This window comes from Strix aluco, chromosome 11, assembly GCF_031877795.1.
Source record: "Strix aluco isolate bStrAlu1 chromosome 11, bStrAlu1.hap1, whole genome shotgun sequence".
Lineage (NCBI taxonomy): Eukaryota > Metazoa > Chordata > Aves > Strigiformes > Strigidae > Strix > Strix aluco.
In genome coordinates this window covers 2,181,908-2,252,757 of record NC_133941.1, presented here as the reverse complement: position 1 = coordinate 2,252,757, position 70,850 = coordinate 2,181,908, and the positions used below count along the sequence as shown (strand labels likewise).

Below are 70,850 nucleotides of genomic sequence, written 5' to 3'. Positions count from 1 at the left end.
AACGTGTCTGTAGGCTAAAACAGTGTGTAATGTGATATTAGGAGGAAAAAAAAGGGGGGTTGAGAGAGAATAGATTGCAGCGAGACTTAAAATACTTTATCCAGTGGTTTTAAGTGATTTAGGCACCAAAGGCTTTTGAATACTCTTCAGCATGCTTTAACCTTGAGTGATGCATGTAGACTGTAGTGTTTGCATAAGAAAATATTGTGTGGGGTTGAAATAGTTCCTGTTTTAGACATGTCGTCATAAAGACTTACTCTGATAATGGGAGTTTAATAATATCCAAGCATGAATAGCATGCAATTATGCTGCTGCTGGATTATTTGCATCAAGGGACTATCATAAAATTACAATTCGGTACCTGTCATTACAAAGAGTGAGCATGCACTGATGTTGTAATAATAAAAAGACAATAAAGATTTGGATTTCTAGAAGATGGACATGTGATGAGAGGCTGATGTCCTTTATCTGAGTAAGTGCTGCCTATCTCTATCAATCTATGCAAATGCCGATGTGTTAAATAAAAACAATTTGAGTCCTGCCTGTGATTATAAGGAAATCACATACAGATGGCATTGAAGTTATGATTATTCAAAATACCCATAATGCCCCAGTGGGGACTTGCTCAAGGAGTTGCACTTTAAACCAACAGAAAATGTTGAAGATGAGAGAGAACCGCGCTGCTTTTGAGTAAAGTAGGAAGAGGAAGGGAACCTGCACAAGGGTTGTTGGTTCAAGGTTTTCTTACGTCCTTGCCCACAGAGGTGATCCCTGGCTCTCTCAGTATAGTTACTGTTTTTGCATAGCCCAGCCCTTGTCCGTGCACAGCCATAGTGACTCCAAACTGTTAATTATGTTTTTCACACCCAGTAAAATGCAGCTAAGCTTCCCTCCATTCCCCCTTGCACTGCAGATCCAGTCTCTCATACTTCGTGCTCCCCACACCACCTCACCCCGGTTACACAAGTCAGCCAGTGAGCCAAGAGAAACCTCTGAGCTCTCTGGCTGTAACAACGGTTGGTGGGAGCCAGGTTTTTGCTGTATCATTTCTCCGAGGGACTGGGCAGGCGGGAGAAAGGGCCAGGGTTGGGGCTCACAGGGGCTGCTCAGTTCCCGGAGCTGAGAAAGACGCCCTCTCCCCAAACCCTCCTGTTGGAGGAGGCTGCGTTGGCAGCCTTTGCAGCACGAGGCCATGGGAACATACTCTGAGTAGGATCTGTCATTTGGGACCTCGCTGGTGGGTATCATAGTATGTAAAAGGAGAGTATTGAGGTTTTTGGACGTGCGTCTAATACCCGTTCACCATCTCGGGACTGGTCTGTCTCTTTTTAGCTGGTTTGTATCCCCAGTTTTTCCGTCATGCTCCAAGTCTCCATTAACAAGTGTTTGTTTATGTAGTACTTGCTCTAGGCCACTATCCGCCTAGCAAAGCATAATACACAACATCTAAACAAAGAGAGTAATGTGGACTAATTAATTCCTGATTCAGGGAAACAAAAGATAAATTCCTAAGTAAACTAAGTTTTCCTAAAGCTAAATAACTCTTCCAACCTACTTTCTCTCCTCTTGCACTCCTCCCTGCGTACAGTAAAATGGCCACCCGTGAAACACGCAGCTCAATTGAAAACATAATGGGCTCAATCAGGATTTGGAGGAATACCAAGAGAGGATCTTCAGGCCGTGCTGAGGAGAATTTTGCTGGACAGTACAGTAACACCCTCTCAGGGGAACTCTGTAGTGACACAGGGTAACTTGGCCACTGTCCACTGGGAGGTTGTGCTTTGCTCGTCCTGTTTGCCAAGCCGGGACATTTGAGCTCGTATGTTCTCAGGAGCGAGCTTGAGCCCTTGAACTTGGGTCTCACTGGTCTCTCTAGCTTTCTGCTCTCAGTGGATGGAGAGGCCCCTTCAGTGGATAATTCAGACTGTATAAATCACTCCTCTATTGACTTTCCTATCAGAGAGGCATATAGAAAGCAGTTTCCTTAGCTGCCTCAGGGAACCTCTTCCCTCCCTCAGTATTGGTCTTCTGTATCGTAGGAGCCCAGGACAGGGGATGCAGTCAGTTCTAGTATGTGCTGTGTTGGATGTCTGTGGCTACCTGCGTCCATGTTGCATCGAGAAATGCCTATAATTCTAACTTCTTCTTTCAGCAGCAGTTGACACCAGGGCTTTTCAGAGAAGGATTTTGTCTGCCTGGCACTAGCTGGAGAGCAGAGAGATGGCTGTTCATGCTATGCTCCATGTCTTCAGTGCAGGGTTGAGTGCGCGTCCCTTCCCTCTGCTCTACCCCACAGTTCCCCTTAACTCTGTTTGAGTACAGATTCATATCCCCGAAGTATTTCTCCAGCTGAGAGGCCCATTGCGTAGTCTTTACTGGTGACCATAAACTGACTGGGTAGAGATGGGCCTCTGGGGCTCTTCCCCTTTGATTCCCTATGGGGCAAATCCTGAAGGCCTTTCTTCCAGTTTCAGTCAGTCCCATAACTGGGATTTCTCTTTCCCAGATTTGCTAATATCACTGTTGCCGGAGGGTATTCATTAGCTGAACACAAGATATTGGGGCTCATCCAGGGATGGCTGGGTGAAATTGTATGGGTTGTTTTATACCAGGGCTTGGAGAAGATAATTTGTTTTTTAAAACTTGGGTTCAGTGGGAATATCACCTGTCAGCATCTGGCACTGTAAATTGCCATGTCAGTTTGTTGGCAGAAACTACGAATGGGACTAAAAGTGCCCCTCATTTACACCACTCAAAGCTGATACTGTTTTTGTAGCATCACAGGATACACAGGCACAGCTAAAAAGCCATTCTGGAAAAAAAGTTGAAGTTAGACATTTTCTTCCTACTCATGGGAGCTGAGAACTCAAGCTTACTGTAAACAGCCTTGGAAAACATTTTTTGTTTCCAGAGTTCTGAATCCAAACATTTCCATGAAGCGGTGACACACTTTGAGTAGCACACTTTTTTTTCTTTTCATTAGTATATTTTTGTAATAGATGTACAAGTTTTTTAAAATATTCCCCTTGCTTTTAGGGACAAACATCTCCTTTCTCAGAGCAGATTTCGGTCAGAGGTGGGGAAAGGGAAATGTGTACTTCCTTAAATAAATACCTATAGGTGTTTTTAGTGTTTCTGGGTATTTTATTTTTCAAGCAGAACTCTTTTTTTTTTTTTTTTTATAACCATCGTTTAGTACTATGGAAAATGTAGAGTTGTTTTGGCTGGATGGAGCAAAGCAGCGGGTTAAATTTTAGCACATTTAGTAGCACAGAGATCTCTCTTCTGTGAAAGACAGGATTGTATTATGTAACAGTCCGGCTGCCAAATACTTCTGCTGGCAGCAGTCAGCCTTCTATGCACCATTGACATCAAAACCTAATGAGGTTTGATCCAGAGAAGGGATTTGAAAGGACGTCTTGTTTTTCTTCAATCTTCACAAACTGAACTTGTTTAAAAAGGGGGAGGAAAAAAAAAGATACAGAGTCTTGTTTGATAAATGAGGAAAAACAGTGTTTTTTCTCCAAAGTTTTGGATGTTTATTGGTTTAACAGCTATTGCTCAGAACAAGTCGTTTCTATTTACGGTGTTTATCATATCAGCTAACCTTGTGTGATGGATCGAGGGGACTGGAGGTCGGGCCTGCATGCGTTCCCTCCACAGGGACCTTCTGACAGCTTACCCCAGTATCTCCTGTGCCTAATATTTATACATAGTCATATTGACCATTCAGTAAACATCGGACCAAACAACTGTCCCACTCCCTATAATGTGTGTGCTAAAGAAAATATATCAGCAAGTAAGTGGGTACAAGAAACAAAGGAATATAACAAGACAGCACGCAGGGGTACCAAGCTCCATGAAGGCTGCCACACTGCTAAAAGCAATATAGTGTGCCAGAGGTAATAAGCTCTCGCTGAAAAGCAGATCTTACTAGTTTACCTGAAAATGTAAGGGATATGCTACTGGCTGAGAGCAAAGGTTCATTTAGACTGACATCCTCTCTGACAATGACTGGTAACGAAGGCTGGAAGGAAGTGATCAGGGAACAGGGCTTGTGTTAAGTGGTCAGTCCCCTGATACACCACCGACGGGCAGGTTAGCCATACCCTGTGTTGGAGATTTAATAGGCTGTGACGCTGTGAATGTGTTTAATCCTATTTTGAGCTTGTATCATGTGGTCACAAGCTCTGGAGTTTGTGTTACGTGGAAAACTTTTTCCTCTGGTTTGTTTCAAACCTGCTCTCAGCTTACTTGGACCCAAGCTACTTTCTCCAGATTGTTGTGTACAGGAACACGGGAACACAGCGGCTCAGGCGAGTGTGGAGCAGCGTTAGATCAAACATCTCCCTTTCATGTGTCTGTTGCAGTGCAGACATGCCCATTTCAGCATATTATGAGAAGGTCTCAGTTTATGAGCTTGCCTCCTCATTGTCATGTTTTAGGGTGATTTCATAGCAGAGTTGGTTTTAAGTAAGGATTTATGTCAAGAATGTGGTGGATTTACAGATGTCTATTAGAAGCAGCTTCCCATGAGGTGTAGTATAGTTTGTGCATCTGTGGAAAAAGGAATATGAAGCTTCTCATTTGAAATAAATAGCAGAGTTGCTGGCACTAGCAAAATAGAGGCAGGAATGAACATATGGGTAGCATATTGAATATTTTATGCAAGTGCAGTGCTTGCCTTGGAAATGTATGACAGAATATATCCACTTACCTTAGCCTCACCCAGGAAGTTCAATATCCTTTTGTTCATTTGCCAGTGGGGAGAGCGGTGTGACCAGGGCTTAAATACCCCAAATGAGATCACTGATTAGTGACCACTGGTTAGTGGCAGAGCTGGGATTGCAGTCCAGGAGCAATGTCTTTCAGTTACATATTTAGTCTCCCGCCTGCGTTTCTCTGGAAAAATATTTCCAGTCACGTCAGAGGTGTTAACTCAAGTGAAGCTGGACAGTTATGCTTGTATTTCTGCTTTCATCTTCAGAGTTCCAGGGCTCTCTTGCCTGTTCAACAAGTCCTGTCAAAGCTGTTTAAGAGAAAACTATGGAGCCCAGGGTTATTGTTAGTTGTTCTTGTTCAGGGCGTCAGCTGTTGCCGAAGATCTCTGATGATGGTGGCATGTGGAGGAACAGAAACATGCTGATAAAGCCCAACTTCAGTGTCTGTGTGTGTTACCAATGGTACAGGAGTGGAATATGAATGATGAACGGCATTGCCACGTGACAGACTGCATTTTGCATGCAGGTCTCAGCATCCGCTTCTCTCCCCTAGAATAGCTCCCAGTCTGCCAGGATCCTGGGCAGCTACAGAAAGCTGGTTGCTTATAAGGTAACCTGTTAGAGGAATGAGGTGGTTTTCCCCTCTCCTTTTCTCTCCACCTAAATTTTCCTTCCAAAGGCCCAACATGTTTCAGATCAGTATTGTGCCAATGAAAACATATCTTTATTTAAAAGTGGCATATGGTAAAAGTAGCCTGATATCACAACACTGGAGATTTCTCCTGTTAGGAAGGAGTAATTATGCTGAAAGTTTTCTGGTCTAGCGCTGTAACGTACAGAGATGTTGGGACAGACGCTCAGAAAGAACCAAGTAAAACCCTCAAACCCTGACTTGATTTGGATTTTTTGAAGTTCACAAGTTCACGTGGCTTTTGGAGAACTGTAAGTTTCGGCATCTGTGAAGATGGTGTAAATTGATGTAACAGTCTTCAGACAGCATCTGGGAGGAGGGACTAATGATAGGCCATAGAGCAGTGACTGATGAGGGCAAGAAACTGCTGAGTCCCTTGGAAAAGGCAGAACGTACAATCGCATCCATTTTGCTACCATGTCCATATCTACTTTGCTATCCTGATTAAGATGGGGATAAACAGAGGGATTAGCAGGTTATGTTTGTATATCCTGAAAATTCTGGGCTTAGCGAGTGTGCCCTTATTTTAACAGCTCCTGCATTTGTAGGAATGGGTTGTTTTAACAACAGAGATGACTAATAGCCAAGCAAAATTTATTTATCCAAAGATCAGATCTTAAAGTTTTCTTGTCCCTTGAGAAAGCTGGTCAGGGACACAGTTCTTCAATTTATTTTCAGGTTGAATTTGCAACAGAAGATCTTGGAGTATGGAGGTGTGCTAGCAGACATGCCCTGTTTGTGGTTTGCTTGGTTTTGTGTGTGGGTTTAGTACAGTCTCAAGGAATACACACTAGGATTGTGAGAGTTTCACAAATAAACGTCATGGAGTGGAATAATTTTGTAGTTCAGTCTTGTTGTCTTAGTGAAAGTAGAAGTTGCTTAGAGGATGGACTTAGTAAAAACAGTATCGCCTAAAGCCTGTTTTAGCACCCCAGTTTGGTGTGACTCCATTGATTGTGGAGGAGTTGTCACTATGTTTTGACATGAATACAAGAGGTTGAGTCATGTTCTGGAATTTTTAATGCAGAAAATAAAAACACACAATCTAAGTTGGAGTGATATGAACCTATTCCATTGGGCACATTTGAAGACATAAGGGTGTCCTCCTGTTTACAATACACAGGCCAAAACCAGAGAGCATGGTGTCCACATTTGTTTTTCACAAACCTGGCATTGACACCCTATTTCTGATGCTGCTTGACAACTAGACACTGCTAATTGGTTATGTTAATGTATAGTAAGGCAGGAAAGTTGTTGGCTTTTGCTTGGTAATGAATCAAAAAATGTTGACATCTGTAAAGCCTTTACAAGGGGTTATTTCAATACATGTATTGCAGCAGAACATAAGAAAGGATATTTGCATAACACCTTGGATTTGCTCAGACTTTTCTCAAATACATATATTGATGTGGGTACCACAGTTAAGGAAAAGCATCAGACTTGGCAAAGCCTGGAATACAGGTTTGGCTTCCAATATCTGCAAACTAGCTTTAGACGGTGCCCAATTTTCAAGCCAGGAGGAATGCCTAGGCCCCAGGATTTTGTTCTGCCCTCGTTCTGGGAACATGGTGTGTCCCAGAAGCCAAGGCAAATATGGTGTTCGCTTTTGCTGGGTTATGTTTGGCTGACATTTTCTGAAGGAAAGAGCTCAGGAAAATAAAAACTTAATTTTTATTGGGCATCATAATAAGAATAATAGCAGCTCATTAAACAGAGCAGTTGCATTTCACCCCTTTACTTCTGAGAGGCTAGTGAGAGAAACAGGCAGTCTGCACTGCAGTGGAGAGTCGGGATTAATTCTCTGTCTAGGGGAAAGCAACGGTTAATGCAAAATTGCTTGAGGAACAAACTGCATATTTACTTCTGTATCTAAAAGCCTGGCTAGGTAGCCCAGATCTTGTATAGCTTCTACAGGAAAAAACAACTTTCTGTTACTTAGTTCTGCCCTTCAACCACTTAAAATGGCCACTTCATAGCATCTGGCTTCCACGGGGAGCCAAATGCAAGCAGGGTCATTTCCAATACCCAGGGAAGGTGATAGGATGCCATTTGGTTTTGATTTGGACCTCAGACAAAGCAGCTGAGGAGGGTATATTATGTGGCAGTGTGACACCTAGATTTCATGGTGACTTGTTTATGTAAATCTGCAGAATGAAAGACTATAACTGCAGGTGAATTCCGTGACATTTGTAAATTCATGCCTCTCACAACACGGATGCAGTAGAACATCTGGAAACAACCATATGATCCACTAGCAAGACCTGTCTACCAAAAACTGGGGTGCAGTATATCAGTCAGTCTACATCTCATCAGCTGACTTCTCAAGATCATTTTAGCAGCTGAAATTGTCCACCCATTCTTCCAGATGTGCTCTGTGTTTGCTTTTGCAGTGCTATCTTTGTCATTTAGATGCCACCAGTTTTTACACAAAAGACCTCTCTGAGTTCTTTGCGCTTATGATGTGAAGAGCCCTGGATGCAAAACAAAAAACAGTGAGGAAAAAAAAATTGAGTATTGCATAATTAATGACTATTTTGGGATATTTATTGCTGTGTTGTTTCTAGAAGTGTTTGTACAGGAAAGGGATTGAGACCTAAATAGATGCAAACACCTTTGCATTGTGTAATTGTCCTTGTAGCTATTTAAATACAGTATTAACAGCTCCCTAAGGGGCAAAAATTAAGTAATTATGATTTCGTATGGGCTAATGTAGGCAATTTTGCACTGAGCATGCTGGCTTTCATGAATCTCACCCTCGTACATGCACCCATCTAACATCTACCCGTAAGGTCTCCAAAGATTGGCACTACAGTGGTAGTCGGGAAACAAAAGGTAAAACCTTCATGTTTAGCAAATGTAAAAATAGGCAGGATAGTAGAACTGCATTCTGGCACTGTGTATTCAGAAAGGAGTCACAAACTGATTAGGAAAGCTGGTTATTTTTTATTATTATTATGGGGATCTGCCTTTAGCAGTACTATGCGTTTGTTCTTGGAAATGTTGCCCTGTTAATGGTGTTTTGGGTTAGATGCACTGAAATTGTCACAGTTTCCTCAGCCACATCTTCTGATTTTCAAATGAAATCTTGATGTATTTGTAGCTGGGGGGGAAAAAAACCAAACCCAGCAGCGACAAATTGTTCCCTTCATGATACAACGAAGGATAAACTTTTATTGGTTTATGGGTTTGCTTCCCCCTTGTCACTTGGCTGCATCTCAGAGTCATAATCAGTACCTTTTAACACCAGAATGAAGCAGATCTGCTCCATATGTTTCATACTGTATATTGCTACACTATCTGCTCTAGCTGTGCCCATAGCCCAGTGACTCCCATGTCAACGCTGCAAGAGCCAGTAAATTGCAAGCTCTTGGCAACAGCAGCAACTATTCCCCCTGAAAATATTGCATTATATTCCCTGGCAGAAGAGAACATCTAATGGAGTACAGATGATGTGAATTAATCTTTGAATAAGCATTTAATTTGTTGGCCAAGATCTGATTGCCCTTTTTTTGTAGTATTCTCATAATGAACATAAAAAGATTACAAGATTTGTGAATGTAGTCAGTCCTCTGGAAGCACTGGCAGCTGGCTCAGCTTTGACTTCATTTTTTTCCCTTAGTAATTAAAAACACTTCTACAAACTCAGAACCCAACCATCATTTAGGGCACTTCCAGAGCAAGATGTAAGATTTAGAACTCTATCACCTCACTTGGCCCCTTCTAGCCAGAGATGCTGAAGAGAAGTATCCTGCTGAGAATTTGTTTGAAAAATTTATTTCTTGCACAGGTCATTGGAATTGAACAGGTTGGCTTGCCTACAAACATATGGATTAAAAGTATTGCTATAGCTGAGATACAGGACACTTAAATTAATCCCTACTCTTGAGTAAACCCCACTTTCATTAGTCTCAACAAAGAGCACACTGCAATGGCCTATAATAAATCTCACCCCCAAACCATTTCCAGAATGATATACAGGATGGCAGAGAATAGATGCTGGTAATTACATAAAGCTTGGTTAAAAATACATGGAGTATATTTGAATATTCACAAACTCATTAGCAGAAGATGAGAGGAAGACCCTGTGGCTTCCCAGACAATGGAAGGGTCTTGTACCAGCAGTGCATTTGCGTCATGACAGAGGAACTGGGAAGAGAGGGAGCGATGGGGGTGAGAAGGAGTAGAAAATCCGAAAGGGTTATTTTGAACTGGATCCCAGAAACAATGGGGTGTAGATAAGATATTGCAGGGAAGGATCAAAGACTTACTGGTGAAATCAGGGGGCTGTGGGTCCTGGACTGGATCCCACTAGCACTGCATTAGACTCCATCCCGCGACAAGGCTACGTGTGGGGATGGGGCCAGCCCTCATCTCGCCCTTCTGCATGGGGCGAGAAGGTGGGAAATTGCACCCTGCACCAAGGTTGGTGTCACGGGCAACAGGGGAGGGTCCGTGAGGGAAGGGGAGTTTGCTGTTTTCCATGGCCAGAAGTGATTGTGGCCTGAAGGAATGGGGATGCGTTCCAGGCCTTGGCATTTAAAAAAAGATGGTGGTGACAGGAAGATTTGCGGGCAACAGATGTGGAAGGAGAAGGAGAGTTCAGGGACAAGGAGGTTGGTTCAGGTGCAAAACGAAGGTAGCTGGAGACAGGGAGGCGGGCACTGGGCCTCATTTGAAAGCAATGCTTCTCAAATGGTTGTGGCTTTTTTTTTTTTCATTGTTAGTGCACGTGGCAGACTGGCACAGTTCAGAGTTATGTTTCCAGCTGGGGGCTCTTGGTTGCAGGGGAAGATTCTTTTCCTGAGCACATTTCTGTAGAGCTTGTGTTAGGTGGAAAAATATGGGCTTGGGCTAAAGCCAAGGAATGGAGCAAAGATAGCTGGGTGTCATTTCTGATTCCAACACAGGTGTAAGGTTTGCAGGAGTGATTTAACCTTCTATTTCCCTTAATGTAAAACAGAATAATAGCCACATCTTATCTAAAAGGATATTTTAAGGCTTAATTCCTTAGTAAAGCACTTCTGAGTTAAATGCTGCTGGTGAGAGGTAGAAAACTTTGAAAGCAGTGTTCACACATTCAGGAGTTCTGCCTTTGACTTCTAACTCTACCCCAAAGGACATTCACGTTTTGGCATTTGTGCTCCTGTTTTACAATGTTTGTGCAAGTGTTGTGTTTGCTGTTTTCCTGGTCAAACTCACGTGACGAGGTCAGATGACTTCTTGTCTGATCCAGAAATGTCAAACTGACTTTGACAGCAAAGTGCAGCGGGGCCCAGCCATGGACATCATGTGCCTTGTTACAGATTTCCCTGCTTTGTAGCAGAGTGCTCACATATGACACGTTTAGGTCTGGATTCACGGTGACTGAAAACATTGAGGAAGAGAAAAACAGAGTAACTCCTTTACAGCAGCTAGGGTAAAAATTTACCCATTTCCTCTGTGAATCTCTTATGTTAGAAAAATTCCCAGAGCATATGCTGCATGATTTTCAAGGATGCTGAGCACTGATGTTTCCTTTTGTTTCCAATGGAGAATCAAGCTATTAATTTGTTTACTGATAGGCCAACTTCTAGTGAGAAACTATGAGGAGGAGAAATGCAATGGGACCATGACTGTCACAGGTTGACATGGTGCAGGAAAACCTTAAACCTTTTGAAGATCTTTTTCTGTTGAAGTTAGCATTTTTATTGTTCATCAGGGTCCTCTTTGTTCTGCAGCACTGAGGGGAGGAAAAAGTAAGGTTAATCCAGTTTACAGTATGTACTTTGCTTTGTGTACCTTGCAGTGTTTTGTTCACCACGTACAGGACTCTTCCAGAGGGCTGTCCTCTCCCAAACAGGAAAATGGCTTCAAGTACCAACAAGGCACTGTTGTGTGTTCAGGAGTGGTGGTCAGTGTCCTCCTGGACTGATAACCTCCAAAGATAAGAAAAGCAAACTGAGCCAGAAGGAAGCACTTTTGTTCCCGTTATATAAACGGGAGAGAGAGGCCCCCAAATGATGTGACTTTCTTGGGATTGTGCTGCATGCACGTGGCAGCGCTGCACTATAACCTAGACCGCTGGGATCTAGCATTTTAACTCAGCCACTGAACTGTACTGGTCCCCTGAGGCCTCAGCAGTGGCTGATAGTTTTAGATCATTACTCAAACAGGTTGACTAAATTCCAGCTATCGGGATCTATTTTGCTATTAGTAGAGCTGCTGAGTATTTCTCTGGGACTCCTCTCTGCTCTCCACCCCCCTGAGTTTGCTGTGTTCAGTTATGTATCCTTTAAGTTTTCCTTGAAAACTCAGATTCATTCAGTTCCGTGAACGCCCGATTCACAGTGGAGCTGACACATTTCATTAAGCTCAGCACATTGCAGAGAGGCTTGGCAAAGGGTCCCTAGGCTTTATTCAGCCCAGACACACCGTGTGACCAGCTGTCACAGATTGTGTTGTAAAATTAGACTAAAACCATAAAACACAGGGAAGGGAAAAAATTGTCCCTCTCTGGGGACAGCACTTTGAGCTGTGACAAAAGATTCACAGAGCACATCAGACACAGACACACACAAAAGCTTTCTGCAAAACTCAGCTGGTTTTATTTTTCATGCTTGAACATTATACCATGGATAGGTGCCACTGTATAAAGGATTCACCTTGTTCTAGCTTCAGCACAAAGTTCTGCTTTTAACTTTGCTGTCCCGAGCACACACAGTTTTTGGTGGAACAGTGTATCCTTTTAACCAGGCTACAGGATTAAAAACAGCGTGTAAGAACATTGCGTGTTGCTGTGCTACGTTAGGGAATGGTGTTAAGAGTAGACAGTTGTGCAGCCTTTTTTCCATAAAGGAACTAAAATCTGTTTGTATTCATTAGATCTGCCAGAGTCTGTGTGAGGTAGACATGCATACTGGTTGTCCCTGTTTTGAAGAGCGCTTTTTTTTCCCCCCTGCCCTATTACATGACACAGCATGTTGTGGGATTCTTCACCATGCAAATGCATCTGAGTATGGTTTTACGGGGCTCCTTTGGCCTCAGGGCTGCTAAATGACTCAACCCCCAGCAGTGCAAAGCAGTGACCTCTCCTCTTGACTCCCCATAAGAAGCATAGCTGAGTAGCTATCAGAGTGCATTAATTTAATGCATGGGATGCTGGATCAGGAGAGTGGGATCTGCACTACGTTTCAGCATCTTTTTGGGGGGAATGTTAGGTAGGAATCAGCTGGCACATGAAGCTTATTATATCTGATTTAACAGCTAAGGAATTGTTAGAGTTGAATTAGGGTCGACATAGCACTTAGGGATCTGGTGTAGTTGGGAACTGTCAGTGCTAGGTTAATGGTTGGACTAGATGATCTTCAAGGTCCTTTCCAACCTAGATGATTCTGTGAATCTGTGAATTCTAGGACTCTACTGCATTTGAGGCCTCACTTGGAGGCACTGAGGGACTGCTTTGTTGAATATCTCTATTTTCTCGTGATGTCAAATGGAGATCTTAATTGTCTGAAACAGAATTCCCCAAAGTAGGGTATATGAGGAAACTGTGGCCTAAATAAATTGGCCACAAACAGCAAGTAACAGAGCTGGAACAGAACTCTTATTTCCTGACTTTTACCATTGCAGTTTAACTACCAGGTGTCACTTTTATTGTCACTGTTGGATAATTGAATGATGTATAAGCAGGTCATAATTTTGGTAGAGAAATAATTGGAGACCTCAAGGCACTGATAGATGACTACTGTAGATGCTAACAAAATTAGTTAATCAACAATGAAATTATATCATCACCCAGTAAGTGAAGCATGCAGCACCATGACTGGAATCTGTTCAATGCCTGCTGTTTACCTTCATTCATGCCAACTTATAAAATGGGTTAAGTTATTTTGATTCCAGCATCGTGTTCTCCATGTGGGAGAAAGCTTGCCTAATGAAACGCTTCCAAGTGAAAAATTCTGCTCTAAGGCTCGGTGATCTCTAAGGAGGTGCAGTTCTATGTCCATGCTGAATCCTGATCCCTCTGGAGCAGAGATAGTAGCAACAATATATACCATGTGGAAATTAAATATGTGTTAAGATCTTGTTTGTTTATGTCTGAGCCACACATGTGACCATGGATAGAAGAACAGCTCCTTGAGGGCATCAGCAGGCATCTGCAATGACTTTTCCACACAGTGCTATCAGTTACATTAATCTCTTAAAATCGGGTCAGTATGTTGAGAAGGCGAGGCAGCTCCATTTCTGTAGGTATCCTGCATTTTGCTCTCCATAAGCATAGTACAGGTGCTTTGAGCCTGATTTACAGCAGAGTTTTATTAGGCTAATCCTGTGTGATTCACTGCGTGGGAACAGATGTGGTTTTTTGCAATATATAGAGCGAGATACCACTTGCAGCATCATTTTGTTCATAAATGCATAAAAATCCCCCCACCTCTGATATTGGGAAGCAGTAGGCTGGTGCCTGGATCTAAAGAGAGCATCTTGAAAGTGAGTGTGGTGCTGATAATATGAGAAAAACTAAATTATGATCTTGGGGTTTTAACTGCCTTATTCATAAGGAGATGGCAATGTTCAGCATCCCCCAGGAAGGGATATTTAGCATTTCCCCTTATTTCTGCAGCTTCTATAAGTCCTCAACATAAGATTATTTTTTTAATAAAGACTTTTTAAATGGCTTTTATAAGAATAAATGTTAGGTACAGCCCTTCTGTAAGTCATGAGGCACGCTGACACACAGAGGCACGTTTCCTTGAGGAGCTATGGGATTTCACAGCCCCTTTTTTTCGTTTCCCCCCCCCCCCCCCCCCCTTATTCCATATATCTGAGGAACAAGGTTGTTTGTCAGGCAGCGTTTTTTGTCTGAAGTGGAATGTGACCAGCCTTCCCAATGAAAGGCTTTCAAATGGGCTGCCTGGGGGATCTTACAGCAAACTCTCCCTGCAATAGTAAAAGAGCGGCTCTGATATAGCTGGCCTGGCCTGGCAAGGCAGATACAGAGGAGCGAAGGCCTCTCGAGGGAGCAAAGCCAGCTGGAGTGTCCTCTTGACTGAGCAAATTGTAAAGGGAGTCCTTATTCTGTTGGGAAGAAGTTGTGGGATTGGCTTTACTCCCAGCCTCTGGCAAGAGGGATGTGTCCATGGCAGGGAGAGGCTTTTGTCCCTAAACACTGTGATATGGCTACGCTCTGCCCTCAGGATGGGGCTTTCTTGCCCTGTAAGGGGACTAGGGGAGACAGACTTGAAGTGAGAGCAGTACTAAAATTGCCTCAGTGGCAACATGAGATCAACCAGGCCCCAAACCTGGGGAGGATGGATGCACCTTTACACTACTTTTCCTACTGTCCTTTGCTTGTTCTTTGCTCTCCCAGCATTTGCAGAAAAGCCCTCAGGCTTTGCGTCTTACTGTCCATTTGCCGATCTTTATTTTTCCAAGCAGGTGTTTGTATTGATTCTGATACAATCAAGTGGTTATTGTCATCCTCAGACCTGCTATTAGGCATTTTTAAGTGCATAAAACTGCCTGCCTGATGCATGCAGTATTGCATGGCGTGTAGATTCAGGAGTTTTGTTTGCAGCTTCTGAAGGATCTTCCCCAAATAGGCAATAGATGCATTTTTCCCTTTAAACAAATAATACCATAAAGAAAAAAGGAAAACGCTAGTGCTGCTGTTCCCTTGGGTTTTTATATCCTGAAGGGCCCCTCACCAAATAAACCACTACCAGGCTGGGCAGGAGGGTTGGATCTTCAGAAATGTGATGGCTTAGGCCTTTTTAATGCAAATCTGTATTCCTGGGAGCTCATTTAACAGAAGGAGCTCATATGAAAGCAACATCTTTAAGTGCATGCAGTTTTTAAAACCTGTTAACTTGAAGGGTAGTTTAGCTTTGACAGTTGGCTGTTGGTATGACAATTATCACATTTTCCATGGTAATGGCTATTTTCTTCAGACTGAAAAAAAAGTCATGTTTCTGTTAAGCAGGGATACCACAGACTCAGGCTAGTATATATGAACTTACTGATTTCTAATGGGCTTTAGAAACTGACTGCTTTCATTAAAAAATAAAGATTAAATTCTGTTCTCAGTAAATTCAAGATCTGAGTATAGAGAATGACAGATAGCCTTTGTCTTACCAATTGCTGTCTAGGTAATAATCCCCTTGGGCAAAAATCATAGGCAAAAAAGCATTTGCACAGGTCTGCTGTGGGAGTAAGGCAACCCTATATGTGCAAATATCCCTGTAGCCCCTAAGGCAAGAACAGAAATCAAGGCAGGGCAAATGCATGGGAAGCCATGAGCTACATCTGTCATTTAGCTTACTGCATCTGCAATCTGGGAATAAGTAGCTCTACACATCTCAGAACTGTTGTGAAAATTCATGGATGATAATTTATAGAATGATTTGAAGTCCTCTGGCAGTGGGGCGGCACATTATTAGAGTCAGAACTGGGCCAGATATTGAATTCATGCATGGACCTTGGGGACCATTGCTTGACTCAGATGCTGTAGGTAAATTTAAATCCATGCCACAGTTGCTACGTCTGCAGAGAATGGCTGTTTTCCTTTTAATCTGCTGTTCTTCAATGGGTTTCCAGCCTTTGCTAGCCTGTCTTTGTGAAACGAATTTTCCTCATTCAAAAGCAGCAGTGTTTTATTTTTGTTTTAGCCATGCTTGGGAATGCAGAGCAATTCAATCAAGAGGAAAATACACCATGAAAAGCTCTGAAAGCCCTGAGGTCAAGGATCTGAAGTTACCCACAATATTAATGACAAACCAGTTGCTGCACCATGGCAACGGACAGAAGAATATGTGGCGTGGAAACCATAAGTAGTGTGGGGCTTTGAAAGAACACAACCGGGAGAAAAATGGAAATTACATGATGTTCTCTCTGTTCTGTGCTAGGACAGCCATGTACAGTCTAATCCCTAATGCTGGCAAGTCCAAGGCTCTGTAAGAGATGGAGAAAGGAGTTGGAGCTGGAATTAAACTGCTGAAAAGTTCTATTTAAAGGGGGAAAGGTTTGGGTGGGAGCAAGTTAAATGAAGTTCCTTTGAAAAAAGGATGCTGATGCTATGGGATCTCCATGCCTGCATTCTCCTCTGGGGTTGCCTGCTTGGGTCCAAGTGAGTCACTCAAAAACCAAACGGTGGTGGTGGACTTGATTAGAAATATGAACCTCAGCTCCTTTGCCAGAGCTGGGAATTAGTGGCAATAGATTGTGCTGTTGACTTCAGAGGGTGTTGAGTTTCCTAATTAAGAAGTGAAGGGTTTGTTTCCCAAAACGCCTCTGGATAGAATAGCTTGTTATTATTTACTTTTAGTAAAGGTTATGTTTCTGTGATCATCTCTGCTGGCTTGTGGTATGTGAGACAATAAACAGCTGAAGATATGGAGGGCTGAACTGTCCAGCTCTTGCATCATACGGCAGCACTAGGGAGCAGGGAATGAGGCAGGCAGAGAAATGCAGCTTTCTTCTCCTATGGGGCCCAGTGAAAACTGCAGTTCCTATGCTTGTGAGTGTGAGAATTATATCAGGAAAAAAGCCAAATAACCTTTCTAATGATGGTCCTGCAGTAGTCCTGGTCCTACTGTCACATTCATTCTTACTAGCAGATGAGGCACTGATGGGAGAACCCTCTCTGAATCACGGGATGCTGTTTTACCTTGCAGAAACCTGCTTCTGCTGGCTGAACAGTGTGGCACTCGTCGTTAGTTCACACCAATTTGTACTGGTCTAGTACAGGCTTCCACAAACACTTTTCATTTGGCAGCAGTGCCTGCAGCAAGTAGTTGGCAGTGGTGAATCCAAGCTCTACAAACCATCCCGTTACCATGGCTTGGCTACCTCAGTCTAGAGTAAGTGTGGTTTTTGTCATGTTCCTGCAATGTGTGCTGAACCCTCCACCTCATCCCGAGGTGGCATACATTAGCATTACAGCTTGAAATTAATGCTGACAGTTGCAACTGTGTATTATTCTTCTGCACAAATGCTTTTTCTTTTTCCCTCTTTTCTTTGGCTATATGAGCACTTCAGCCATAAAACTCTGCACGGAGCTTTGTATACGAGTGGGTTTTTTTTTTTTTGTAAACGAGACCCCTACTTTTCAGAACACCAGTGATACAGATAGTGACTCAAAACCAGGTCATGGTAAACTGGATCACTGAACAGCCCGCAGTTCTGTGTTGCTGTAACATCTGTTGCTGTAGCATTTGTTGTGTACACTTGCAATCAGATGACCTAATTCTTTTTGTGTGAACAGGGAGCGCGCTTGGGCAGGGAGAGGGCTGAGATTTGAGGAGAGCTCTGTGCAGAAATCTGTCAATTGAATCTGGTTGGCTAGAGAAACTTGACTGCAACAACTGAATGAGAAGAGAGAAAAGTAGTATATAAGGTTTGGTGGGAAAAAAGGAGGGTAACATGGCTTGGAAAAGGAAATGAGCAACAGAGGAGGGCAGCATGACTTTGTGGAAGAACATTAGACATCAATGAGGGAGTGGGCAAGGGAAAGAAACCCATCTGAAAGCAGAGAAGAAGGTTTTAAAAATATAAAATAAAGTTCCCTGGATAAAGGCGAGAACTGGAGAAGCAGTGAACTTGTTGCTGTGAATGCTGCAAAGGATTGCTTAGTGCCTAAAATATGCCCATAAGACCCTTTTGATGGTATGAAAGGCAGTAGCTCAGGAGGTGTTGAATTTGGAACAAGAGGGCTGTGCAGCTTCTGGGCACTCTGGTGAGCAGTCTCCTTTGAAGCACTCTTTGATTACTTGGGAAAAGCTGGGTTTAAATGACAGAAGGGAACAGAAAGTTCAGCTGGGACATGCGGCTGAGAAATGTGACCGTGTTTTCCTCAGTTGGCTGGCGTTTCTTGGGTACACTTTTAATTTCTTATTCAGTGTATTGTTCAGTGGCTACTCAGCTGACCTTGAGTGTTTTACTTCTGAACATGTGAGAATTGCATCTTTCTACACCTTCTAATGCTTGTGGCACTGTAGCTCCAACCACATTGCAAACAGAAGTGAGATGAAACTGGTTAGTTGTTAACACTCTTATTTCCTGGGGGCATTCTGCTTTCCAAAATGATCTTAACTGTACCAATTTAGTTACTTTAACTGCCTCCTTTCCATACTTTTCTCCTCATAACTAGTTTAAATGGCTGACATGGTTGTGAATAGATAGAAATGGTGATGAAGAGTGAGCAGAAGAGCAAAGGTGAAAGGTGTGCGTGCACTGAGGGCGATCCTGACTTCAGTTTCTGTGGAATTGTTTTGTTGACTAATGTCTCCAGGGCAGGGCTGTGCTCTGGGTTCCTTCTCCCTCCCTATGTCTGGCCAGGACTGGCTGGCAGCAGTGTAGTGCCGTGGAAGATCTGCAGGAATTTGAGAGTTTGCTTTTGTTGCTTCCAAAAACTTTTAACAAAGGGATCTTCTAGGAGGATTTGTTCCCATGCAGGGGAACTGGTGGCAGAGGTAGGTGGAGAGGAGGAGCTGGGTCCGTCCATGCAAGACTGGTCTCTGTGCCATTGAACACGATTAGTGTGGTGGATGTCCCTGTCCTTTGGACACCCTTAAGATAGTCCTAAACTCTTTGAGAGATATTTGGACATTCCTGCAAAGCTGGAAGTGGTACAAGTAGCTGGCTATATTGAGGGCTAAATGCAATGCTGATGTGGTGGAGAGACGAAGGTAGCAATAGTGGTGCCCCATCTTGTGTGACTCTCTAGAGAGTTGTAGCAGGCAACGTGGGGAGGAGGTTTGTGTAGCACCCTTGTCCTGTTGTGCTAGTGCTTTCTGAGGGCTATTTTGCTGCTCAAACCAGATATTGAAAACTCTGAGCTACTCTCCCCTCAAAAATGGCTCAGACGTTGCACTTGGACTAAGGAACTGTAAGTCTGCCTTTCTCTGGCTGCTTTCCTGACTCCCCTCATTAATGTCTTGATATTTCTCAAGGTGGTTGTGTGGCTCTGGAGCCTCAGCTGCCTCGTAAGCACAACTCCTCACGCACTGACTATGTCACATAACAGCAGTGGGGGCCTGTGGGGCTCTGGAGGCTTCTCTGTGGCTTCAGATCTATCTGGAAGTAAAGCAGGAGGGGCTAAGCCTGCTCTTGCTGCATGCACAGCCCGGTGCCAGCACACCCTGGAGCAGTGAGACCCCAGTGGAGCTGCTATCCCTGCCCCTGTGACATATTCCCAGGCTTGCGGAATGATACGGTGTGTCTTGTGGGGTTTGGCTGTGCAGAACTTTGAGTATGCAAAGGAGGGTTGGCCAGTGCTCCTCCAGCTGTTCGTACTGATACGTGTCAGTGGTAACCCTGCGTGTAATATCAGAAACAGCAGCTACAGATGGAAAATCACCAAAGTGCAAGTCGTACTGACGTGCTCAATGCCTGACATCAGATTCCTCGGAAAAGATCCTGAGGAATCTGGGAACTGTGGCACATGATGGATTATTTCTGGTTTGGCCTGTCTCCTCCATGCAGCTTATTTCTGTCAGTCTCTGCTCCTCTTGACAGCTGGAGGGTTGTGGAAATGCAGCTCCTCTCTCAGTGCCTTTACTATTCCTGCTCTGCTAACAGGCTGGCGTAAATCGGAGTGTGACACACGCGAATGTTGATCATATGTCCTAAGGTGACAAAGTCCTGGAGTACAGTCTGCTCTGTTCTTTCCAGCAAGGATGCAAAAAATAATCGCGCATGTTTGCTGGAAGCAAAAGACATGCTAAAACTCCAGCCATTATGTTCCTCCAGAGTTTGTAAGCAATTATGCACCAAGAAAAACAGCTTACCATGGGTTATAGAGAAGAGGCAGACTTAAATCCCACTGCTATCTTCTGATCCCTGCCAATAAAACCTGCAAAGACTGTTTCCAGCTCTTCCTTAGCTCACCGAGGGGCATATTCCAAATTCTTCCATCACAGTTTTTCCACCGAGCCTGTTGTTGCAGAATCAGATGTTAACAGTCTGCCCAGAAGTGTTGGGCAGCGCTTGCAAATTGTGGAGCGCAGTGTCCTCTGGATGCCAAACCCTCTGCAAGGCTCTCAGAGCTGGGCAAGTGTGGGCTGAGACACGGGGAGAGATGTTGTTCTGTGTAATCGTGAGCTTAGGGCCCAGCCTGTCAAATGTGAAGCGCTCCTGGCTCCTCAGTGCTGCCAGTGGGATTAAGGATATTCAGTCCCCGATCCACAGAGTGGCTTGGTCAGATCTGACAGGAGGTTTTTACTCCAGGCTTGGGTGATCCTACTTTAGTGTGGGAGGGGTGGCTTAAGCAGCTTCTTTTCTTTCAGCCTTTTTCCAAAAGCTCCAAGAACAATGCTACCAGCTGCATGAAATTCTCGATATTTCAGCTTTCTCCCTCTAAGGATGTTTAATGGTGGGAAAAAACCTGTCCAAACCTCAACCTGAAGCACAGTTTCAAAAAAAAAAAAAAAAAAAAGAGCAGAGCCCAAGCAAAGCTGCTGGGTGATTCGACATCTGTAATGGGTCAAAAACCAAGGCTGAGGCCAAGTTTGTAGTGGTATTTCCACTCTAGATCCAAGTTTTCTGTTGAAGTCTTGTGTTTATATAACCTGAGTACAGTGGTGGATAGATTCACACAGGCTGTGCAGCAATACGTTACTGAGTCGCTATTTTGTGTAGTTAATGCTGGTGTCAATATTAACTGGTCAGTCCTCTTAATAACATTGAACCCTCATTTTACTCTGCATAGTAATTTATTTCAGGGTCTAGGGCTCAATGAAAGAGTCAACGCATCTTTGGGCTTATTTTCTACAGGATGGTGCTGTGTCAGTAGAGATCCCAGGGAAACAATGGCACTTGTGGGAAGGGTGATTTCATCCTGGGGATTGTTTGAATCTCACTCACTCAGGTAGGAAGAACAGCAAAAGTTTTGGTGGCTTCCTGCTTTGGAAAAGGAGGGGAGCTCACTGCAGAGACTATTTTCTGAGCACTGGGGCCAAATTTGTTCTGTTAGTGAACCTGCTCTCATAACACATGACACCTAGCTATGCAAAGGGGGCAAGATGAGCCATTAGCTCTTGTGACAGTTCCAAAAAAAAAAAAAGTGAAAGTCCTGTGCTGACTGTTCACTGCCCTTCTGGTGTTTGCACAGGGGAAGTCTAGTGCCGTTCCCCTGCCATATTGTTTCCCATGAGTATCTGCCAAAGAATGCCTGATGCAAAAAATAAACCGTGGCAAATGCCATCTGTTTCCATTACTGTATGGGGAATGACTGGCTTATGTAATGTGCAGCGTGAAACCACTGCAGAGATCAAATATAAATATTGCTCTATTGTGGAGTGTACTGGGAGCATAGTTGACATTTTTGTGGCTGATGAAAAATCAAAGCTCATTATCACTCCTGAGGTTTACCCTCTCTGTGCGTGTTTGTGTGTGGGTCTGTCTGTTTCTGTATATTAAAGGCTCTGGGTCGAATCCTGATATTCTGAGTCTATTTTTACTTGGTTGCTACTCAGGCAAAACTTTCATTGACACTAATTGGAAAGCTGCCTAAGTAAAGGGCGCTGAGGGAATTGAGAAGCTGGCTGTAACTCAGCTTGATTTTTATTTCTAAAATTTTCTTTCTTGAGATTTTTCTTTATATTATATATACTTACTAATGCAGTTTAATAGCTGGTGCAAGTTTACACTGTACTACTGGAGCTGAACATTGATTTTATGCAGCTGGGATCTTTTTTGCTCTGCATCTGGGATAGGTGTCCTGTGGCTCTGTAGGATTTTCCCCGTGGAAGGGGAGTGGGTCTGTGGGTGAAGCTGGCCAGATGGCAGCAGAGCTGTGCTGACTTGCACTGGCTGTAGGTCTGGCATGCAGAATATTTATCTTTTTTCTTCGTTTTTTTTTTTTTAATTTTTCCACCTCATCACTGGAAGCATTTGGAGTTTGATGGCAGGGATTCAAATGAGTCCCCTCCAATCTCGAAGCTCTCCCTGCTTTTTTTCTTCTAACCTGCTGCTTCCAAGCTTGTTCTCTCTGAACTGCTGCCACTATCTTGCACAAAGGCGGCAGGTTGTCATTTGGCATGGAAGACCCCACGTGAAAGACACCTGGGGAAGAACTGGCTTGTGGAGTGAAATGCATATCCAGCAGATGAAACAATCCTCTGGCAGTGCATTGAAAACGTCTGCCAGGTAGGAGCTCTGAACTGGGGACAGTCAGGAAGGAAGATATATTTCCTTTTATCATTAGCTTGGTTTTGGATTTTAGCCTCACTAAAATCATGCACTTGCTTCTCGGGAAGAATTTGGTCTGAAGAAAAACAGACAAGTCCATCCTGGACAGATGGTGCTGCAAAAAAAGGGTGGCAGAGAGGTGTCGTGAAAGGAAATGGAGGAGTGGGTGTGAAACGAGGATGGAGAGAGGGAGTGTGTCTGATACAGGCTCAAGCAAGTCTGGGAGGAATGACGTAAACCATCCCCTGAAGTGAGCAGGGGAGCTTGTGGTATGTGAAAATCATGTCAACAAGAAGAAACTTGTGTGAGTGCACAGGGGCTTTCTGTTTCCTTCAGTGGCACTAGTGAGAGTTGTCAAGTTGCACCTACTTACTGGACACAGTCAAAGGCTTTTTTTCTTGTCTTTCCAGATCCTGAGCTCCACTTTCCTGGTGCTACCACTCAAACTAGTTTGGAGTTTGGGAACTTTGGACCAACCCACCCAGTTCCTTTCTTGTCACTTATGATCCAGCCTGTGTTTTAACTAATTGGGTTATTTTTTGTACCTATTCCTGGAGAGTGTGGGTGAGATCATGCTTTGGGCCACAATGCTGGTCATGGAAAATAAGCTATATTCTGATTAATGCTGTTTTGCTATCAGGAAAGCAATGGTGGGAGAGTTGCCAAGGGCTTATTGCTGTCTCTGCAGAGAAGAGATTCCTGAATTGCACTGTGACACTTAGTGGAACCCACAGTCCCATTTGCTGGTGTCAGACCTCTGAATCTCTCTATAAAAGGGGTATATCCACATTATGCTCCCACACCCATTAATCACGGGTACAGAGAGGTGACATCCTGCCAGTACAACCTTTGAGAGGAGGTGGTGAATAGGTGAGGAAGTAAACAGGTTGGTTGTTCATAGTAGTACATGAAGCTCTCTGGGGATAGCAGAAGGACCACTGTGCCGAGGGATGCTCCTGATAAACATGAGTCTAGCTTAATGTTCTGCAAACTTAATACACTTTCAATGAGTTGTATATAGTGCTCATTAGCTGGCCAGATAGTTTACCCCAAGAAATATGTTGGGTTGACTGCTGTTCATTTCAGTGCTAATCAAGTTTAATATAAGCTTAAAATGCAAACCCTGTTTAAACCTCAGCTTACATCGATGATGTGAGTAGAACAAGAAATTTCTTTTTTGTCAGCTTTAAGGTCAGACTTCAGGTTTCTTACCCTCTGATATGACAGGTTATCCCAACTAGTGGCCCAGACAGCTGATTCAGCTGCAAAAAGAAAAATTGGACTTCAGATGCACCCCTGAGCTTCTGGGGAAAGCATGCTGCCTTTCTTGGGATATCTGTAGAAGCAGTAAAATGCATAAATCCCTTGTAATACAAGCCTTTTTTAGGAGGTTGCTGATTGACTATTTAGGAAACCAAAAGGACTGAGTAATTTGGATAATTTTGCATAAGAAGCCTCTCATGTTTCTCAACTTCGTTTGTTGCTATACTTAATATGTAATCACAGTTAGGTAAAATACCATTAGCCATTATTTCGCTGTTACTGATGAAGATGGAATTGAGTTACCACTTCTAAGTGTCTTATTTCATGCTTCTTAGTGCCTGAGCCTCCAGAGGAGCATCTCTGAAATATCTCTGTAGAGCAGGCAAAGCGTGGCTTTCCTAGAGCTGAGCTGGAGTTGTGATGCAACCTTGAACAGTCAGTGTTTAGGATTTTGGTTCAGTTTCTCATGTTTTGCAACATTTGAAAATGTCTGAGACCTCCAGAAGGCTCCCAGGATTTAATGAGCTCCCCAGCCAGGTGGTTCTCCTGGTGTGGGACTGGTCAGCATGATTTTATATGTAGCTGAGAAGCTCTAAGGGCTTTCACTGGTGCACGTTTCTGCTCCCTAGGTCAGGGAGGGAAGGATGGGCACTCCACTGAAGTGTTTCGCAGGGGATGATGTGCACATCACAAGGTCTCTGTTGTAATCCTTGGCCTCCTCCCTTATCTTTCCAGGGCATATCTGTGCAGATGCGAACAGACAGAGCTAAGCTCTGCTTCCCCATCTCCAGGCTGGTCAGACACAAACTGGTCCTGGTCCAGGTGCTGTGTAGGTGCATTAGCTGAGTGCAGTGGCAGAACTAATACTCCCTGCCCTGTGGCACAAGGATGGGGCAAAGAGAGAGTGCCCTTATCTCTGTCCATAGACTCTGGCACACCTAACGCCTTTACAAGGCACTGGAGGAGAAGGGATGTGTGGGCAGCCCAGGAACATGCGCAGAACTACCTCTGCTCTGTGTTTGTACTGCAGGGTTCTGAATCATTTGGTGTGTGAAACCACCAGCAAATAAGAAGGTGTCCAAAGTGAGTTTCTTTGCTTCCCTTTAAGTTCTGGATCATGACTTACCTTACAGTAGTATTGTGAAGCTTTGTTTCTTAATATTTTCTGGTTGGGACAAGATCCCAAAAGGAGGGTGTTAGACAGGAACACCTGTGTGTGTCTCCAGCTTCAAATCCAAATTTTCATGTCCCTGAGGAAATGCAAGGGAACACCTGCTTTGCATTGTGAAGGAATGATGCGATTAATCACCTGCAAGGAATGACTTTGCCTTCTTAAATTACCCTGTTAAAAGGGGTTCCTGATAGAATGTCAGGGAGAATCTTACTGACTGGTGCTAGAGTAAGAGACTCAATATATATGCATACATCCATGATACACTGTACATGTTCAGGTGTAAGGAGCCTCATAGAGCTTCAGTATCCAGCAAGTCTGAGTGCCTGTGAGCTCCTGTTCCTTGTGATTTGTCAACAGAACTCATGACTGTCCACAGAGAGTTAATTATGATATCTTTGATGTGTCGTATTATAAACCACAGCTGCAGGCCTCAATGTATACAGCAGGCTTCCTCCAAGTCCATCATACAAACTGACACTTGAGCTGAATAAATTCACTTCATCCAGTACTGGGAAAAAAATCACCAGTTGTCTGTGGATAACGAGGTGTACTTGGTAACAGGCTTGTGACTGCCTCTCCACTATTTCATGGTCATCTTTCCTTGATTCTCTGTTCCTTCTGTTCTGCAAGAGAAGATGGGTCCCATGCTTTGTTTTGAAAAGAGCTAGTGACATAAAGGAGACGAGATCACAGGACTAGTTGAAAAGATTCATAGATTATTAGATGTTCAGGCCAGAAGGGACCATTATGACCAAATCCTCTGACCTGCATAACATAAGCCAGAGAATCACATACAAAAATTCCTGGAGCAAGTCCTCTATTTGTATGGGACCTATGAGAGTATCTTTTAGAAGAAGGGTCTTAATTTAAATCACCACAAGTGATGGGAAGTCTGTCTGATTTTAGTAACTGCCATGAAGCTATGCTATCCCTCTGCCCCCAGCCAAAGTGCTCAGGGCTCAACTACAACATGATTGTTTTGCACTGCACACCCTTTTGGGAGGAGAAGTTCAAAGCAGAAAACAACAGCAGAGTTTGAGAGGAGGTGGCTATGAATTGACTACAGCTCAAGAAATCAATGCAAACTGCCTGTTGAAAGGAAAGAAAGGTGATGGATTAAGCTAGGTTTTACTGAGATTCAGGAGGCTCTTTCAAGTCATCTAAACTAGGCTCTGATATAAGTAGAATAGCCTCCTGTCGGTCTTGAGCTGCAGACAGCGCAAGGGATAGCCCACAGTCTAGTAGGTGATCCACAGGGGTGCACTGAAGGGTAAATGCAAAGCACAGCTCTCTGCACTGAGCAGAAAAAGGCCTGAGGGTGTTATGCCCTGGAGGGGGTTTGATCCTTTTTCAAACAGATGTGTGACATGTTTAAAAGCGAAGGGAGGACTGAGCATCAAATGCTTCAGAGCCTGACCCTGCATGGGGATCTGTTCCTGCAAAATACTGGAGCACCTCCCCTGTGAGGACAGGCTGAGAGACTCGGGGGTGTTCAGCTGGAGAAGAGAAGGCTCCGGGGAGACCTTAGAGTGGCCTCCCAGGACTTAAAGGGGTTACAGGAAAGGGGGGAGGGACTTTTTACAAGAGCATGTAGCGATAGGACAAGGGGTTATGGCTTTCAACTGACAGAGGGGAGATTTAAATTAGATGTAAGGAAGAAATTCCTTACTGTGAGGGTGGTGAGGCCCTGGCACAGGTTGCCCAGAGAAACTGTGGCTGCTCCCTCCCTGGAAGGGTTCAAGGCCAGGTTGGACGGGGCTTTGGGCAACCTGGGCTAGTGGAAGGTGTCCCTGCCCGTGGCAGGGGGGTTGGGACTAGATGATCTTTAAGGTCCTTTCCAAACCAAACTATTCTATGATTCTTTAGGAATATCCATTCATATCTCCCCTCCAACTTGCCTCTTGGTCATAACACCACCCCTTTTTAAAAAGTTTTTATTATCACTACTATTGTGGTTTGGGGATCTAGCAATAATGGAGTCTTTAGGGCAAAATAAATATAAATATATCTATCAACCCCATGGACTGTCTTCACATGTAGCTTGCAAAGATATTGCATGAATAATTTGTGACATATTGTCATATTGTGCCATTGATTAGCTAGCTGCTGACTGAACCATCCACCCAACCCTTTGAAGATGAAGTGCTGAATATTTGTTGTCATCATCATAATTCTGGCTTTCAGTTCCATGGAGAAGGGCCAGCACTGAAACTCCAGCTCCAGCCACCCCAAACATGGGTGGTGTTTGGAAGCTGATCCATGATTGGGTTCCAAGTTTAGTGAATCTTTATCATGGAATGAATAAAACCCCAGGTGTGACCATCTTGGGGCCAATCTCTGGCCTCACTGGAATCAGTGGGACTTTTGCCAGTGGCTAGAGTTGGAGCCAGGAGTGCAGGCTTGTGAGGTTCAAGACAGGGTTGTATTTACAACTTGATCTTACCTCCTTACTTAAGCTTGGGCAGGAGGAGTAAGTGTTCCTCAGATTGCACCCTTTCCTAAGGAGCTAAGCAGAAGCAGATAATTAAAAAGTGTTGTCTTCAGTGTCTTGTTTCCAGGCAATGGGGAAAACTTTCTGATCTCTTGTCCTATCTACTACCCCTGTGGTGTACACATCCCCTTTATTGGATGTTCCCACTGCAAGCAGTTTAGCATGTTAGCCCATCATTTCTGGCATTTTAACAATGAATTTTATTCTCTGAAGGACACTTATCCCTGTAGCCAGAAATGTCCCTCAGCAGACTTTCATTCTTTTGGGAAATGCATGAGATTAGAGGAGGGTAGGAGTCCTTTTTGGGGCTGTGTTACTTTGAGGACCTCAGCCAGAACCAGTCTCTTCTCTTGCTGGCTGTAGTCAGCCTTATCTGACAGGATTGTCCTGTCTAGGGACAAGTCATGTTTCTCTGTCAGAAGAAGAGTCTTGTATTAAGGTGATGCTTTTCTTCTTCGTGTCGATACACAGAGGTTGGAGGTTGCTTCTTGCAATCACCCCTGTTCCTTTTGCACCTGCACTGCGGCCAAAATTTATGTGTCTGTCAGCCACACACACTGCCAAAACACACTTGGAGCGGCTGCGTGCTTGGGAACATGGGGAGCTGGGAGCTCACCCTCCCGGCTGCCCAGAGACACGCTGCTGAGGACCAACCCCATCCCACTGCGCTGGAGCCGTGCTTGCTGCAACCGCAGCTCTGGCTTCTGACATCCAGCTTGCTCTCTGAAGCACTGAACGACATTAATCCACCCCTTTCCAACTTGGTATGCTATTTCCAATATTTTTCACTTCTGAAAGAAAGAAATTCACTCAACAGTCAGAATCCAATAGAACTGTTAAACAGGTATTCTTTATTATTCTGCAGCACTGGGGTCGCCCTGGGGATTCTCCACCATAAGGGCTCCCAAGAACTAGCAAGGGACATCAGTTTACATGCACACAAATCATACATATTCATTAGATTTCCTGGAAAGGGGTGTCTTATGAGTTCCTGGAATTCATTTACATAGTCCGAGTATGCATAGTAAAAATAGTGAGGGTCTTCGGTGGTCGAGGGAAGAAGTAAGCAGTCTTCTTCACGGTGTTCCCTAGTTGACCCTCTTTCCAGAGCATGTGCTGTGAAGTAAAGTCCAGGTGCCTTCTTCCTAAATTAGCAAAATCATCTTCCCTAGATAGGATCTTTGTGTCCTTTTGTTCGAGTCCCCCTTCTCTTAGTTTGCCCATTCTAGGAGTTGCCCAAGTGTCCATTGAAGTCTGCTACCAGTGATTTACATAGGGAGATCTAAACAAAGAGTTCTAGGGAAACAGTTAAGGAGTCCTTGGGAAACAAAAAAAACCACAAGCAAAGCTTTGAAACAAATGAGGTAAAACACAAGCAAAGCTTTCGTGTATCACAGTTTAGTCTTAATCAATGATTGTCAGAAATTAATTTGTTTGAGCCTTTTCATTTCTGATCAGTTTTGAGCTTGAGAATTAGTTTGTGTGGGCATAGGTAAAGGAGAAGTAATACACTGAAAAATGTGTGTGTTAAGAAAGCGTCTGTACTACTTCTGGAAAGGATGGACTGCCAGTAGGCAGAGGCAGACAAATAACTCTCTCCTGCCTGGGACAGGGCAGGATGTTGGGCAGATACCGGCAAGCAGAACAGCTCGGGGACAAGGAAGAGTAAGTGATCTATATTTTACTCTGGCAAATTATACCAAGCTGTATCAGTATATCTCCTTGTGTGCTTTACTCATTCCTTGCTTTAAAAGGATTTTTGGATTTAACATTGTGCATGTGGGGAAATGAATGCTTAACACTCAGATTTCAGTGTCTCCTTGCACAGAATCCATTGTCATGTGGGATAGACACAGCGAGCCGAGGCACTTACCGCGCGAACTTTCAGGATTAAGGTTTTAACGTGGGCAAATGCTGGGCAGATCTCCCTTAAGCAGCAATCCCAGTGTTCTGTGAAATGCAAACCTCCCTGCATAGCGGCGGTACTGAGATAAGTAGTTATGCCAAAATAGTTGTTAACCAGATGAAAAGAAACGCAGCTCTGTGCACAGGCACGAGCTCTGCTGAACCCAGAAGCTACTTGGCTGTCGTGGTCACTGTAGTCTGTGGTAAATCCTTCTTCGGGTACAAGCAGAGAGGTGGGCAGTGATGCTGGGCTTTGTTTCGTGCTGAAGATTTTTCTGAGATTCCTATTGTCTGATTACTGCCCTTTAAAATTCAGTGTTTAAGGCAGATTCCTTCTGTAGTCAGCAGAGAAAGATAAGCACTTATACTGAGTCCCAGCTGAAGAGAAGTGTTTAAGAGGGATTGGATGAATTGCCCCCTGACTCTCTTACCTTCCTGATGTTTAATGGGTTTGATCCAGCCTGTTTCAATTTTGACATATGCAGTCAGGGGCTTTAGACATTAGTCAAGTTACGCTGGGTTAACAGTGCTCACAGCTCGCATTTTCCCCTCTTATCTGTGAGAGGCAAAGATTTATGTAGCTCAGCTGATGTGCAGTAGCTCAGTAAACCAGAGCAACGCAACTGAGTGTCTGAGGATGAGAAATGCAGTTAACTGCAATTTATAAAATACCCAAGGATGTATCGCCAAGTGTTGATAGTTTGTTACTTTCAGGAAGAAGCTGGTGGATATTTATCACAGCTAGTTAGCAAACTGTGGAGTAGGAAGGGAACTCTGAAAACCATCTCATCCATCCTCGGCTGTAGCTACCTGTGTGTAGGTGTTTACACCTGTAAAGATCTTGATTATTGGAGGCATGCTGGCCTAATGCTTCATTATCTCTGTTGGAAAGATCTTCCTAAACTGAAGGGCAATTTCCTGTGTCTTTCTGGACGCTTGCTAGCACATCAACATAGATAATTAAACTAACATATTAATGGACAACAAAATAAACCAAAAATTCCCAAAGGATGTTTCAATGGGCAAGAAAGGAGAAGGGAGGCTTACAGTTCATCTGCAGACATAACTAGATTATGGCAGTGACAAGATAGTGACTGTCTGCAGTATTAGAGATGTTTTAGGAGGTGCTCTGTTTGTGGAAGTAAGTTGAAACATTTGGGGTTTTTTAAAGTTAAATGTAGTTCACTCCAAAAACTTGCAAAGGGCTTTTGAAGAGCTCTCCCAGCTCAAGTTAATGAAATATATTTGATTATATAGTGATTTGAAAAGTAAGGAGAACTTCAGCAAGATCTCTTTTGCACCTGTACAAAACTCTGTGGTGCTTTTTTTTAGCCTTGTGACCTGGTATTTGTTCAGTTAGAGTGATAGTCCCCTGGTGTTACAGATGGGAAGGAAGTTGTTTTAATGCTCATTCACAGCCAGAGTTTTCTGGGAGGGTGCAAATACTTCAAAAGCTCATTAAATTATTACCTTCATCCCAGACTGCACACTGCAAAACATTTGCCCCAGTCTTAATGTCACCATCCGTTCAGGCTTATTAGTACAGACCAGATCACAAGGTGTAATGTACTACTAAGATTGCTGCCACAGGCTCCAAACAGACCGTCACAAATATGGAAAGCTCAAGGCCCACATACCTATTATGGTTCTCATTACTCCGAACCACTTTGCTGCCAGCTCTGTTTCCAGGCAGCGCGGGGCAGGCTCCATTCACCAGTGTCTCTCTCTTGTGGCACAGGGCAGTATTAAACACACCGTGCTCAGCAATTGCTTCTTGTTCTTAGCCAGGATCTCCAAACAGAGAAATCTGCTTGTCCGTCATTTCAAGGACTCTGGTTTTTTGCTTAGCACACGGATACATAAATAGATCTTGCCTTAAGATATCAAAGCTGGTTTGGGTCCTATCTGTGGCAGACGCTAGCGACTAATGGAATAAAAATCCATAAATGCGATCTCTCATGTGTCTGCAGCTTTTTTCACCCAAGTGTTCAAGAAAGCTTTACCACTGACCACGCTCAGTTGTTAACTGTAATTATCCTGGTAGCATAAAAGAGGACTGAGACACAGGAGACTAAAATGCTGCTTGCACTAGCAGCACATGTAAGTGTAAGCTTTGCTTTGCCGCCTCCAAGCTTTCTTTTTCAACAACTGGACCATGCTGCCTCTGAAGTGTGCAGCAGTGCCAGTATCCTTCAGAGTCATATCAAAACTTTTGGTAATCAGTTTAAATAGCTATTTAGCATATATCACGTGCTATGATTTTTCATTGTTTCTGAATCGGAAGGACTTTGAATCTAATATAAACTACTCACTGCTGCTAGAGGGAAGCGATAGCTCTGCTTACAGCCAGAGGCACAGAGAGGTTTGGGTAATATTGAAGGTACAAATTCCTGAAAAGCCGAGGCATGTGATGGCTACTCTCAACATGTTGGTATGAGACTTAGAGGCTGTATACCCGCAGGCAGGCTCTTGACTCACACTTGCAAAACTGATGTGAACTTCTTGCGTTCAGGAACCGAGCGTTTCCATGCACAAAACGAGTGGTGGCATGCAAGCAAGAAAATACTGTCTTTTTCCCTTGTTTGGGCTGCAAATAAAAAAAAAAAAATCCTAGAATGATACTTTTCCCTGGTGTTGTAATGTTACATATATATACTTGCATGTAATCAGATTTCTAAGCTGGTTTGATGGAGTATCTGGGCTTGCCATGTAAGGATGAGATCTCCTTGCATGGTGGTGTATGTGAACACTCCAAGTTAGAGTCTGAGCCTGGACAGATGTTCCTCATTATTAGGGAGAAGGGACTGGACAAGAAGGTGATACAGTCTAGGGGTTACAGAATTTAAACAAGGAAACTTTTTTTTTCTGCTTGGAGCCTGTAGCTTTGCATAAGTTAGAGCTCATTGTGTTTCCTTAAAGGTACCACAAGGGGAGTGTAGCCCAAGTTGTAAAGGGAGATGTGTGTATATTTTTTTAGCCAAATATCCCCAAAGTCTTTTACAAATAGAAAGTCAGGTTCAAAACAAGCTCAGCTGGTCTGGGTAGAAGGAAATGCACAGCAATAGCGTCCCCTGCTCCTGGAATGTACCCGTGTCTGGGACTGAATGTTATGACAGCATTTTTTCACAGCCTGGCACAGTAGTTCTCAACAGGGTAGAGAGATCAGGCACTGCATACCTTTGAAGAAGCAATGGAAGTGCAAATTTAAAGAATATAATTTACTCAGGCTGGAGCTGGGACATCATCTGTGTAATGAGCTTTCTTCCTTCCATCTGCACCCATGTTTGACAGCCCTCCTCCCTTTGTGCAGCGCTGGCAGAAGACTGATTCCAGAGATGCTGCATTGCGCTGGCAGGGCCCTTCCAGAAGCAGCTGTGAGCAAAGTGTCTGTCTGCATCCGGCTGTTGTCCGGGCATGGGCACTGCAGCTGCTGCATCTCCTGGCTGGATGCATCAGTGACTTTCCAGCCGTTGGAAATACTTAGACAAACCTACCTTGAAGTGTGCATCCCCCCAAAGATCTGATGCAATGTTTCTAACCTGGCTGTTTAGATGGTAACACACCTTTGAATTTGGCCTCAAAAGGCAGAAATGGTCTTGCTATGGTATCATAGGACAGGGATCATGTGGTACCTGTGGCTGTCGCACACAGCATCAAGAGTGTATTCAAACACTAATTTTCTTTTTCAAAATTAAAGTAAGACTCAGCAAAACCTTGGATGTTTCTGTCTGTCTTTCCTCCAGACTGTACAGTTCTAGGTCTGGATCTTCTGAGGGGTTGAGAATAAATTAATCCCTCTAAACATTAAATAATTGTGTTATCAGACCCTAGATCTGTGGAGGATTAGACCTAGAAACGTGGTAAGTGTAGTAGCTCATACTCAAAAAAGAACCCAACAAGTCCCCAGGCCCAATACTGCCAGGGTTACTCTGCTGGGAGCACTTTCTATTAAATATAGAAACCAGTTTTCCATCTCACAAGCCAGTTATAAATAAATACCTTTCTCTTTTTTTTTTTTTCAGGAGAGCCTGGCATGGTCCCAAATGAACCTGATCAGCCTCTGTTGGAGAGCTGTAACAGGCAGCTGCAAACCTACTTAACACAGGAAAAGGCTGACAGGCTGCAGCTCAGCTGCAGAGCAGGGACGCAAGTTTTTCCCCACATTTCTCTCTTCCTGTAGGTGAGATGCTCTTGAGCAGGGCTGCAGAGGCTGAGGATGTGCTCTGCCCAGGTCTTCTGTGTTTGTCCCCTTCTGCCTGTGGAGGAAGATACACTGGTGGGGCAAAGAAACTAGAGGGAACTTGGTGCTTTGCTCACTCTGTGGGGGGAAAAAGGAGAAAAGTCATGACTGAAATAGAACTGAAAGTGCTGAAAAAGTTGTCGCTGGTAGTTTTCAATGAGGAGAGTTTGTCAGATTTGGGCTTGAACAAAGAAATGATATGATGAGCAAGAATTTGCAGGTGTGCGGGCCTACAGCCGGCTGCGCAAGCCGGGGAAGGAGCATGTGGGTACCTGGTGATTGATGGGGAGAAATAAAAACTCGGTGTTTGCACCGTCCTGCAGTTTGAAGGAGACTGAGTCTGGATCTATAACCTATGTTTTTGGGCCTAATAACAGCAGAATCAGGACACTTATGTAACATTTATCTTCTTTTCAGAATGCTACTTAATACATAATCTGCTTGAGGAAGCCCATAAATTGCTTGAGGATCCTTGGATAGAAGGTATTACCGAGGGAGAAAATATGTCTCTATTATTCTGATGCTACTAATACATCTTTCCTGCTACACAACCCCCAAACGGATTCTGCTCTTAAAAGGTAACCCGTAACAATTCTGCGTGTCTCTTCTACAGCAGTGGTAATATGTTGCTCTCCCAGGTGACCAAGGGTTGGCTGAGTAAAGAGCATAATACTTGAGGGTGTTGTTGGAGGTGTACTGCTGTGTGCTCCAGTCTTGCTCAGACATGGAGTGAGAGGAGGAAGGCCACATGCATAAGGGTGAAAACTAGGCAGTGGTTTGTGACACCAGTAATACAGGCATTGGCAAATGACAAAATCTTCCTCTTCTCCATTTCCCTCTTTGCGAAGGATGATAGCAAGGAGACCATGCCTCCTAGCACAGGGGTGTACTGGGGACAAGTGACCCTCACACTAGCCACAGCAGGACACCTCCTCTGGTTCGGGAGCCTATGACCACATTCCTCTCCAGGAAGGCTTCTGCTTGAGTTTTTTTTTCTGATCATCTCTATCTCAGAAGTACAAAGCATGCTATTAAGTCAATCTCAAAATCTGTGGAGTTGGGTTGAGCTTGGTGCCTCACGTGGTTTCCAAAAGGTCTAAATGCTGTTTTATGGAAGTTTTGTGTTGGGATGTTTGGGGATTAAAATGCATTTGTGTAATAACTATTTGCAGTTTACATACACATTTGGCAAGTCTTGAACAGGGTACACAAACTGCGCCTGCCTTGTTAGACAATGACTTTGAAAAGGTGCCTCTGAAAGTCTGTGGCTATAATTATCCTTTCTAAAAGTCTCTTTTTGGTATTGAGTCTGTGCTCAATCTTCATAGTCCTCTTTAAGCCCTGTGTCTTCTGCTAAGACTTGCAGGCTTTGGCCAAGCTTGAGGCCATTTCTCACGGTGATCCCTGGGACACCTGTCAAGCAGGAGCTGAACAGAGACCAACAACTCCTTCCAGATGCCACCAGGCAATGCTTAGCTTCTCATCACTCCTAGCCAGTACTGCTCTGGGTGCAACTGTAATTGGTAGCTTGGGAGTGGAGGGGCTGCTTTGTCCCTTGACTAATTTCCTCTGCTGTTTAGACCTGCCTGAAACGCTTTGACTGCATACCCTGTTTTGCTAAACAATATTGCTTGAACTTCCCAGATCCTTTCTCCAGAAAGATTCAGCTTTTCTGGAAAGAGTTCAGACAGGAACATTTGCTGTTATTTGCAGCAGCAAACAGCTAAGAAATCAAATGCAAAGATTCATAATACAGATCAGCAAAAGGCAGGAATTAAACAGTTGCCCGAGGAAATATCCCAACAAACCAGAAAGACATTTCAAAATGATCATTTGTAAGTCATTTAATAAAATCACTTTAGCACAGCTGTGCCCTAAGGAATAACTATCTAGATTTAATTCCTCTTAAGAGGCATTTATCTGTGGGGGAAAGGATACTGGATGAGAGCTTTATTCCTCTTCCTTGGGGGCAACGATGTGGCTCCAGATATATTCAATGGTGCCCCACATTCTGCAAAACTGAGTGGTTTTGAAAGATGGTTTATTTTAACAGCTACAAAAAAACATGCAGTAAAAGAATCGCTGCCTTACTTGAAGATACCGTTCCCTGGCAGAACTGAATCACAGATACGATGCTCTAGTTACCTACTTTTGGAGCTTCTCTGTCCCAGCAGAAAGATTTCCTACTGCAATCTCCAGCATACTCAAAGCACCTAAAAAAACCAGAGATGGGAGTTACCAGCCATAAGGCTGTGTCCTATATCAAGGCACTTCAGGTGTACCGTATTCTTGAATGGTTCTGCAAGTTACCTTGAAGTGGTCACTACAAACTGGGAAGCAGAGAAGGACTAAGCACTGCCAGCTTTTACCTTGTGTTCTGATATGCGTTACAGGGAGCTAATTTCAGTGCTTAGCATAAATGCAGCCATCTTTTTTTTTAGCAAAGGTGCAGTGATGCTAAATTAAGCATGCTGAGATGACTAAGAATAATCATTCATCATGCTCTTATTGAATTTTTGGGGGTCAGGAAGATGACTCCCTCTTTAATATTAAAAAATTACATTAGCTGAACAGAACATATTTGGTGTTGCATTAATAAATCTGGGAGATGAAGCAGACCGAGTAGCTCAGTCTTGGTAGCTAGGAAAACTTTTTTTCTTTCCTTTCTCTTGCTCAGTAGCCTTAGCTGTCGGTGATCGTGAGAAACAGACCCTGCAGGGCAGCAGAGAACAGGGATGTTCCAGGAGAGTGGGAAAAAGGCTTGTGCTGTGTGTCACTGTTTGAGAGAGCTGAGAGTGTTATTAGTCAAAATAATGGAAGAGCTTAGAGGTGACTCATGAATGAAAGTAAGTGGGTAATTAGCAGCATTGAACATTTATTTAAGAAAAACAGGTCCCTTCAAATTAACCTAGTATGCAGTTGGGTTGACAGGTTACAGGCAGTAATCTATTGTTTGGCTGACAGTGACACTGTAACACACTGATGGTCTCCTGTTGTACATGCAACTACCCAGAGTTTTCGTTACGAAAACCCTCAGGCCAGTGTCCCAGTCACTAGAGGTCTAGAAGGGCTAAAATGATCCCTGGATTGACAAAGTCTTCTGCTGGTGTAGATGGGTTTGGTTCTCCCTGGATTCAGTAGTACTGCCCAGTATTGGGGCCCATTCCGTAGCACACGATTTGGAAAGATGTTAGTTAATCGGGGTGAGTTTTGAGGAGAGCCACGTGAGTGAGTGGAAGCTGATCTGCTTGACCTAAAGTTGAGGGGCTCGAGGAGAACCACAAGAAGGGAAAGGGTAGTTTGGAAACGAGCTTATGTAGTCATAAAGAAGTACATGCATGCAGGGGCTGGAAGCTGAAACTGGTCAAATTCAGCCCCATAAAGAAGTGCATACTCGTTGAGTTCTTAACCCTTGTGGTTGATTCTCCTCGATCACTGGCTGTTTTTTTTGTAGGTCAGGTACTTTTCTAACGGAAATGCTGCAGTTCAACAATCTAAAGACATGCTAGGTCCTCTGAGTCACACAGGACAGTGGTCCTTTGTGACCTTGTAAGGTATCAACCACAGAGGGGCTGAAACCACAGGGTTCCAGTCTGGGATCTGAGCCTCGTACTCTGGCTGGTGAAATTTGGGGTTTGGGTTGAATATAATACAAAATTAATGCATTATAATGTGCTTGCTCCTCTCATTTTGCCCCAGGACATTAACTGTGGGAAAAGAGCAAAATGTTTGGCTTCTTCCCGGAGTTCAGGCAGTAGCTCACGTCTCAGATGAGATGGCACACAAAACATTTCCTGTTTTCAAGCATTCTCTGTTGGGGTACCAGGTACAGCTTTCCTACAGTCCTGTAGAGCTACGCCACTAATTCAGCATGGGTAGGAGTCTAGCAGCACAGGGCCTGGTGAGGAAGGACAGATTCTGTAATGCATGTCTGTATTTCCCTTACTGTATTGCTCATGATACCTGAGAAAGGCCAGCAATGTAAACACGCCCAGAGGTGGAAAACATGCCCTTGGTCTCATTTGCCATCCTGCTCTGGGAGTGTTGTGAAGTGTTCCCCTTCTGTGTTCCCAGTTTCTGTGGGAAGGGGGCTGTTTGTGAGAATAATAACCACGTGTGCAGAGGGCCTGGGTGCTCGTCCTTGGAATGAGGCAGCTGGATCCCATCCCGGGCTCACACTGGCATTTTCTGTTGTGTAGAGGCATTGGCACCATGAAATGTCAGGTCTCAAAATGGAAATGGCCCAGCATTGTTTAGGCCTGATTCCAGGAAATGCCTCTTGGATAGAAGCACACTCTCTTGCTGCCCCTTCTCCGTGACCGAGTGAGGAGAAGGATCTAAAATAGGTCATTGTTATGCACGGAGAGAACCCTGTTCCCTAAGCTCCCTTGGTTTCCAAGTAAACGAGCTTTGGAGGTAAGTTAGCAAAAGAGGCTGATTCATTAGCAACAAGGGAAATCTGTGTGTTGGAGGGGTGCCCGGCTGCCCAAAGGGATTTACGTAGTGACATGCTCCTCAAATCTTAATGGAACAAGCTGAGTGATACACACGCAGGCTTGAACTATATCACAATCACATGCTTGCTAGGCTCGTTTCTTATCTCACAGGTTTCTCTGGAGAGTATCAGTTGCTCCAGTCCCTCATAACCTTTTAAATTTGTAAGGGAAGGAGTCGCAGTGAGGTATCTTCTAATGTGAGAAAATTCTGTATCTGTTTTCTTTTCCAAATTAGGTCACCTTGTAAGGCAGTTCTGGATGGAGTTTGTCCCTGCAGTTATGGAGAGGCTGTAAATAACATAGGTGTTACAACATGTTTGACGGGATTTCGTTGCGCCATCACTAGTCTATCTGAATATCATATCCCAAATTAATAACAAATTAATTTTATCTGCTGAAAGACCCCAACTGTCACCCTCCTGTCCGGAATGAGATCATTTTGGGCAGTTATTCGCTTACATGAGGAACGGGGCCAACACATTCTTCTGGCTTCATTACCGAGGACAGGATTGTGCACAGAGATGAGTGGTCCCCTTTGTCGAATCATCTGGAGCGCAGGGAAAATTCAGTCTTTTTGGAGCATCTTCCGGCTCTTTGTTAGTGTGTAGAGCGGGAGTGCCAATTAGTGCCAGTGATGAGATGGGCACTTGTCCACAAGATCAGAAACAGAAACCCGCAAACTGCTCTTGCACAGGACGCTGAGCAGCTGTCGGATTATAAAGATCTCTGGCCCCTCCTGACGTGGGCCAGATTTGAACCATTGACCTAGAAGTGAAAAGCTTGAAATCCCTGCACAAGCCACGGGATAAATAGGACTTGCAGAGCTGCGTGCCCTTATTCTGCATTCAGTTGCTGCCATCTAATGGCAGATGGGGAGTGGAGAGGCCTCATGCAATATAAATATCTTATCTTTGGGAGTCTAGTAGGTGGGAGAACCTGTGCAGAGAGTTTTCATCAGCCCCTAAGAGTGCTGGGGGGGAAACATGGTGATTTAAGCTGGCTTTATTCCTCTATAGAGTAGTTTCACAAAGGCCTGTTGTGCTGCAAATCAAGTAAGAGTTGTCCCCCTACAAAAACCAGATCTTCGTGCTGCTTTTGCTCTCCTATGCTGTGCTATTCCATACATGAACCCTGAGTGAAAGTCTGTGATTGTAACCTGGCTTAACAACTGTCCCAAGGGCAACAGTAACTGAGTGGTGTGGGTCCCTGTGGCAAGGGGAGGTGATGAGAAAAAGTAGGTAGGAGATGGACCTTTGGGTACCACTGGTGCACACAAAACATCTGCACTTTCAAGAATTTTGTTACAGAAAGAGGAGGGGGTGGAGGCTAGAACAAAATTAACTCAGCTATCTGGAAATTATTTGGTCCAAAGTTTAACAGACAGTAAAAATCACTTTCCTTCAAATAATATATAAAGGAAAAAGCAAAGGAGGAGAGATGTCTCCTTTTCCCCCTTACTCAACTCCAGCAAGTTTCTGCTGTGTTTTTTGTCTCTAAAACCCCAGATTTATAAGGCAGTAAGTATACATCATATATCAGTTTTGCACTGCCTGTTTCTGTCTACACACAAATCGCCAAATAATTCTTTTAAGCCGTGCTAGCTAACACTGTCTCATGGAGGAGAAAGGTTAGACATGCATATTTCTTTATGCCCCCCTGCATGGCAGCCGTTGGGTGTCCAGAGGCATGTCCCATGATGGGACTGCAGCCCAACGAGCCATGGAATGGTCCCCAGCAGCCTTAATACAGCCCCAGTGGTGACATGGGAGCTTGCATGGTCCAGCAGTCAAACTAAGTCTGTCACCAGGGCTAACTGAAGTCATAAATCAAGCTTTATATTTGAGAAATATCTTCAGTAGTCCCTAGTCACTGAAGAAATGCCATTTTATAACAGGAAACTGGGAAGAGAAAAAAAGTCATATCTCTGGATGGAATACTGGAAAAAGCTGTAAAATTCCCCTCCACTTGGCTGAAGGGAATCGTTGTTGGAAAGAAAGTCCAGGAGTGAAGCAACATGGAGGAGAGGAAGGGAATACCAAACTTACTCTTATTTTCCTACTGGAGGAAAGAGTCTTTAAAAGCACTGTGGAGAGAAACAGAAACGAGTGCTGCAAGTCCTCAAATGTGCTTGTAACTGCTGGCACTACCTGCACATCTATGAGAGAGCAGAGAAAAGCAGTACACATGAATTCTAGCTCAGTGTGGAGATCAAACATTTTAACGTGAAGTTGCTCAGTTTCGTGCCAACAAGCACTTCACAGACTGCAGCGAGCAGCTGAGCTGGGCTATCTAGAGAGTCACAGGAGCTCTGTTTGCAATCAAGGTCCAGCCACCATTCCCTTACGTCAAAGCCAGGATCTATCTAAACACTGCTGCTGCACTTCGGAGAAAGTGCAGCCTTGTGCCACTGCTGAAAGGCAGCCTTCTCAAATACATACCCACTGGTACACCAGGGATTTCAGACTGGTACATGAGGTCATGGTGCATGAGCCAAACACTTGTGTCATCTGCACGCAGAGTGAGGTGTGGCAAGGGTGCTGGGAGCTCTTGTAGCTGCTGGGTACACCCAGGTGGGAGATCCCCTGGAGAACAGTGACATTTCTGAGCTGGAACCGTTACCAAAATGCCCTTATCAGTCAAGTTGCCCTGTACTCAGCACTGGTGAGGCCGCCCCTCGATGACTGGGTTCAGTTTTGGGCCCCTCACACCAAAAAGGCCATTGAATGACTTGAGCATGTCCAGAGAAGGACAACGGAGCTGGTGCAGGGTCTGGAGCACAGGACTGATGGGGAGCGGCTGAGGGAACTGGGGGGGTTTAGTCTGGAGAAGAGGAGGCTGAGGGGAGACCTCATGGCCCTCTACAACTCCCTGAAAGGAGGGTGCAGAGAGGGGGGATGAGTCTCTTGAGCCAAGGAACCAGCGCCAGGCCAAGAGGGAATGGCCTCAAGCTGTGCCAGGGCAGGGTCAGACTGGCTCTTAGGAAGGATTTCTTTGCAGAAGGGGTTGTTGGGCGTTGGAATGGGCTGCCCAGGGCAGGGGGGGAGTCCCCATCCCTGGAGGGGTTGAAGAGTCGGGTTGACCCAGCACTGAGGGATCTGGTGGAGTTGGGAACGGTCAGTGTGAGGTTAATGCTTGGACTAGGTTATCTTCAAGATCTTTTCCAACTGAGATGACTCTGTGATTCTGTGAAGTTCTGGAGGCTTTCCGCTTGCTCTGTAGATATTTTTCTTTGAAGCGCAGTGGTAAAGTGATAGCAGAATACATGTAACAGGTCTAAAACTGTCTTGGCAAGGTGGCTGATTTTTTTTAATTCGTGTCCTTTCCCCTCTTTCTTCTCCCAGGAAACCACCCATCTTCTGACCACTCTCAGGGAAGCATCAGTTGCAAAGTGAAGGCATAAAATGACACCACGTGAGCTGAAATTTAAGCCTCACCGTTACAGCAGTGACGTTCAACGGCTAACGCGCACCCTCGACACGCAGCAGCAGCTGCAGGGTTTCATTACTGTCACTTCCAAAAACCTTCAACTCCCTTTGGTGTGCCCTGCTTTGAGCCAGAGCTCGCAGGCCCAGAGACACCATTTTATCAGTAAGAGCCCTTTAGTGTAGCATGACCTCTGAGAGACTTCAGCAGGATGTAAGATTGCTCTGGTACTGAGGTATGATTTAATATCCTCAATTGTTCTGGAAATTTGAGCTGCATGATTCAGGAGACTTGCATGAGTACGGTTACTTCAGTGCTGAATGAGATTTATGTGCTTAAATGTGATGGATGCTGTAATCACATTTCTAACATGCTGATTCAGTATGGGAGGCGGGGGGAGCAAATCAACAGCGGTTTTGCTGTGATTGTGGTGGAGGCAGGCTTTTGCACAGGAAGCTTGCAACAAGAGCAAATGCCAAAATAAGAAAAAAAAAAAAAAAAAAAACAAACAAAAAATAGAGGAAATGTCTTTCCTCCTGTTCGCTGCCTGTTGTCACCCTTTCCGGTAACACGAGCTGTCGGGGTGGCAGGAGGCCCGGAGACTTGGGCACAGCCCAGTGGGGCACCCCGGGTACCCCGAGAGCTTCCTTCCAGGGGGGCCGTTACCTCCAGCCCTCCACGCAAGCCCTACCCCCCCCCCAGCTGACCCCTCTGGCAGTTGGGGCTGCAGAAGGGCTACAACACTAATGACAGCGGAGCGGGGCTGGCGGCCGCTGCCGGCCTGCGGAGAGCGGCCCGGGCTGCTCCCCGGGTGCCTTCCCGGCGCCGGGGCCGGCCCGGCGGCTGCCACTCACGGCAGCGCACCGCCTCCGCGGCGGGGGCCGGCCTCGAACCCGCGGCCGCCGCGCAGGACGGGCTCCGCCGAGCCGCGCCGCCGCGCCCCAGATGTGGCGGGTGCCTCCCGCCTTTGCATCGTCCCGCCTGAGCCCGCGGCCCTGCGAGCACAGCCCCCGCGCAGGGCAGAGCCACGGGCAGGGCAAGGAGCCGGTAAGCGCCGGGGGGGACGGAACGGGGACATGGGGGCTGGGTCTCCTCCTCTCGCAGAGGGGGATTTTGTTTTGTCCATACACCCCCCCCCAAGCCGGGACTGGGGCCTCCTAGCAGTTTCCTCTGCTCCCCAGATGTTGGGCAAGAAGAGGATTGCTCGCACCTGGGATATTATAGTGCAGGGGTTTAGGGGCCCATCCTGAAAATGAGAGCATCAGAGAATATCTGCTGGCCGCTAACCCTGAAAGGAGGGTGCAGAGAGGGGGGATGAATCTGTTTAATGAAGTAACAAGCACCAGGCCAAGAGGGAATGGCCTCAAGCTGCGCCAGGGCAGGGTCAGACTGGCTCTTAGGAAGGATTTCTTTGCAGAAGGGGTTGTTGGGCATTGGAATGGGCTGCCCAGGGCAGGGGGGGAGTCCCCATCCCTGGAGGGGTTGAAGAGTCGGGTTGACCCAGCGCTGAGGGATCTGGTGGAGTTGAGAACGGTCAGTGTGAGGTTCATGGTTGGACTGGAGGATCTTCAGGGGCTTTTTCAACTGAGATGATTCTGTGAGGAGATGATGGGGAAAGATTTGGGGCATTGCCTGGGCCAGCAGCGGGGCAGGCAGGATGAATGAATGACAGTTATATCAAGGAATAAGATGTGATGGCAAGAAAAGGGTGACTGGTAACAGTTTTGCATGTCTTTTTCTTTTTCTTTTTTTCTTATAAGATGCTGTGGGGTCATGGCAGCTTCTCTGGAGATAGATGAGTCACATAGTGCATGCGTGTCAGCTAAGGCACAAAAGGAAGTATCCAGATTAGAAAGAAAGTCAAAGAATTATCTTGTTATTGAGGGGTGGCGGACAGCTAGCTGTAGTATGCTAGGTACTAGGCGTAGTACATACCTGTACTGTGCTGGGTGTGCTAATCCATTGCTGGACTGCGGGATGGTAGGATGTGAACTGCCCCCATTTCGTGGCTAGGGGTCAGACTCTAGAAAGAGTTGGATTCTGCTGGGCTGCTCAGTTCTCATGACTCCCAGCGTGGGTCCAGAATTCAGGCTGTGTGCAGCACCTTCTGCATCCTTCTGGGCCTTCTCAGGGTGAGAGCCAGGAGGCACAGCAAGCACTCCAGTGTGAACACAGGCCTAGGAAGAGATGCAGTTATGGAAAGGGAGATTGATTTGACGCTATACAAAGTTGAAGGTAAATTAAGTACTAGTATTTGGGTCAGCAGAGCATCCAGGGCTTTGGGAGTAAGCAGTAGTTTGCTTTCAGGTTAGTGGAGTGGACAAAATACCAAAGGGTTTCATATGTCTGACCCATCTGATGCCCCTTTTTTGTTATCTCGTTGTTTCTGACTTTGTTTTTCAGAAAAGCTCTGTGATTCAAGAAAGCCACCATGAAAGGTGAGGAAGTTCGGCAGAGGAGAAAAGAGGGCAGGACTAGGAATGGAGAGCGATCCAGGCACAAAGCAAAGAGCAAGGGTAAACACAGAGAGAGCCGACTTGGCAGCCAGGAGGCAGAGGATGTCTCTCTGCATGCGCAGCAGAAGCTGTTGGCTGAGGAGAAGGCAGCCATGGCAAAGTCGCGGGAAGAGTCAGCCGTTGCGATTTGCCTGCAAGTGCTCCTGCCATACCTCCTGGCTGGGCTTGGCATGGTCTTGGCAGGCATGGTTTTGGATTATGTTCAGGTAAGGGAAAGAAACAGATCTGATGTACCTGGCAATGGGATAGGTGGGGGACTTTCCTTCAGAGGCAGAGGATTTGCTCTGGGGATGGCAAAGTAAAGGAAGATTTGCAGCAGTTTCACATGCCAGCATCCTTCAGAGTCAACTATTACATGCTTCTGTGCAGCTCTCAGGAGACAACGCGTGGTGGTTTTCTGGCCCTTTTCCTCTGCTGGAGATAAAAGACAATATGGTACCAAAGAGCGTGTGAAGGATCTGAGGCATCTATGTAGGAAGGTGTAGTCCTATGCAAAGATCTCACCTTGGTCTTGGGAAGAGGGTGGCTGAGCTCCAGCCCCAAGGGCCGTGGTGGCACAACGCTTTCCTGCAGTAGATACAGCTGCATCACTCCTGGATGTAGCTCTGGAGAGTCCTGCTTCATTGTGCAAGGAGCCAGCCAGTCCAGCACTATTAATGCTTCATACAACCAGCCCAGCCTGTGCACCACATCCTTTTTTAAATCCTTGTAGCAGATGGCTCAAATCCTTGAGTCTTCTCCCAGTTGAACTTCTGATTCTGTGACAGTCAGGACCAGGCCTTCCCTCCTGCGGTGCAACAATACAGAGCTTTAAGGTAGTGGTGAGCACCTAACTTTGGACAGTTTGAAGCTGCAGTTAATTTCCAGATTATAAATTGCTCTGTCTTTGCACTCTAGGTGATTCTCACTACTGTGTGCCTTTTTGTTAACCCTTGTTATTTGACTAGCTAGCTCTTGGGTCAGTCTGCCCTGACCTATCTGATACAGTGACATGGAAACTACTATGCTTGTGTTGACAACTTCCACAAATCTGGAGCTGTGTTCTTTTGTGATTAGCCCTGGGCTGATCTCCCTAAGCTAGAAGAGCTATAAAGGCTTAAGAGTGACACGGTATCCTTAACTGACCTTAGCATGGACTCAATACCCAGCAGAATGTCTAGTCAGATCAGAAAACACTAAGGCAAATCAGAACCCAGTGGCAAACTACTTTTTGTCTCCTTAGACGTCATTCTGAGAATCCTGAGCCTGGAGCAACCACTTTCATTTTTATTTTTCAGATTGTTCAGACCTGCCCATTCCTATGGATCTCTGACATTAAATGCGTGTTACCTCCTATTGTGAGATACTAAAGTGTGAAATAAGTTGCAGATGGGTTTATGATGTTGGAGGAGTGCTTTTCTTTCAGTGTTCTTCCCTTAGAGTATTTTTTTTTTTTCTCTGGGAAGGTTTGGGCCACTAATATAAACAGAATGTGAAGCAAACCTCATACTCCTCTGAAACCACAAAACTCTGGTTTCTGTGTTATGCAAATAAAGAGCTCACAAAGAGCTTTCATGTTAGTGCTTAGAACCTGGGAAATCAACCCATCCAGCATCTCATAGGAAAAGCAGGCCTTTGGCAATCAGCACAGTGACTTTTCGTGCATGATCATGGACTACTTGAGCGCGTCTCGTTGTGGACTCACTGCTGCTAGGAGCTGTTCTTATTTTCTAAGCCAATCCCTGCTGCTGCTGTTCCTGTGGGGCAACAGGAGGTGCTGCGAGGCTTTGGGCCCCAGGCACTCCCCATCTGCTTGCTCTCATTCTCTTCGCATAACCTCTCTTCCCTGCCCTTTCCTAAAGTGGGGAAGAGAGGAGCAAGGTAAGAAACAAAAATACACAGCCTGATCTGACAGAGAGCTAGCAGAGTCAGGAGTGAGAGAACCCCAGCAACTGGGGGTATGGTCCCTGAAAAGCATTGCCCACCCACGAGTCTAAGGAGTCAGAATAGTGATATCTGTTGCTAACACTGTCATGTTGTAAGAGTATTCACTGGTATCCGTGTCCCTTTGCGGGGATGATAAGGCACGTCTGAAACTGTGCTCTTTGGCACTTGTCATTTTTCTGTTCTTTTCTTGGCCTGTGGCAGTGGATGGAGGCCCTAGATCAGAGTTAGGGCCCACCAAAGAGGCTGGTTCTGCTTTGGCTTCTCCAGGACAATGCTAGCTGTTGGCTAGTTTGCAGTCATAGGGATACGACGTATTTGTGTGCAGAGAAGGGCAGCAGTGTGCCTCCCCAGGCTTTGCCATGATGAGTGGTGCAGCCATGAGATGTGGTTTGTGTTTTTTTTTCCCCAACTAGTTACAGTATTTTTCCCGCTGTTCAGCAACACGCTCTTTCTTCTTAAACCTGACGTGTCTCTTTGCAGACAAATATGGTATATCTCTTTGCCAGGAAAATATGATGTACCCCTTTGCTGACAAATATGGTGCGGATCTTTATCAGAGGCTCCTTAAATGCATAATAAAATGACCCAGTGTACACACGCAGGTCACCTGAACCAATTACTTTCTCTGCATTCTGATTCATCGGTTGAAAGCTTTTTATGGTGCTTGCTTAGAAACAGAGAGAGCTGAAGCGTGATAAACCCATAAACCCTGCCAGGCTGACGCTTTAGTACAGGATGTGTTGTTGCTGTGTTTTTTAATGGCATGTGAGTCATTTGGGCTTATTAAGATTTCCTTTACATTAATGTTTATGCCTATCAGCAATGCAGTTGGCAGATATAGTGGCATATGGAACCAGGTGTGCACATTATCAGACCTTTGAAAACTTGTGGTACCTGTACAGAAATTGTCCTTTATTTCCTTAAAGCTGCTGTGAGTTTCTAACCAGAACTGGGCCTTCATGCTGTCACTTCTCAGTTCCTGGCTGGTAGAAAGAGGTTGGGTCATGGGTGGTTATTACAGGATTTTTATTAACCTCCCTCTTCCAGCTATTGTGGGCTTTTTTTCCAGTTAGATTAGCTGAAGTGTGGTCCCTTGTTAGCTTTCAGCTAACTGGGCCGTTGTTAGGTGGAAGAACACCAAGCCAGCTGGGAGTGGAGAAGGCTTTGGGGGCTGTACCAAAATATAAACCTAGAAAACAGCAAAGGACAGAGTTTCCCATCTTTTCCACCCTGCCAAGCTTGCAAAGAGCTGCTGTGCCATCTCAGCCCATTAGGCTTCGTGCTTTGGTTTGCATGAATTCAGACCAAAAGAAACAGACCATCCCGAGGGCTGAGAGCTTCCTCGGTTCCATGTTTATCTGCAAGACAGACACATGTCTTGTTGTGTCCTACCCTGCCGATGCATTTAGCTTCAGGCTGGGAACTCTCACAAGGACAGAGTCCACAAGCCATTAATCTTTATGTCCCTCTGCAGAGAGTGTCAGGAAAGGGGTTGATTAGTACAAAAAGTGTAAGTAAGGCAATGCAATTTACACGTTTCTCAGTTCAGTTCAAATTCAAAGTTTATCTTTTGGTGCCTACCGCTGAATACTTGCTTTCGCTTGCTTGCCTTCGCTGTGGCACGGCTGGATCTGAACCTGTAGTCGAATACTGAAAAAACTCAGTTGCTAAGGTACTAAATCAATCCTTCCTATCCAAAATTGTGCTTTAAAAACTTTTTGATCCAATTAGTCTGCCCAAATTAATGATTAGAAAGGAGCACCAGCAGAATACCCTGACTCCCTTCCCTGCATGCATGACTTTGAGCTGAAGTCTTTACAGAGCAGGATACAAATTCTTTGGCCGTATGTGGTTATGATGCTCTGGTTCTTGACCTTGTGTCAGCTGTTTGGCTACGGAGACTCCGGGGTGAGACCCCATCTCTTAAAGACGGTCTCTTCCTGGGAGAATGCAGGAGCAGTGTGTTTCTCTTTAGGACAGGAAGGGAGACCAGCTCACAGCATGCCATGGAAACGTTCACCCTTTCTCTCCCTTGCCTGTGGAGTAGTGAGATTATGGAGCTACCTTAAATAAGCTCTGGCTATGACTCTTATCTTGGCCTTTGCAAACTAGCAGAAAGTTGAAGTGATGACAGCAGATAAGGGTGTTCGCTTTTGAAGCTTATTGGCTGGTTCTCTGCATTATTTTTTTTCCCCTGAAAGCCAGTCATTCAGAGGTATAGCTGGCATAGACGGATCGTTACATCCCACGGAGGGGACAGGAGGGGCCAGGGTCTAGAAAGGCAGATCTTCTCTCACCAGCTGGCTTAGCTGTGTCACTGTCCTGGGGATGAGACCTGCGTCATATCGTCAGCCGTGAGAAATGTGGACTCATGTTTTCGTTGACCTTTCTTCACCTTGAAGGAGAGCAAAACGGATCCTGGTTGTTAACTCCCCACCTCCTCGGCCTTGGGACAGTGAGAAAAGTTCAACGTTGCTTATGGTGGGAGTGAGGGAACTGGGGCCAGTTCACAGCAGGCTTACATATTAAACCATCGTATCAAAGGCGAGCCGCAGTCTGACAAGAAATGTAACCTGAGGAGAAAGGACACTAGTGCGTTTGAGCACGCTGAGGGATTCTTGCATGACCTGTCACTCTTTCAGTGCTGTAGCCTGAGCAGGTCTTACTGGTTTTTACCGAGGTGGTGGGAGCTGAATGGGGTGTGGGCTCGTTTCTATTCGTCCACAGACATCTCCACAATCTTCTTTTCTCTTTTTTAATTCCCCCCTGGATACAAATTGGAGAAGTTGTGTCCGTCAAGTTTGCTGCCACGTGGGCTCAACCCAGCTGAATCAATTTTGGAGGATACCCTTGCTGCAACCCTCTGGACGCGCTCCTAGGAGGAGAAGAAGCTAAAGCAATTTAGCATCATTGCTGTAGTTTGACAAAAAACATTCTTTTGACTTCGAAGAGAGCTACCAGGAGGATCTGTGTGATGTCCTGATCTCCACCCATTTGCCCTGCTGAGCATGGGGTAACAGTGTTTGATCATGGTGGTCACCCAGTTACAGCTGGAACTGTGCTTCCATGGCAAGAAGCTGAGAGGTTTCACCTGCAAGTTAACCAGGTCAGCCAGCGGATTTCTCCCAGAGACTTCATTCTCCATTGCCTCCCAGATTTTCGTGCCGTTCCTTCTGGCTGGCTTGGGCATGGTAGCTGCTGGCCTCTTGATGGATGTTGTTCAAGTAGGTATATGTGGTTAGGCAACTTTGTAGTGAGAGGGTGGGCTAATTCACTGACCCTGAGGATTTGTGTGGTTTTGTTTTTAATGAGTGTGGTCCTAGCAGCCAGTCAGCAGGTTGGCTGTAGGCTTTTCCTGTGCTAGCGAGACACTATCCATCTTTAGAGCAGTACCTGGGCTCCTTGTAAAGTGGGCTAGTGGCTTTCAGACAGGCTGCCTGACACTGTGCATGAGACTGGGAGCTCCCTTCACTGTATCTGGCTAAGCACTTCGGTGATGACTGCTGTGAAGCGACTGGGATCAGACTGAGGCATGTTCCCCTATTGCATGATATTATTTCTTTCCTTCAGAAATTGCTGATAAGGAGATCTAGGTCAGGGTTGTTATTAACTACCTGTCTCACAGGCAAGTTTATGCTTTCCATTCTTTGCAAACAACCTAATGTAATCTTTGGTCTAGAAGGCATTTAGATACTGTGATGAGAGGCATGCCGGCAGAAAAAGATTAGCATTGCCTACAAACTGAGTGCTTCTTGGCCAGATTCTGAGGTGGGTGTAAATTTGGAATCACTTCCACTGACTTGCAAGGAGTGCTGCTGGATTTACACCACTGTGCCCACAACCAGAATCTATCCCATCTGTCTTTCTTTTGTACAGTGGCACAAATAGAAATGCAAAATTTGATCTAGTTTGGGCATCTCATGCCAGTGGATTTACAAATCAAAAGGCTGGCAGAGTTTCCCAAGGATATATCCTGCACTCTGAGCTCACAGGAGTACATTGGATTCTCTGGCATTAGTATCACAGCAGGAGCTAAATATGGATACTTGAGTGTTTGGAAAGACAATACCTTGCTGTTTTTTTCTTGCATTGGAAGAAACAAAGAAGGCAGAGAAGTTGAATTAAAGGGAATATGAGGAATATCAAAGAAGAGTTAACTGGAGTGGCACATGCTGTTGTTACGCTGTGTTTGTTGTCTCCACCTTGTGCTGTGCTTAAGCACAGACCTGTCTTGCAGCATTACAGAAGTTCTCAAACTACCCAAGATGTTACGTTAATAGTTAGCAGTTATCTCAGAGAAGGATAAAGACATAGTACATACCCACTCCATACCATTGGTAGGTGAATAGGTCTTTGTCTAAAAGAAATCAAACACGCTTGCTAAGAATTGGGCTCTGTTCAAAAATGTAATTATCCAAACTGATGGACAACATAAGCCATGTATACCTACATTGCATGTGTTACTTAAACACCAGAGTGCGGTCTACTTTGTGTATTTGTTCTAGACTCTTAGAAACGGGGTCGTGCCTGAAGTACAATAATAGGAAGTGTATTTTTTGGTAAAGGTGTTTCCAGCTATGTTGAAATAGAAGCCATCAGTCAGTGAGTTCAGCTCCCAGAGGAAGTTTAGTGCATTGAGAGTCACAACTGGCAAAGGAGAGATGTTAGTGAGGTAAGCTGCTGTGGTATCAACAACCCCATATTTACAAGCAAAACCAGTAGCTGGGAAAATCCAGAGTTTTTAGCCTTTAAAGGTTTGGATTATTCTTCTGTGCCTTTTTGTCTTTGAACTGCTTACTTTCAGCTTTTCTTCCTGCAAGAAACTCACTGTCCTGTCCAACTAAAAGCTGAGACTAAGTTTGTGTGCTTAAGGCCAGGTACCATAAGACTCATCTTGGTAATCGTGAGGGCTCGTGCTACTGAAACTACAGGTTTTCCTAATCCAGGAGTCTGATTTGCCTATTTTTCAGGGGATGGTCTGGCTGGGGAATGCTTTACCCTATTTGCTATCACTGCAAAACATTCTTAGGAAACTCCGTGCCTGCCTTTGACAGGGAGATATATGGGCAACTCGAGGATGGTATCTAGAGCATACATGTGAGTGTGATGGTGCTGCCCTTGTTTTGTTACATACAAAATATCTTGAAATAATGTGGTTCTGTGCTGGGAGTCCAGCTGGGTCTCTTGTTTGCAGGGCTGATGTTGTAAAGAGAACAAAGTGGAAATTGCCTGTTTGTGTCCTATCAAACTTTCCAGGATTTTAGCAGTTTCTGGCCTGTCCTGGGCTGAAACCAAGAACTGTTCATGTTACTGTTTAAAAAAAAAAAAAAAATCAGCAAGAGAGATTTGTGTAGCCTGGTTGACTACAAGGCTCAAACCTGGGTCTCTCCTACTGTAATAAAAGGATGCTCAAAGAAGTAGCTATTTGCCATTTTTCTCTTCTTGGTTGTGCAGATGATGCAGCTCCGTACAGGGCTGGTAGTGTGGCACAGGTCTTCTCTTGCTGGACATTTCCACCTCTGCTCCAGTGATCCTTGGCCAGCTGGTCGATCTGGATTCCGGGCTGGCTGGCATTGGAGACCTTGCAGGGCCCTGCCAGGGTTTGGCCCACTCTTTTACAGTAAGGTGGAGAATCAGATTGAAGGTGGGCGATCAGATTTCAAACCAGAGAATTCAGGAGCAAAGCTTCCCTTTCATTCTCCCCTTCCACACCACTGCAGTGGGACACAGGCCAAATAAAAGTCATAGACAAAAGATAGCCCTGTCCTTTGTTGATAAAAGCCCCTGAGATGATTAGCATTGAAAATTTAGGAGTTTGGATTAGCCTGCATTTTATAGTCCAGGATCTTTTGATCTTTCTGTTGACTTGTTCAGGGCAATGGAAAACCCCTGAGGTTTCTTAGCTGCTGCTGTGGGAGGATGGATGCCCTGGAGAGGTAACAGGACGTGGTTGGGACTGTGAGGACGGTGTAAGGAGGGACAGCGGGGCTAGACTGCAGCTGAGACTGTCTCAGTACATCATAGCCCCTCTTCCCCTTTAGGACCCCATGAGCAGATCCAGCTGGCACAGTGACCAGCTGCAGCGGATCACGGGGTAACCAGGTTTCTTCAGAGCTGAGCTTTAGGGCTGTAACTCCATTATGGGGACGTGAAGGAGGAAAAAGTCTCTTTCTGGCTCAGTATCCCTCTGGGGGGTTTGCAATGCTGTTCTGTTCCTTCTAGGCCAGTTTTCATCTCGAAGGACAGAGATGCTTCCTAGACTTAATCCAGTTGTCTTCATTCAGGCAGCTCCTCGCCTGCACGGCTCTAACCTGCCACATTCACCTGGTCCGCCAAGGTGATGCCATGTGGATCATCTGTTTCTTCTGTATTTCTGCAGTCTGTAACACCGTGGAGTCCTGGCTACGGTGGTATAAATCATTATGAATCTGTCCTTAGGCTCTTGGTGAGTCACTAATGAGACTCAAATGGAGGCAATTAACTCAGCTTTTTTTATTAGTACAGTTGTGTGATTCTTTATTAATTGTTCAAAGCCTTTCATTGTAATTATATGTAAGACAGAGTCGCAAAAAGTCATACCTCATATGCTGAAACTACTGTTATGATGGCTCGAGACCTGCAAAATTCATCATGAACACAAGGATTGGAGCTTACATTGATATAACAAAGTCATATTTCCCAAAGGTGACATACACAGAAGATACGGTTGAGTTCTTCTGTTGCTTTTTATTTATATGTCTTTTTATGTGCAAAATATGGAAGGTCTTACATATGAATGTCTGCACGCCTGTGTATTTTAAATGGTTGGGGGTTTTTACATTATGACTATGAAGTCTGTTTTTTCTCCTCTTTCTTTTGAAGGTGTCAGAGATGAGTTTGGATCTATGTTCTTAATTAAAGAGAGAGGGGGATTTGAATCTTTATAAAGGGATGTCCGCCCCTAGATTTCTCAGGTATTTCAGTTCCACGTTAACAAATTCAAACAAAATTGTAGTGTGTCAAATAAGGTGACTATTCTGCTATTATCTGTTATTTATTCAGCAGTAACTTACCTTTAACATTTTGAAACATGCCTGTTTCCAGGTCACCACTGCCAGGAAATGTGCCTTTTTGTATTGATGGTAATATTTTGCCTGTTACCTGCACCTCTGAGGGGTGTCTTGCATCATGTGCTCAGCCCCACTTTCACTCATCCTGGCTCAGAAGGGAGCTGTGAGGGCTCCCCAGCAGACAGCCACACTGCTGGCTTCCCACAGCCTCCCAACACCAAGCTGTTACAGCCTGTCTGTATTTCCCAACGGGCTGAATGTGTCGACATTTACTGAGTCTCTTCAACCTCCTGGATTTTCAGGTTTCTCGAATCCCAGTGGATGTGGGGAAGGTGGGCAGGGGTCTGTTGTTCATTTTGTCCTTTAGTGCCAGAATTTGTGGCCCTCATACAATACTAGCCAGTGACAAGTTAGAATTCATGAACAAGTTGATCCTTCACGTGATGTATAGCTAAACTATGAATATTTTTGCCACAGGATGGCATGTGCCTTGAAGGGGGGAGATTGGATGAGTACCTGAAAGAGAAATCCTTTGAGCAGTGGTAAGCGTGCAGAAAAACCCTGCCAGCTCAGTACCCCAGGGCAGATAGTGGTAGGCTGGAAAATGCACAGGAGAATTAGCCCGTCTACTTGTCATACTTGTCACACCTGAATTTGACTCCTGGTAGAGGTAAGGATAGGTTAGATGGACGTTTGATCTGACTCATTGCAGCTACTCTTTTTTTTTCTTGTATTCTGCTCTTAGATGTTGGGCTAGTCGTTTTTTCTTCACGGTGAGCTGCTCCGTTTTGTGATTTCATCCTCTCTGGCTACAGTGGGACTTTGCCAATATCCTTCAGTGCTCAGGGGGTGAATGAATTATGTTCCAAGGCGCTGTATGGTAGATAAATTAGAGAAGATGTGTTAATCAACAACGTTTCTTAAGGTTTCAGATAATTTCGAGTGTTGCAGCTGATTCAACAGCTTTGTACAGTTCAACTTCAGAGGAGCAATGATAATCAAGATATTGGCCCAGCAGTTCAGGCTTATGGGATCTCTTAATTCAAAATCCTTTTTCCAGCTGTGCTGGGAGCATTCTTGGTAACAGGAAGATTTAGGAACTGCCCGTGGAGGAGAGATACAAAATCTCCTTCCCTTCCACCACCAGTCTTAGATGCTTAGTTAGGAGTTTGGTAAAAAAAGACAGACACAACTTTTTGTTGTTAGATCATTTCCAGATCTTTGTGTTTATTCTTACGAGTCTGGACAGCAATAGGCGTTCCTGTGTCTAGTGTCAGTACAAAGGATGGAGAGCGTGCTGTATTTCATTTGGCTTGTGAACCCTAATTATTTTTCATGTTGTTCTTGGCTAATGCTAAAGGCACATTTTAATTTGTGGCTTTCCAAAATCTTCTGCTGCCCTCAGGAAGAGGGTTCCTTCCCTGTTAGGATAGTGCTTAGCTGTGCGTGAGATCAGAAGGAATATTGCAAGCTCAAAATTGCTTCCTTCACTCCCAAAATGCAACCAGCCCCGGGCAGCATCTGCCCCATGTGCATAGCAGACACCTGTAGAGCAGGTGGTGGTGGGGGAGCTCACTCCCTTTTGAAGCAACAGCACTGGACTGGTCAGCATCACAAACTGAGGACATTGCCTTTGTTTTCTTCCAGCACTGGGATGTGTTTCGGACAATTACAGAAGTTTTTATCCTGGTTCCTGCCTTGGTTGGCCTGAAGGGTAATCTTGAGATGACGCTGGCATCCAGGCTCTCCACTGCTGTGAGTGTTAACAAGGTGGTGGGGGGGGGGATTAGCAGGAGACATCAGGAGATTCTGCTTTTATATAACCACGCTGTGTGTATGAGACATGCCCTTTTCTGCTAAGTAGAAACTAGGGGTGTATGAGTGTTAAAATAACGTGTTTGCCCTCATTTTGTAACTGGAACAGAGAATTTCCATCTGTGCTTTGAAGGTGAATTAATCCCTGGGTGGCCAGTTACTGATATTTTGGGCCCTGTGACACACGAAGGAGACAAAGCCAGGGCTCCACAGCTGTCAGCTTCGGTGTTGGATTGCTTTTCTGCAGTTATTGATCCTTGAGACACCCAGGGCTTCCCAGCAATCCTACCTGTGGGGGAACAGACCGAGACTTCTTGGGACCTGCAGTAGCTTTTGCTACTCTGGATTTGATTTCTCCTATCTCCCTAAGCAGTTTTGTTTATTTTGGACTGTTTGTATTGCATGTCTTGGGAGAAATCGGAGCTTAACAGAGCAATTTAGGGGAAATGAAAGAGGAAAAATGGTTTAATTTGTTCAGCTTTTGGTCTGTGCAGGATGTGGTGGAAGTGCCCACTCCACCTTTAGCTGGGTGCCCTGTGGTGCCTCTGATACCCCTGGGACACTGGGCTGGATGTGATGGAGATGTGTCAGGAAGGAAGTGCAGGGAAGGCTGGGAGATGCTGACCTTTGCTCATGCCTCTCTGGCTTTAGCAGCTGCTTTCCCACAGGGACCAGGTGAAACTGCATTCAGCAGCCACCTGTGCCACAGGAACACATTTTTAGGGTGTCTCTCTTGGCTCCTAGGCTAACACCGGACAGATGGATGATGCCCAGAAGCAATGGAAAATGGCGACCTGCAATTTAGCCCTCATCCAGGTGAGTCCCTTCAGCTGGGAGAGGAAAAAGGCCCTTTTCTCTTGCTGTGCTGCAGCCCAACAGCATCTGTTCCCAGCACTGCTGAATCCCAAGCTGTTGATTTCAAGCAGGTATTCTCAACAGAGCCAAGCAGAGCCCAGGACTTGACCTCCAATAAAGCTCTGTGTGGCCCCAGAGCTTGTAGTTTAGCTGCAAAACACATCTAGACATTCATTCCCTTTGTGGACAAACTGAAATAATGAAAAAATCTTTTGCAGGGGGAGCTGCAGCACAATCCCTGTTTCACAACAGTCCCTAGATAAAGCCTGTTGTTCGCTGGCAACGTTTGGGAATCAGCCTTGGGCAGGAGGGGAGAGATGGGAGAAATGTGCCTCTTGTAGCTTTTTCTGCTTGTTAAAATCCAGCAACCAACCTAGAGGTTGCACATGGCAAGGCCACAGGGGTTGCAACATGTGTCTCCCTGCTTTCCCTTATCTCCTTCCACAGCTTTTAGCTTGCTAGGAGTGCTGTGTTGATGGGGAGCCCGTTTTTCTGTTGACCAGGGCTATTCCTTTTCTGATGGACTCAGTGTCCTTTGCTGAAATGTTATCTGCCCTTTGCAGGCCTCCAAAGTTTTTCTCCAAACTTTGTTAGAATTTTTTTTTTTTTTAACTTAGTGGAGCCTTACAGGGATGCTGCTTAAATACATAAGCAATCAGCATCTCTGCAAGGCTTAGCTGTGTGGAAATGCTGCAGTTGCATGGAGCCAGGACTGCCGGGGAGCAGATGCGGATGGTTGCTCACCAGCTGCCTTCTGGTCCCCAGGTCCAGGCCACCGTGGTAGGACTTCTGGCTGCTGTTGCTGCTGTGATCCTAGGAGCCATCTCCAAGGGCTCTGTGGAGCTGAGCCAGGCTGCCGTGCTGTGTGCCAGCAGCGTCACCACAGCCTTCATCGCTGCTCTTTCTCTTGGTGAGTCGTTTTGGTTCATCAGATCAAACGTGCAGTGCTCAGGTGCGGAAAAAACTGTCTCTTCTGCCAGGGAGGCCCAACTGACGTCCTTTTGGCCTGGCACAGGGGGGAGGGATGCAGGAAGCCTTAGTTCTATGTCTGTGGCTTTCACCCCTGCTGCATCCTGCCTGTGCTGCTCTTCTCCCTGGATCTGTTCACTGGGCTCTTGGCACCCGCAGCAGCGATCAAAATGTCCCATTTCACCTGAGGTGTGAAAAATGCCCCGTGCTCTGTGTGGGTGCGCACACACCACACCCCCCCACACTTCCTCCGTGTGTCTTAGGTGACATGTTGCCATCTGCACCGGCCGTTTCCTAGGCGAGAATGAACTAAAGCCATGCACAAAGCAGGGTATTGAGAGTCTGTTAGCACAGACCACGCTTGGGGTGGACTTGGGTCACCCAATACCCCGTGGAAGATTGTGGCCAGCCCCTGTGGCTTGCCTGCTGTGAGCTCTGAGCCAGGCAGGCCCCTCCTGGCTCTTCCCCTTGCAAGGGAAATGTGCTGGGGTGGACGGGAGGAGCGGCTCTGTCGCCTGAAGATGATCAGTTTGTAGGTTTGCCATATGAGGGCAGCACGACACCCTGAATAAAGGGAGCTGGCAGAGTTGGATACAGCAAGTTTTCTAAATAAAAGAGACAAGTTACAGCAAGTGCGTATCCTGAAGCTGGAGTCAAAGGGTGATTGTAGATGCCTTTGATGAAAAACATGGGATGAGGCAGTTGTTAAGAGAAAAACAGCAGTCCAGCTTTCATTAAACTCTTCCCCTCCGTCTCCCTGCTCGGTGTGATACAGAGAGGCTTTGCTGCTGTATCATCACAGGCTTTCAGCTAGCATTAGTTTCTTCCCTGGACGTGGCCACAGGCAGCCTGTGTGTGGGTGTGCACGATGGAAGCTGCTATTTTTATGACCAGGGAGGGAAGCAGCATGAACTGTGCTATGGGGAGGGGAGCGTCGGTGTCTGGGAGGGCTTTTGTGTGAGGCTGTGTGTCTGTGTAAGGGATGTTGTATCAGGGAAGGGGCACAAGTGGCATTTCTTAGGGGAGAGCTGATGCTCCTGTGCACGCTCAGCTTTGGTGGGCCTGTCCAAACAGGCACAGAGAGGTGGTGAGCTGGAGGGAACCACCATTTGTCAGGCTTCCTTTGGGGCGTCCTGTCAGCCACAGAAGGGCTTTGCAGAGATGTCGTGTGTCTTGTCTCAAGGCTACTCTTGCCTGTCACACCGCAGTGGAAGCTGGCCAGGCAGGGTTTATTCCAGGTGGCCCTTCCACAGGCCTGTGAGAGATATGATGGCTGAGGGATTCCCACATGTTCATCAGGGTTTGTGCTCATTAACTTACCTGGGCAAGCAAAACTTCCCTCCTCTCCAACAGTGCTGAAAAGCAGCTGAATTTTCCAGGTGCAGCACAGAGGACAGGGGAAGAGAGGTGATGTGGGCCACCTCCATAACCCCTTGGCTCTGGAGCTGCTCACAGCATCAACGTCCACCCAGTGCAGATTAAAGCACCCCAAAGACTCTGGGACATGAGGGGTCGGTCGGATGGCTGGGCCGAAAGGCTAATTCAGGCTACTGTAAGGAAGCTCGTCGCTCCTTAGTGGTTCAAACTCAAAGAAATTTTGGTCTAATATGGAAAATATCTTTGTGCTGTGGAATCCAGAGCAGGGGATGGCACCAGGAGGCTGCCGCATGCCTGCTGTGTGCTTATCTATGACTGTGCTTCGTGCCTGGTCCTGTGTCAAGGCAGCAAAGATTAGGCTGCTCAGGAGGGGAGCTTCTACATTTGGGCCGCCTGCTGATATCTCCTTTGATCCCTGGAATTTGCTCGTGTGCCTGTGAGCCTTTGGTGCAGTTCATAAGGGCAGAGTCATGCCCTTCAGGTTGGTGAAAGCAAGAGGACAAATTCCTGGGGATGTCCAATCTCCAGCTGCGTGGTACCGCTACAGGCAATCTGCTGCTTGCTTTTCCCAGAGTCCGCATCCCTCTGGGAAACAGAGCAGCAGCTCTGGGGTGAAACTCAGCAGGATGCATTCTCTGATGCCTGCTTTGTGTCTTCTCTAGGTCTGGTGATGATTGGCGTGATTATCGGAGCAAGGAAAGTTGGGATCAATCCAGACAATGTCGCCACACCCATAGCAGCAAGCCTCGGAGACTTGATAACCCTTTCCCTGCTGGCAGGAATCAGCAGTACACTCTTCAAATACATAGGTACAGTGTTTAGCAGGGATTTGCAGCTCAGCAAGAGAGGGGTGAATCCTTCTGAAATTCTTACAGGGTGCTTACCTATTTCTGGGACGTTTCAGAATGGAGGCTGCCATGCCACTGGGGTAGAAAAATAACCGAAGAGGCTTTTCCCAGGCTCTCTTCTAGTAGCAAACTGGAAGGCAGAGCCTAAGAAACACAACTGGGATTTGTCAAAGAAATGACCAACGTGTATTGCATAGCCTTAGAACAGACGGTTGACATATGTGACTCTGACTCTGTTCCTGCATCTGTCGCTAGCCAAGCATAGCTACTTTCTGTGCATGGGTAATAGCAGGTCCTTCCTCACAAAGTAATTTCAGGGTTTTGGCAGCTGTAAAATATTCTTGATCTTCACACGTGGAGAGTGGTGGATGAACAAGGTATTATCAAATTGGAGGGAGGGAGGCAGTGCTGCATTGGTTTGTGCTCACAGGACTCTGAGCAGGAACTGTGGCTGTGGGGTTACTGTGCTGCTGGTTGGCAAAGACTTGGGCACCTGTTGACACTGAAAAGCTCAAAACATGCAGCAACGCAGTGATAGATACCTGACTTCTGCTTGGAAAGTGCTAGGCTATTTAACATGAGCCTAACTTAGAACGAAAGAGGAAAATAAAAAGATCCAGCAAACTCAGTACCATTTGAAACCCAAACTGCTGCTTTCAGACTGTGAGCAGAAGCAGTGAGGCAGCTGTTCTCAGTTTGCATAACTTGTCCCACATGCCAGCAAGTGCAGGAGTGAAGGAGACCACATTGCAGGGAGAGGCCCACGAATTGCTCCCGTCCAGTCCTCCTTCAGCTTCAGAGGTGCGTTTTTTTAATAGGCTTTTTCCATGACGCCACCACACCTGCCTCTGTAAAGCTACTTTGTCTTTCAGTTGCTACGCCTCTGATAATATCTCCTGGGGAACACATGGCGGAACATGATAACCTCTGTGGTTGTGACCAGAGAGCATTTGTGATGTTGTCGGAGTAGTTTAAATAGCTTCTTGAGGTGGAAAATACTCAGGCACATAGACACCTAGACATTGGGAGCATTAAGTGAGGCAGGTAGGAGGAAAGCACTGTTCATGGTGGTTGAATAAATCCATTTCCCTCCCCAGTGTGTAGTAAGGGACAGGTCATGCTGTGACAACTTCTGGGTCCTACCAAAATGTATCCTTCAAAAATACCAGTGATTCTGTAAAGTTTGGAGCATTATGTGCTATCTGATGCAGCACCATCTCCTTCTGCAGAATACCCTTTTGGCAATGAAGATTTTCAATTTTTAAAAAAATCAACCCCGGTCCTTCCCAGTCCTGCGTAATGGAGATACAAACTTTGCCAAAGGGTTTCAGCTTGCTTATGGGCTGTATGTGAGAGAATGTGGCAGAACTGGAATGTGGAGCCTGAAGTCCATTCATCCTACCAGGAGTCTTTCTGTTGGCTTTGATAAGGTTTGAGAGACTCCAGTGCCCCGTGTCTGCATTATTTAAGAAGGAATTAATTGCTGGAAAAGACAAGGGGTGGGTGTAGGAGGTCCAGTACAGCACCTAAGTCTCTCATACAACCCCTCTGTCCTAAATGACTCCAGGTGGTAAAACACTGACAAAACAGCAGCTATTTACACCCAGAAGCAGTTGCATTTCAGTGCTGACTAAAGCCCCGCATAAAGAGTGCACCTCTGTGTAAGAGCCCTTGATTCATGGAAGATATCATCACATCAGTGAGATCTCACCCAGGTAGCCCAAGGCCCTGGCAGTGTCATTGTGAAAAATGCACACTTTGAGCCTGCTTCATCCCCCAGATTACCTGCAAAGTCTGCCTTACAACCCGCTGGCTTTGGCCCCAGCACAGAGACCAGATGGAGAGCTTTGTTGAAGAAGCATTTTTATATCAAAAGGGTTGGCATCATCCCCATTGCTTGAAGGTGTTTCTCATGCTTCTGAGTCATGTTTATTTTCTTTTAGTGCTGCACATCTACTTATTTTTTAATTCCTTTGCTTCTAAAGGTCACTTCAAGGCTATGCCCCTACCAAATGGAAAAAGCACCTAATGGAAACACATGTAAGCTAGCACAAAAGAAACCCTGGATCTTAACTGGCTTAACTGTGCAAGAGAGCATTTCTTCCTATAGAGCAGACCAGCTGCTCAGCAATTCTGCTCGCTTGCCACCAAAAGTACCTATTACTTCTTGTTTTAGGTGAAGGCATGAGGTGTCTGTCGTGTGATACAGCTTGCACACAGGAGTTTCCCCCTTGTCCTGCTGTTTGATTTGTACCCCGAAGCCAGAAATTTTGTAACTTTTTGTCTTGCTTAGTTGGAGATGGAATTGGAGACTTGCTCATCTTCAAATATAACTTGCTTTGAATCCTGCTGATTTTCAAACAACATCCTCTAGCAGTGAGTTTCAGGGATTAATTATGGATTTCTGTGGTGGAAGTGAGGTGGTTGTGTAGGGAGTATCTTGGTTCATGTGATTTTTCTGCTAACGTAACTCGGTTGGAGAGCCCTGCTGCCTTTCCTCCAGACTTTGTGCAATATGATTTTGGCAACCTGTGAAGCCATGGGCATTTAATTCAAGTTTTCTTTTCCTTGCCAGATATGAAATACCTTTCTCCTCTGATCTGTGCTGTCTTCATTGTCATGATCCCTCTCTGGGTTGCTATCGCCAAGCAAAGTCCTTCCCTTGCCGAAGTCCTGAAATCTGGATGGCAGCCGGTCATTGTTGCCATGAGCATCAGCAGGTAAATGGAGGAGCTGCTCCTGAGCCCACACCTGTGTGCACACTGCAGAGAGACCCTGTGCTCGTTAGAAAGCCATCAAAAATAAAACTGGAAAGGACAGCAGAAAGGTGTTGGTCCAGTGCTTCTCAGCCATTGGAGGCCCTCCAACAGGCTGTGAGGTAGCAGATAAGGAGCCCCCAGATGACTGGAAAAAGCAAGTCATTGTTTTAAGTCTCACCTGCACATCCACGCACCTTATGGGTGCAAGCCAGGAAACCGAAAAGGGAATGATGACCATCACAAATAGCCAGACTTCAACCTCATTTTCATCCAGCTGTAAAGACAGAAGACTGCTGAATATAGAGCCAGGTGGTTCATTCCCCTAGTGCTACATCTTTCAGACCCAGTTGAGATCTGGGAGAGAATTAAAAAAACCTGCTAAGACCAGTATAAAAGTGTAGCAAAATTTTTGGAGAGGATGATAAAACTTCCCTGGCTACCATCAGTTTTGCTTAAGGGTAGGCAAGGAGGTCTTCCTGATCTCATTGTGCCGTTAAGAAAAACTGTAAGGCTATCTATTGGTGAAAACTGAGCTGTAAAAGGGGTAAATGGTGAATAGTCCAGCCCCAGCGATGGGGAAGAAGCAGTAATTCATCTCAGTGTGGGATTTTCACAGCATAGGAATTACCCTGGGAAGAGAGATTGATCCACCCTCATTGCCTGTCCTTTTTTAACAGCATTGGTGGGCTCATCTTGGACAAAACTGTAACTGACCCAAACTTTGAAGGCATGGCAGTTTTCACACCTGTGATTAATGGTAGGTTGGGCAGGGGGGGTGTTATGCATGCTTTTATTTACACCTCCCCCTCCTCCCCAAGGTGTCCACTGTTGTCCCTATACAGAGGTCTGTGCTCAAGTCCCTGCTCCCATCACAAGTGGAAGGGAAGTTACTGGTCCCTATTACATCCCTACTTACTCATATCTTGAAGTGCCTCTGGAGCAAAATAGGCAGGGCTGGAAAATACTGACAGAGCTGTGGGAAAGGTTAATGGCATCTGATGGTTGTCTCGGAGCTACATTGACACCTTGACTTTCATAACATCAAACCTACTAAGGATGTCACAACAAATCCATTTTCCCTGTCTCTCTCCACTCAGTAATTTGAGCTGTGCAATCATCCCCTATACAGATTGTTGATAAAGATTAATATATTAAGATTATATATGTGTATGTATATATAAAAGATTATATATAGGGATTTTAATACATATATTAATATCTTTTGTGTGTATATTTATATTTGTTTGAAGCCTCACAGTACTTTTGTACACATACCAGCACAAACTGCTGGGGATTCTGGCATCACTGAGGTTATTTTTCTGCTATTGTAATGTTCTTGCAGGCCAGGCCCGTTCCAGGGGACACCCACGTTCCTCGGGCAGGCTTGGCTTCGTGCCACCCTCAAAGCACGGTGTCCTCTTGCAGTGTCACAGGGTGTCACCCAGCTGTAACCTTACTGGATCTGCATAAAGACAGCCACCTTGCTGACAAACTCTTTCCAGCATGGTTAGCCAAAGAGCCTGATTAGGAAAGTACAGTCAACAGCAATTTAGTTGAACAGTGATTGACCCAGACGTCGCGCTCTGGGGGCGGGTGACCTGTCTGGCAGAGCTGGTGGCAGAGTTACACACCGCTCCATGTCTTTGCACAGGTAGCTCTTCACTTCCCACGTGCAGGGGAGTCCTGCAAAGTGTGGCAGTGCACGATTCAGAAAGCTCCCATCTTGAGCTGTGTTGAGCTGGTCTTAGTATTTTCACTTTGATTTTGCTCTGGCAAATCTCACATTTAATGATGGAGCATTTCCTTCTTCAGGGAAGGGAAAACATATAGGATCTGGCTTGTCGTTATCTTTTCTGTGGCATTTCTACCCTGCAAATACTCAGGGGGGTGGAGGTTTGCTCCATTCTGTGGCATTTCTACCTTGCAAGTACTCAGGGGCGTGGAGGTTTGCTCCATAGATCATCAACCCTCTATTTTCTGCTGGAAAACGTAGCTGCTTTTTCATGTTTGCTAGAATTAATCAGTCTGGAAGGAATTAATTTCCTTTTAATTACCTAACCTATTCGGGCTCTGATTCATTTTCATATGATTCCTTCTCATTTAACAAGTGTCTTAGGTGCCTTCAGACAGACATATAATCACTCTCTGTGATGTTTGTTGTCTTTTAAACAATAATGGCTGTCTGGGTGAGTAAATCCAAGAAGTGGCTGTGAGCAGCATCTGTCATTGCCTGCGCTGCTTTCCCCAGGTGTTGCTCACAGACTGCGTCAAACCAGGTGCAATTACATCATCTTCAGAGGCCACGTGGCACTTACAGCCGGTGCTGGGAAGCGAGGGAAAATGTTTCCAATAAAGCAGTCAGGAGGAGACGATCACTGGAGCCTTCCTGATTTTTAAGAGCTGTTCCTGCCAAGTGAATAGTGCAGCATCACCATGACATGTGGGATCAGGTTTTCTTTTTCTCTCACTGCTGCTCTCTGAGCTTGTAAGTGAATGCAGATCGACTCACCTTGGGCTAGGTTTTAGACTGATGTTTAAAAAGTGCAGTGAGGGTGGTTTACAGGTTTACTGTGTTTTGTCCTCACAGGCGTTGGAGGGAATCTGGTCGCCATCCAGGCCAGCCGTATTTCCACATTCCTGCACTTCTGGAGCATGCCTGGAGTTTTGCCATACAAGATGAGGCAGAGTTGGCCCAACCCCTGCACCACATTCTTCTCATCAGGTAGACCTTGAACCCTAGGTGTCCATGTCCCAAGGCCTCTCATCAGAGAGAGCTCCTTTATCAAGCCTGGTTGGCGAAGGACTAGGTGGGTTTCAGAGGCAGAATTTCCCCTTACAGGGAAGATACACAGATTGGAGAGAAAGCATCTTTGCAGTGGGCAGCTTGAAAAAAAAAAAAAAGCGTGTGGTATATTTGCTCACTGGCGTGAGAAGAAACAGGCCTTCAGGGAGCACTAAAGAAAGTAATTGAAAAAGAATCTCAAATATGATCTAATAGAAAGTAATTTTAACCATGGCCAGCCTAGAGCCATCACCTGTGGACAGAGGGGTGAATAGAGCATAACCTTGCTGAAAACCAGTAATTCCTCCACCTTCAGTAATGGATAAACATCAGTAAAACTGGATTTGGGTCGGTTGTCTTTTTCTATTGCAGGTTCCTCTTAATTTCTCCTGCTAGGTTGGGAGTTACTGCTAAAACAAACTAAAAACTGGGAAAGTGGGTTGCAGCAAGGCAGAGCTGAAGCAGTGGGAGGTAGAGAGTGGCTGAGAGGAGTGTTTGGAAGGAGTGGATGAGCGTGGAGCACGTCTTTGGCACATAGTTTCAGTGCTAGACAAAGCTGCTGGGCTGGTACTGCAGATGCTCCAGATTGCTGCGTGATCTAGAAAAGGCATTAGCAATGTGGTTGGTGGGAGGGGACAGCCCCAAGTCTATGCATTAAAATACACAGCTGCCTCCTGTCCTTCCCGCCCCGTCTGCAGCCCCTGTCATCGCTGTTTCTGTCTCTGTCCTCTGCAGAGGTGAATTCCAAGTCAGCTCGAGTCCTGTTCCTCCTGGTTATCCCAGGGCACCTCGTGTTCCTCTACACCATCCATCTGCTGCAGGGAGGCCACACGTCTCTGTCCTTCACCTTTGTGATGCTCTATCTGACTGCTGCTTTGCTGCAGGTAAACCCCAAACTCTCATCCAAAAGGAACCTCTCAGATACTATGAAAACAAAGCAGCTTCCAGGCTAAGAAGGAGTCACGGTAAAACTTCCAACAGCGGCCCACGTTTCCAATCGTTTCCAGTGTGCTTCCTACCAAGCATCATGTATTTTCTGTGGATCCAGTCATACTTCACCCAAATTGCCAGGGTCTGGTTTCCCACGTGAGCACAACTGCCCTTAAGGGTGAGTGAGGGTTCAGAGGGGAGATGAGGTTATCATCATCTGCTGAGCTGCAGTGAATGTGCAGAGACACACTTAGCAAGGAGGTACCTCTTGCTGGAGGTGGTACCTTGTTTTACCATGTCTACTCCTTGAGTCTCTAAGCCCTAAGTGTTTCTAGACAGCCACTGGTCATCCCCATAAGGGACAAGTGAGAGGCCGTGAACAGGTTTCCCCACTCATTTTGGAAACTGTTTTCACGTATCACGGTGAAGACCTAGGGATGCCTCTGGGCAGGGCCGTATGGCTCAAAAGAAAAGGGCAAACCCAGGCCTGAGAAGTTCATCTTCAGACATAAAAGTTCTGGGTAGGCAGTGGGTGCTTCATCCAGTTTGCTCTGCCTATTCCCTGTCACTGCTTTGCCTGCCCTGTAAACTTTGTCATCTCTCTCAGAAACGCCCATGGCTGTTGCTTGAACTCACAGACACTTTGGCTTCACTTGCCCTTTTAAATCCGTGGCTCGTTAATTTGCAGGGTGAGGTAGCTGACTTCTCGCTTTGCCTTACAAGCAGCCTCGTGTCTGTGGGTGAATTCCTTGCATGTGTAAACAATCAGTTTTTCTTGACCTTTGCACAACCCTAAGCCCAGCAGCACAGCCATAGTTGTAAAGGAAAAATATTTATTCTTCTCTTTATGCATCGAGGTAACTCCTCAACTAGAGCCAAGCATGAAAATACGCGGAATAAATGACAGTGTAAAGAGTAGAATCCCAGCAACGCCACTGACCCTGAAAGATTCCCATGGAGGCCAGTGGAGGAGAATATGCTCAGCCTGGTTCTTTCTTCCCATCCATTATACTTTATAAAGGAAGACAGAAAGAAAGTAAGGGGAAACCTTGGGTCAGCTGGAGGAAGCCCAGAGGGAAAGATCAGAGGCTTAGAAAACATGACCTCAGAGGAATGATTGAGTGGACTGGGGTTAGCTAGTCCAAAGAAGAGAGGCTTGAGAAAAATCTGGTTAACAGCCTTTAAACTACCAAGTTTCTGTAGGGAGGGACAGAATAACATTTTCTCTGTGGTCACTCGGGATGAAACATGAAATCACGGGTTTCAAATGCAAAAAGGCAGATTTATGTTAGACCTCAGGAAAAACAAGAACAGAAAAAAAAAAAAAAGGCAAGCCATGGGACTGATTGCTTAGAGTGTGGCATCTCCATCTTTGAAGATTGTTTAGCACAGGTTAAACAAACAACCGTCAGGAAAGATAGACACGTTTGATCCTGTATTGAGACAGAGGAGTGGTCTGGATAAGACTCTCTTCCATCCAGCTTTAATTTCTGTTATTCTGTTATTTAATTTGCTTTCCCCATCTCTCCTCCTCCCTCTCCCCCAACCCAGCCTGCAGTTTTCACCTTTAGAAACGCCGCTTCTGGCTTTGGTTCCTGTTGTGCTGCAGTCTCCCATGAAGGGACCACAGATGTAGGGTGCAAACTCTCTCCCTTCTTATTTCAATTAACTAGACAGTCTTTAATCTTTAACCGAAGTATTTTTTTCCTCCATCTGTTTATCAGAATTGGGAATGAAATAGGAATTAAAAGAAATCACAACAAAGATTTTGAAACTGTTGAGATGAAAAAAAAAAAAGAAATTATTTTCTTTTTTTAATGTGTCAGTGCTGCTTGGGATAACTTTGATGTAAAAACTGCCTCAAACTCCAGTTGTCCACTGAGACTTTTAGGAAAAACAAAGTAGACATGATCTGAATTTCTAATGGAAAAAAGAAGGATTAAGAGAAAATAATCTGGCTACAAACTTATCCTTGGGGGCTGCCTGCGTATTCATAGCAGCCTGCTTTCTGGTGGAGTGAATGCGAGCTCTCCCACTCAGGGCATGGGAAGTGGGAACCATACCTTTGGGGAGATGCTTTTGGTGTGGCCAGACTCCCAGTTTGGCCCACGTGATGCTGGTGAGCGGTTAAAGCGTGGCCCCCACGCTTGTGGCTGGTGGTAAGGGGCTGTGGCACCGCAGGTGACGCCAGGCAGTGCAGTGCCTGAGGGTTTGAGCCAGCTATGCCCAGCCCAGCTCCATCCTGCAGAGAAACGGTGCTTCTCCGGGGAGGGTGTTACCTCTTAGTTTCTGGGAGCTTGGCCGTGGCCACCTCGTTTTGGCTGTGAGTTGAGGGAGGCTGTGTGTGACCACCTTGCTGCCTCACAGCAGGGCCTCTCTCGCCTCTCTCTCAGGTGGGAATCCTGCTCTACGTGGCTGACTTAATTGTGCACCTGATGTGGAGGAAGGCACTGGATCCAGATAATTTCTCCATCCCCTACCTCACCGCCCTGGGAGATCTCCTGGGCACCGGCTTCCTCGCTGTCTGTTTCCGCCTGGTTTGGCTCGTCCACGGCGCAGACATGAACTTGGGGAACTGAGAGACCACGTGCTGCTCCGCATCACTCGTGCGACACGGTGCTTTCCTCTCAGACAGCGGGGTACTTGGTGACAAGCGCTGGGTCACCCGGCCGCGCTGGGCCTCCCCCGACACCGCATCTCTCCTCCCCATCGTGCCTTACAGCTGGGCTCGCCCGCCCTGAGGAATCGGCACCCGTAGACTTGTGCCCTCCCAAGTGAGCAAGCCGGTTTGAAGCAGCACCTGCTGCTCATACCTTCACCCAGCAAACGAGGCGTTAAGGAGCATTTGGGCCATTTGTAAAGGAATGAGCGTTTTGATCAGGTCCCTACCACCCCGCTCCAAAGCCTGCCGAGGTCACTGCATCCCATCCTGCAAAGGGGACAGCGCAACCTCTCCATCAGACTCTGACTTTGCACCAAGGGAAATTCTTTTTTTGCCCCCCGTTTTCTCTCCCATCACATCACTGGAGGAGGAGAGCAATCAGGTCTTTAAACGTGTCTCTTCTCTGTCACTCAGACGCTTGGGATCTGACGCAGCGAGTTCCTCCGCGGGAGGTTATTGAGGGATTCCCCCTACCTGCCCTGGCAGCGGCACTGTTGTCAGACCATCAAGCTGCATTGATTGCATTTTGGGGGTGGGAAGGTTTCTTTTTACGGTTTATGAAATGTCCAGTAGTTAAAATGTTTATAGAAACACACACACACAAATAAAGTGGTTAAAAAAAAAAAAAGTAACGATGTGGATTTGGGGGTTGTTTTTTCTTCACAGAATCATCTAGGTTGGAAAAGACCTTGAAGATCATCTAGTCCAACCGTTAAAACCATCACCTAATCCAACCATTTCTTGCTGTGACTCTGCCTGTGTTTGGTTCAAACTCATCAGGTAGAACTTCTCGCTTGCTTCTTTCTCATCCAGTCAGGGTTGGACAACACCATTTTAACAGGGCTTCAGGAAAATCAGTTTCCTAACGAAGAGCAGCCTTTTGCAGCCCGTGTGTTTCAGGTTGCAGTTAAAGCCTGTTCCCTTTCCCACAGTCGCCATCCACTCGTTAACAATTGCTCTGTGATGAGTCTAGAATCTGTGTGTGTGTGTAAGGACCGTGTTGGGCTGGGGGAGGGTTTGGCAAATGACTCCTTAGGTCCTTGCTCCGGGGCGGCTATCTTGTGCTGCCAGGAACATGTCAGGGAGGCTCGTGGGGCTCCAAGCGGCCACTTCTCACTGAACCCAAAGAAGCTCAAGAGTCAAGAGTTGAGGACACGAATCAAACCTTTGAAAAACGCCCCTAGGCCTCAATTTTAATAATAATCTGCCTTTGTTTGTGTTGGAGGAGGGAAAGGGGGAGGTCAAGTCCCAGAGCCTGCTGGCAGACAGATGCCTTGTTCAAGGACCTGCCAGCTCTTAAACACTTAAATCTGAGCTGTGTTGGGTGTCTACTGACCTCGGGTGTTTCTTTGCTCCCCGTGCTGCTCTGATCTCCTAGAGCTGCTGCAAAGCTGAGGCCCCTGCACAGAATTGTAGGAATCACAGAATGGTTTGGGTTGGAAGGGACCTTAAAGATCATCTAGTTCCAACCCGCCGCCATGGGCAGGGACACCTTCCACTAGCCCAGGTTGCCCAAAGCCCCGTCGAACCTGGCCTTGAACCCTTCCAGGGAGGGGGCAGCCACAGCTTCTCTGGGCAACCTGTGCCAGGGCCTCAACACCCTCACAGGGAAGAATTTCTTCCTTATGTCTGATCTAAATCTACTCTCTTTCAGTTTAAAACCGTTCCCCCTTGTCCTATCCCTACCCCCCTGATAAAGAGTCCCTCCCCCCTTTGCTGTAGTCCCACAGGATCAGCATGTGGCTGAAGATCCCCAACAGCAAAAGCTGTTCACTCTGGGCTGCCAGGCATGGGGGGAAGAGCACTCCCTGGAAAAAGAATGATCTGTCACCTCCCCCCTCTCCAAGCCTCCTCTTCCTTTTTTTTTTGTTATGAAGGATAAATTACCCCATGCTGGCTGAGCTGGAGAGCATGCACACACCAGCTTCACGGTGGGGGAGATTTCAGCATTCGAGGCCCACACTCCACCCGTCTCAGGCCTCGCTGCTTTATCTCTGGCTGCAGCCTGTGCGCTGTCAGCTCTGCTCGGCTGCGCCGCTGGCCCCAAGCACCCGTGGGTGGTAATTGCAGCAGCTGAGGGGGCTTGTGGGGAAAGCAAAGCCAAGCGTCTGACGGCCGCTCCCGGTTTGAGGGGGCTGCATTAGGAGATACCTACAGAGATATTTTAATAACTTGAGCTTAGCGTTTTGTTTTGTAAACCTTTATTAGCTCCAGTTTGGTGCTGGCGTGAGCAGTCCTGGCAAATAACTCCTCCTGCCTCAACGCTTTTCTCCTTCTTGCTGCATGTCCCAACTGCCTTGGAGAGGTCCTCTCTGGACCTGGATGCTTTTGCTGCTGGTGTAAATCAGGTAAGATTGGTCCTAAGGCCAAGCTGCTGAGGCCTCCCCAGCCCTCTGCAGGGTCCCAAACACGTGAAACTCTTCATGCCCCTGCTCCCTCCCATCCCCCAAAAGCCCCAGCCTGGAGCCTGTGGCTGGGCCAGACAACAAGGGACCCCCATCACCCTCCTCCAGCATCAATTCCCTGTGCCCAACACACGGCTGCGCTTCTGCCACATGATAGCAACAAAAACCTGGTGCTGGTGCGTCCCTTCACTGGGGGGGGATTTCTGGGCAGAGCTCGGCTTGTTCTGGTTGTCACAGTTGACAGAGAACAGGGATGGGAACACGTAATCGATGCCACCTGTGTCCTACTTGCAGGACGCAGCTGGGCCAGGGTGACCCCCGCTGCACCTTGCGCTGGGCTGGGGGGTTCCCCCCTTGCAGGAGGCGCCAGGGCCGTGAGCTGATGGG

At 45.8% G+C, this 70,850-nt stretch overlaps 1 protein-coding gene across 11 annotated transcripts; it reads left to right on the top strand.

Moving 5' to 3' along the window:
• The first annotated feature begins 29,087 nt into the window (after positions 1-29,087).
• On the top strand, positions 29,088-68,686 carry SLC41A3 (solute carrier family 41 member 3). 11 transcript variants are annotated; one of them, XM_074835627.1, is made up of 15 exons: positions 29,088-29,171; positions 34,069-34,229; positions 37,351-37,477; positions 38,383-38,437; positions 41,489-41,558; positions 43,974-44,292; positions 54,709-54,816; positions 55,621-55,692; positions 56,497-56,641; positions 58,740-58,886; positions 61,501-61,645; positions 62,362-62,441; positions 64,272-64,406; positions 65,202-65,350; positions 67,790-68,686. In XM_074835627.1, the coding sequence occupies exons 6-15, from the start codon at positions 44,002-44,004 to the stop codon at positions 67,973-67,975; spliced, it is 1,458 nt and encodes a 485-aa protein (XP_074691728.1). In that variant the 5' UTR covers positions 29,088-29,171; positions 34,069-34,229; positions 37,351-37,477; positions 38,383-38,437; positions 41,489-41,558; positions 43,974-44,001; the 3' UTR covers positions 67,976-68,686. The 11 variants fall into 11 exon arrangements, with proteins under 11 accessions (XP_074691728.1, XP_074691725.1, XP_074691726.1 ...); XM_074835624.1 differs by having other exon boundaries at positions 41,489-41,805; XM_074835626.1 differs by lacking the exon at positions 29,088-29,171 and adding an exon at positions 33,452-33,591 and having other exon boundaries at positions 41,489-41,805.
• Positions 68,687-70,850: the final 2,164 nt, after the last annotated feature.

Bases quoted from the DNA above. Each gene is read 5' to 3' on its own strand.
- SLC41A3 (XM_074835625.1), top strand. From the start codon at position 44,002: ATGAAAGGTGAGGAAGTTCGGCAGAGGAGAAAAGAGGGCAGGACTAGG. The intron at 54,817-55,620 runs GTGAGTGTTAAC...CTTGGCTCCTAG, and splicing joins CATCCAGGCTCTCCACTGCT to GCTAACACCGGACAGATGGA. The intron at 61,646-62,361 runs GTAAATGGAGGA...CTTTTTTAACAG, and splicing joins GTTGCCATGAGCATCAGCAG to CATTGGTGGGCTCATCTTGG.